This window comes from Akebia trifoliata, chromosome 15, assembly GCF_017979445.1.
Source record: "Akebia trifoliata isolate Shusen 1 chromosome 15, ASM1797944v1, whole genome shotgun sequence".
Classification (NCBI taxonomy): Eukaryota; Viridiplantae; Streptophyta; class Magnoliopsida; order Ranunculales; family Lardizabalaceae; genus Akebia; species Akebia trifoliata.
Genome location: NC_141389.1, coordinates 1,598,307 through 1,669,845, shown reverse-complemented (window position 1 = coordinate 1,669,845; position 71,539 = coordinate 1,598,307). Strand labels below are relative to the sequence as shown.

Here is a 71,539-nt window from a genome sequence, read left to right as displayed (position 1 = left end):
CAGATCAATCAATCTCTAATGCGAGTGTCTTATTATTAAATAGAGGAGATGAGTACAATTGGTTACATAACTATGCTAAACTACCCTAATTACAATGTTAAAACGATTCGATGTATCTCTATACACCCTAATACAATTCAGCATAATATAATACTCTAATAATTGATCTTTTATTGGATTTTTTTGATAAATCATAATAATATGACTCTCCAGGTGACGTACTCCATTGACTTCCTAACATGACAAGTTTGAGAATCGAAGATTTGTACACCTTGAGATACACGAGCGCACTTCCCCATAAAAAAAAGTGCATCCTAAGGTGTACAGATCTACAGTTCTCAAACTTATCCATGCTAGGGAGTCGATTGAGTATGCCACCTGACAAGTCATATTATCATGACTTTTTTTAGATTCATAATTAAATCATTCTAATTATTTATTAAATTTTTAATAGAGGGGGAATTAATTATTTTTTGGATTCAAATTATTATATGCATTGGATTCTGAAAATTATTTTTTGGATTCACATAATTAAAACTTCCTAACTTGAAATCATTGGATTGTGATAATTGTGAGTCAACGGATCAACGATCCCGACCTCAAGTGACCTCAGGCTTGTACCTCATATCTCACTTTCGTGATGTGTAATTGTGAAGGAACCATAGATGCTTTATTTAAGAACAAAAGTCCTGTTACTTACAATCGCTTACTTACACGTCAGAAGTGGTGGCCCACACAAGCAACGATTATGAAAATACGAAGAGTTATCGAAACTCTGTAACTTCCCACCAATTGGAATCACTCCACACAATCGATTATAACTCCCATTAAAAAGCTGCAAATACTTCAATTCTGTTATTTCCTCTGGAATTCTTCCAAAAACCTTATTGTGATTTATATCTATAACATACAAACTCTTCGGAAATCTCACTTTCGAAAAATCAAATTCCAACAAATTCCTTGACACATCGATTGCCTGTGTGGACGCATTGGGATTAAACAACATCGATCCATCACCAACTAACATGTTACGCGACAAATCGACTCTCAATAATTTCAAATTGCCTAACGATTTGGGGATCGATCCGGTTAACTGGTTGTGAGAAAGGGAGAGATCTGTAAAGGAATCGGTGAATCGGCCAAACGAGTCGGGGATCGAACCAGTTAGTTTGTTTCGATCGATACGAAGAGATACTAGTTTGGTGAGTTGTGAAAGATTAGGTGGGATTGAACCGGTGAACTGGTTGAAGGAGAGTTCGAGGAAAATTAGGTTATGGAGTTGGGAACCGGACCGGATAGGTTGGTCGAGGTGAGATCGAGATATTGGAGGTTTTTCAGATTTGTGATGGACCGGGGGATTGAACCGGTTAGGTTTGTGAGTTTGTGGAACCTTATGTTTCTGAGATAGGGAAGTTCACCGATTGAGTCAGGGATTTGACCGGAGATTTCGCCGGAGAATATGTTGAGTTCGGTAACTCGGTTGGTTGTGGGATCGCATAGAAGGGAGTACCAGTCGCAGCAGTCGGTGTTGGGGACCCAATTAGCCAGGTGGTATGGGTTATTGAAGGAATTTTTTATTTTGATGAGGGCATTATAGTCATTTAGGTTGCAACGAGTAGAGAGACTGGAGAATGGGAAAGAAGTAAAGAGAAGAGAGAGAAGAAGTGTGAGACGGCTGTCCATGGCTGGAAGTGTAACTGTTGTGGAAGACTTTAAAGGTTGTAAAGATGGAGTCGAGAATTCGAGATTATATAGATATTTCGCACGTGCTGATCCATGTGAGTAATTCAAAATTTCTACTTTGACTGTTTGACCGACTTGAAATGACACGTGGCATCTGATCAGTATATTGACACATCACAATCGCAAGTTGATCTACAACGGCCTCGAAAATCAATTTGCTTTTCTAATCCAATTGTAGGGTTGGCAATGATTCAAAATATACCTGATGTTCAAGCTGATCAAATTCGATCAGTATTGCAATGGCATTGATCCGATATTGAATCGATCCATTGCCAATCCTATACAATTGGACCCCTCTAAGTAATAATAAAATGACTCCCCCACATGGCATACTCAAGCGACTCTCTTGGTGTGATGTGCGAGAATCGTAGGTTTATACTCCTTGAGATACACAATTGTACATCCCATAAAAAAAGTCCTTCAATTTTGGGCGATAACTTGATATAGAAATGACAATGATTTGAAAAATACCTGATGTCCGAATCGATTTGAAAAACCGGATTTGAATTAAAATCTTAGATCCAATATGATTACTAATCAGATTCAAATGTACGATAATCCACTATGAAAAAAATCCAATCCAAACAAATTTTAATAATTTTTTATTCTTAATTTTATTTAAATACATATAACTAAATTATTTAAGTCCTTTTTTGGTTTCCTTTGTTGAAAAGTGATTTTTTTTTTTCACTTTATAATTAAAAAAAAATAAAAAAATCGAACATTAATAATTTGAAAATAAGACGTGTTCGGATCCCTTTTGAATTAAAGATGAAAAGAAACGGAATCGGAACTAATTTACATATTCATTAATCAAATGAAATACATGTTTAGAAATTTTTGAATCGGTATAGAAGTGGTATTGATCGGTACCGAACTGATAAGTTGCTAGCCTGAGTTTGATAGTCCATATGATAAGCTTTTCTTTTTCGAAGCATCATTGATTTTCAACTTTGGGTCAAAGAAGATGGGGCAAAAAATTAATGACTTAGTGGATTTAAAAGAGTAGACCACGCGGTACGTGAAATGTGAGGGTAGTCAACGACGTCCTACATTAATGCATGCCAACATCTTCCCTACTTTATCAACTTGTTAGTTGTTTCTTCTCCTCACTTGGTCTTTATGTAAAAAAACAAGTAAACCTTCTTGAGGGACTGATGAATGTTTTTAAAATAATATCTAGCAGATTAATATTTTTATGTCAATTGAATGATAATTGTAGAGGGATTAAATCTTCTTTCATTTGGATCATTCATTTCACATTAATTAGTGGGAATGTCAAGTCAGGCACGTAATAATATTTAAGAGAAATTCTATTTAATTAAGGAAGAATCACAATTTATGAGAATTCTTTCCTTTTAAATAATTACTAAATTTTTATAGTTATAAATGTGAAAAAGATAATTTAATTAAGATTAGAGTTTTTTTTTTCTATTAAAAGAGCTAAAAGACCATTGCAAAAGGAAGGAAAATGAGAGAGAAGAAAAAAGAGGGAGACAAAATGGGGAGTCTAAAGTTATCTTATAAAGGGGTATTCATATAATAAGGAGATTCGGAATTTAATGAAACAGTTCCCTGATTCCGTGGATGTATGCACGTTTGTTGAACTATGTAAAAAATATCGTCTTTCCTATTTTATTTTATTTTATTTCTTTATGATCTATTGTGAGATGTTGATTTAAATCGAGATCTCGAGGTAGATGCATAAAATTGCATCTACAATAACCAATCTTATTTACAAGAAGAGTCGATATAAACTGTCTTCCTTTAATAGTGCATTAAACCTTGTGTTGATTTAGCAGTATTCAGAGAACTATATATTTTTTTTCCTTGTGATACAAGATTTTTTCCTCGAAATACAAAAAGAAAAAAAGTATGGTTCTCTGCACATTACCACGTCAGTGCAAAATTGAATGCATTATCGAAGTAAGTCAATTTAGCATTTTCCTTCTAAGAATAACCATTGTTACAGTCTACTTTTACAAAGACACACTCTATTTGAAAGTAAAAAAGACATAATTTCTTCCCATAAACCACTCCCTTCTTTTTTTTCCTGACTTTTTTTTTATTTTTATAAATTCATTGAAACAGTTCAATTTACTCTATGACTTCTAGAAGGAATAGAGGGTCAATGTAATATGAGGGTCTTTCTAAGGACGGACCACATACCAACCATTCCTTTTTGGAATGGAAAGAAGAAAGGATGGTCGTAGATCACTGATGTCGAATTCACGAAAAAAATCATATGAAAGAATCGTCAGATTATGGGTTCCCGGAGTAGACGGTTTTGAATGGAGAATGGATGAAATAGAATAGTCTGGCAGAATCGTATGATAGGGAAAGTGCAAAACCTCCCAATGTTTGGAATTTTTACTAGTAACATCTTGATAATCGAAAAGAAAATCCCAAGTGAAGTAACTATCCCCATTGTTGTTTTCTTAAATCGCCACCATTTCCTTCATTCTATTGTTCATCTTCTTCGCCATCACTACTTCTCTCTCTCTCTCTCGCCATCATCCATTTATATAGATTTATTTAAGTGTGATTTGTAATTCGACTTAAGTATGGACATTACAAGTACAACTATAATGTTAGAAATGGCACAAAACTCAAAAGATATCACATGTGTACACTATTTAGTAGCAATCCACTAGTGGGGACAAAGCTTGTCGGTGTGCCGCGGATAAGAATTTTGATTAGTCAACTATTGTGTCTATTTTTAGGTACAAATGAATTTCCATATATAGCTGTGCTCTTCCACTTGGAGCTTCAATGGTTTCCTTGATGTATATAGTATTTGTGCTTTTCTCTTTAATTTTTTTCTTTTTTTTTGCCTTTTTGACTAATAATCCAATAGAAAACTGTATGTTAGATTTTTTTTTTTTTTGTCTTTTTCCAAACTAGTTTTTGTTTGTTACCAATTTTTTAAAATAAAATCTAATGGTTAAATATACAGTCGTGCTAGAGTGATCTCAAGTTGAAACCTCATATTGCATTTCTTGATGTGAAAGTGGATAGTAATTATAAATGCTTTTTCACTTGTATCTCGATGAAAATCATCTATGATTCTTGTAAATACAAAAAACTTGCATTACCTCGTAATTCTCACTAATAAAATAATTCTTATCTTTCTATATTTCTAGGTTTACTTGCAATAACATCACTCCGACGTTCAAGTCAAAAATTTTAATATTAGAAATAGAGTAGAATATTTTTGAAAAAATTACATCTACAGTTCTCATACACTTTCACTTCAAGAAGTACGATATGAGATTCTAGCTTGAGATCACTTCAGCATTATTTTTAAATATAATCAAGAATAGTGATAAATAGACTTCTCCTTTACTCTTTTGAGATGACATGTTTATAGAACCATTATTTTTTTCTCAGGATACACAATTGAACACCATGCCAAGAGAGTAGAGGGGGAGTTAAGAAATCACGACATAGATATTTCCTCTTGGCTCTAGCAACTATTCAATACTCTTGCTACCTTCACTCTTCAATCTCCTACATAATTTTATATTTTAATGATCAAGTTAGTAAAAATTTACACTTCAAATAAAAAATATTTATTACTAATTTATTCAAAATGAATTCTATCAAAAATCATTCGTTTAAAAAAAAAAATCAAAAAACTTAAATCTATCATTACACAAAATCCTAAACAAATCAATCTTATCAATCCACATGTATTGAGAATGTCTCCAATTTACAAAATTACCATTGTTGGATTTTGTGCGAATGGTCATGCAAGATTCTATTAAATCCTGAATTTACTTTTTTACGAGCAAAATATTTGCTATTATCTTTATCTCATTAACGTCATCGCAACTCTCTGATGAGATTTGTTGGGATGGAGTTGGAGTTGCGATTCTAAACTTTGGTTGATCATATGCTGGCCAAGCAATTGAATGGTGATCGATATCAAGAATTCTATTTAATGGTACTGATTTGTAAGGAAAATTATTAATCTATTGTTAAAAAATCAATAATTTAGCCAACACAGTATATCACTTGGTAATAATCTTAGTAAGTAATTAAAATGAGTGCCACGTGGAATGCAAATAAAAAAATCAAATTTCAATAATCTTGTAGCCAATCGTTTACTTACACGTCATAAGAGGTGGCCCACACAAGCAACGATTATGGGAAAACGAAGAGTTATCGAAACTCTGCAACTTCCCAACGTTTGGAATCTCTCCACATAATCGATTATAACTCACATTCAAAAACTGCAAATTCTCTAAATCTGGAATTCTTCCGAAAATCTTATTGTGATTTATATCTAAATTTCTCAAACTTTTCGGAAATTTCAATTTCGAGAAATCAAATTCCAACAAATTCCTCGAAAGATCAATCGTATCTGTCGATCTGTTGGGATTAAACAACATCGAAGCATCTCCAACAAGCTTGTTTCGCGATAGATTGATTATTCCGAAATTCAAATCGCCTAACGATTTCGGGATCGAACCGGATAACTGGTTGTGAGATAAGTATAGATCCGGAACTGAACCGGTGAATTGGCCGAACGAGTCAGGGATTGAACCGGTTAGCATGTTTTGATCGAGGTGAAGCGCAATGAGATTGGTGAGTTTCGAAAGACCAGGAGGGATCGAACCGGAGAATTGGTTAAAGGAGAGATCTAGGTCGATCAAGTTGTAGAGTTGGTTCAGGTAATCAGGAACCGGACCGGATAGGTTGTTCCGGGTCACATCAAGAAATCTAAGGGCCTGTGTGGATTGACTTTTCTAAGTACTTCTGACTTTTGCGGGGAGTCAGAAGCACTTTAAAGGTGTTTGGATAAATTACTCCTGGAAAGAACTACTTTACTATGGAGTCATTTTAGTGCTCTTTCACGGAGTACCGATGGTGCTACTTCTCTGAACTACTTTTACGCGGAGCCACAAAACATTGTCAAAATGACGAGATTATGACAAATATGCCCCTCATAAATTTTGAAAATTACAAACTTATCTTCAAAAAGTCAATTGAAATAATATTATATTACTATCTATTAATATGGTGGTAGCCTTTTGGTGTAACATCTGGGACAAGTATACCCCTCATAAATTTTGAAAATTACAAGCATACCTTCAAAAATGCAATTGCAGTAATACTATATTACTATCCATTGATGTGGTGGTAGCTTTTTGGTGTAGTATTTGGGACAAGTATGCCCCTCATAAATTTTAAAAATTACAAGCATACCTTCAAAAATGCAATTAAATAATATTTTATTATTATCCATTGATGTGGTGGTAGCCTTTTAGTGTAGTATTTGAATTTGGATTTCTAGCTCCCCCAATTGCTTACTCAATGATTTATCCATGAGCATTCTAACCATGGTTGAAATTTTCTTATTGGAAGATTGATGTGAACAATTACACATAAATTTACTATCCATTGATGTGGTGAAAGCTTCTTCATATTTTTATTGGTTGTATATATTTGCTCACAATATTTTCTATTTATTTATAATTGTTGGGTGTTTATATTAGTTTTTATGGATAAAAACAATAACTTTTATTTCTTTTGAAGAATAATTTGTTGAGTTATAATGTTAAAAATAGTAACTGATACTTATAAGGGCATTTTAATCATTTAAACAGAATTCAAAATAGTTTTCAAACACAAAACTCTATCAAAAGTACTTCTAACAGTACTTTTCAGAACCTGCATCCTAACACACAATAGCTATCCACCTACTCCAAACAGTACTTAAAAAAGTACTTATGAAAATACTTATGTTCTAAGTACTTCTGGCTCTTGTATCCAAACGGGCTCTAAGCTTCTTCAGCTTTGTGATGGACCGGGGGATTGAACTGGTTAGGTTTGTGAGTTTGTGAAACATTAGGTATTCGAGGTAGGGAAGGTCACCCACTGAGTCAGGGATCTGACCAGAGAAAGTGGTGGCGAAGATACTGAGTAGGTTGACTCGGTTGGTTTTCGGGTCACACTGTAGGCCGTACCAGTCGCAGCAGTTGGTGTTGTTGGGCCAAGGACGGAGAAACGAATTTTTTAGTTCATTTTGTATTTTCATGAGGGCATTATAGTCATTTGGATGGCAATGAGTAGAGAGAGAAGAGAATGGAAAAGATGATAAGAAGAGAGAGAAAACAAGTGTGAGACGAATGTCCATGGCTGGGAACTTCTTCAGACCCAACAAAATGGTAAGATGGACTGGAGATTATCACACCAAGTCAAATTTATTAAAATAGAGTTGCTATTATCACACCAATTTTTACTAACACCACACCTTGTTTCTTCGACTTTTATAAGTATTGGTGTGGCATTAGTAACTCTCTTAAAATATAAAAGTGTTAAAGTTCTCTTATTGTCCTCTATTGAACATGAAAAATAAAAGAATCATGATAATCTGACTATCCCACGTGATACACTCAATCGACTCTTGACAAGTTTGAGAGTTGCATATATGTATGCCTCAAGATACACATACTTCCCCATAAAAACATGTATCTTGTGACGTATAGATTTGCAGCTCAAACTTGTCACGTCAATCAAGTTGATTGAGTGTACCACATGACTATGATTATCACGAAGAATCGTGATAATCTTATTACCTCAAATGGCAAATTCAATCGATTATCCTGACGTGACAGGTTTGGAATCGTAGATCTGTGCTCCTCAAGATATATAGCTGCACTTCCCCATAAAAAAGAGTATCGCGAGGGAATCATGTATCCGGAGGAGCGTAGATATACATTCTCGAACTTGTCACGTCAAATAGTCGATTGAGTATGTCACGTGGGGTAGTCAGATTATCACGAATCAAAATAAAAGAATCATGATAATCTGACTCCTCCATATGGCATACTCAAATTACTCTCACCACGTGGCATGTGTTGGAATCATAGACTTTATGCCTCAGGATACACATCCCCATAATTCTGCGCAATTGTGTATCCCATGAAAGAAAATTTATGATTTTTATACATCCCACATCAAGAGAGTATTTTTAGCATGTCACATGAGGGTGATTGATTGTCATTAATCAAAATAAAAATATGGCAATTTTTTTTATAACCAGGTATCCCTATGGATAGTTGATTGGATTCATACATGGGCTTTGCCTACTCCATAGACCATGGTTTTGTCCAAGGACTCGTCCCAGGGCACGTGCAGCACTCACACATCACACGCACCAGTTAAGTGAGGATGCACCCTCACGAGTGCCCCTGATAAATTAATGCTCATATTGGGTATCAATTCATGACCTACAGGCATTAACTGCTTATCAATCCGAAATTGCCATTGAGCCAATCCCTATGGTTTGTAAAAAAAATAATAATAATAATTATGTGTTTGATTGATTTTTATCATGGAAAATGAATTTTCAGTCTCCTCCAAACATTGAATAATGATGCGTTTGATTGCAAGGAAAATATTTACCAGCAAATCATTTTTCTTTGTTTGAGCACATCATGAAAATTCACTGAGAAAATGTCTTTCATTTTAATTGGATTGTATAGATTTTTTTTTTGAGTAAGTCTAACCTTACTAACTTGGTAAGATTTCAAATCTTACAAGGGTCATTGTGCTCACCTTGTGATATCCAAAATCGTGATCCAATGCCATAGGATTGTAAATGACAAAATTCTAAGAAAAAGGGTAAAAGATATTATGTTTCACCGTTAAATTTTAATTTTAAATTTGAGAGTTCGGTGAGAGTTTAATGGCCATCCATCTCAAAACCTAAGATCAAATCCAATCTCATGTGTGTAGAAAATCATTATCCCTGCCTTTTGTATTTGTTTTGCACTCATGTGGGTAGAAAATCTGTTGGAATTTAGAGGGTTGAATTAGAAAACCCTTTAATATTCATTTAATTGCAACCATATGGTAAATCAATCTATTAACCATAGGGTATTTAAATCCCATGTTTGCTTTATGTTTTTTTACTTTATGCTTTATGCTTTTTACTTTATTGCTTTATGTTTAGTTGAATGTTTTGATTTTGCTTTGAATAATTTTAGTCCCACATCGACTAGGAGAAGAATTGATTTGCAATTCTTAAGTAGTTGTGCTTCTAGTAACTTTAAAGTGGATAGAAGTAGTGGGCGGGCTCACGCGCGCACACGGGGGTCCAAGAGGGAAACCCATGGTTCTAATTGGAATTTGGATCCACCGGTCCGAAAACCTTAATGCGTGTGCACACGTACGACGTTTAAATTTAAAGGAACCAGTGTGTCTATTCTGAACCAGCACAATGTGCCTGTTCGGAACCAGTTTGTGACTGTTCTAAACAGTCACTTTCTCTTTTATTTATATCAATTGTTTAATCGATTTTAACCACAAAACTTTCTCTGCTATTTCATATTCTCGAATTATCAGTAATTTATTATTTGTTGTGAGAGCACACAACATCGTCGAGTTCGAAGTTACGTTCCAATTTAGAGTACCCTTTTGGATACGTGGGTTGTTGAATCCTGCAGAACGAACGCCTACAGACTGTGGTACCGTAACAGGGGCGAATTTCGTTTTAGGACAGTGCTTTGTGCACGCCTCAACCATTTTCTTTTTAGGTAATATTTTTCTTTACATTCTATTTCGAAATTAAGATTTGTTTAAAACTTCTTCTGTCTTTGCCATAAGAAATCAGTATTCAGAAACAACAATCTAAAACGAAATTTCTTTATTACTGATTTCTATGGAGACAGTTTCTAATTCCGTGCACAGTGAAAAACCCGATAAATTCGATGGAAAGAATTTTAAATTCTGGCAACAAAAAATGTTGTTTTATTTAACAACATTACATTTGGCTCATATCATCACTCAAGAACCAATTTCTTTAGATGATGATGAGGATGACCAAATCAAAAGAACCGAATATCGGAAATGGGAACATTCCAATTTCATGTGCCGGAATTATATCCTGAATGGATTAAGTACTGTTCTTTATAAGGTGTATTCCTCTATTGAGTCTGCCAAAACTTTGTGGGAAATTCTTGAAAAGAAATATACTTTAGAAGATGCCGGCACAAAGAAATTTGTTGTTGGGCGTTTTCTAGATTTTAAGATGGTAGACTCTAAGTCAGTTGTATCACAATCCGAAGAGCTCCAAATCCTTATTCATGAGATCCATGCTGAAGGCATGAGTATAAGTGAAGGATTCCAAGTTGGATCGATAATTGAAAAATTACCACCATCTTGGAAAGACTTCAAAAATAATTTGAAGCATAAGAGAAAGGAAATGGGACTCGAGGATCTAGTGATAAGACTTAGAATTGAAAGGATAACCGAAAGAATGAGAAGAAGAGTGAAACAAACTCTATGATTTCTAAAGCGAATGTAGTGGAAGAAGAACCTTCCAAATTCACTAGAAAGTTCAAACCCGGATTCCAGAAAAAATGTGTAAAGAAAAATTTTCATGGTCCAAAAGCCAATATCCAGAAGATCAAGGGAAATTGCTATTTTTGCAATAAACCTGGACATCGGGCTAAGGATTGTCGCAAAAGGAAAAATCAGCAACACCATCAGAAACATGAACAAGCCAATGTGACTGAAACACAGAACCTATCAGCGGTTGTTTCAGAAGTGAATCTGGTAGGAAATACCAATGATTGGTGGTTGGATACGGGAGCCACCAAGCACATATGCTCTGAGAGAGGCATGTTTTCCTCTTACAACAACGTTGGAGATGAAAAGTTATTCATGGGAAATTCTTCCACATCCGCTGTGATCGGAAAAGGAAAAGTGAATGTGAATTTCACATCTGGCAAAGTTCTGACTCTGAATGACGTGCTACATGTTCCAGAAATTCGAAGAAATCTGGTTTCAGGATCTCTTTTAAGTAAGAGAGGCTTCAAAATGGTGTTTGAGTCTGATAAATGTATAATTACAAAGAATGGAATGTTTGTGGGCAAGGGCTATCTATGTGATGGGTTATTTAAACTCAATGTAATTTCTAATTCTATTAATAATATTAATTCTTTTGCTTATGTTTCTGAGTATTCTAATATTTGGCATGCTAGATTAGGCCATGTTAATAATAAATCAGTTATCAAATTAATGAATAGTGGTATGATTCCTAAAATGCATATTGATGTATCTAAAAAATGTGAAATTTGTGTTGAATCCAAATTTTCTAAAAAACCTTTTAAAAATATTGAAAGATGTACAAAACCTTTAGAACTAATACATTCTGATTTATGTGATCTCAAATACATTCAATCTAGAGGCGGTAAAAAATATTTCATAACTTTTATTGACGATTGCACTAGATTTTGTATGATATATCTTTTAAGTAGTAAAGATGAAGCATTGGAAATGTTTAAAATTTATAAATTAGAAGTTGAAAATCAACTTGAAAATAAAATTAAAATTTTAAGATCTGACCGAGGAGGAGAATATGAATCTAATTCTCTAACTATGTTTTGTCAAGATAATGGAATAATACACCAAACTACTGCTCCTTATTCTCCCCAACAAAATGGTATAGCAGAGAGAAAAAATAGAACTTTAAAAGACATGGTAAACTCTTTACTTGTTAGTTCAGGTGTACCTTTAAATTTATAGGCAGAAGCCCTTTTAACATCTTGTTATATTTTAAATAAAATTCCATTAAAGAATTCTGAAAAATCACCCTATGAACTTTGGAAAGGTAGAACACCTACTTTTAAATACATGAAAGTGTGGGGGTGTTTAGCCAAAGTGGCTGTTCCTTTACCTAAAAGAACAAAATTAGGTCCTAAAACTATAGATTGTATTTTTATTGGATATGCCATTAATAGTAGTGCATACAGATTTCTTGTTTATAAATCTGATATAAATGATATTAATCCTAACACTATAATTGAATCCAGAGATGCTGAATTTTTTGAGGATGTGTATCCTTGTAAGGATAAAATTGAAAAACCATTAAAAAGATCTCACATTGAATTATCAAATAATGAACCTAGAGAACAAGAGTCTGATATAGAACCTAGGAGAAGCAAGAGATCTAGAACAGCAACTTCCTTTGGACCTGATTTTATTAGTTTTCTCTTAGAAGGAGATCCTCAGACTTTTAAAGATGCAATTTCTACACCTGAGGCTCCATTTTGGAAAGAAGCTATAAATAGTGAAATGGATTCAATTATGAGTAATAACACTTGGGAATTAGTTAATCTACCTCCTGGTAATAAAACAATTGGTTGTAAATGGATTTTTAAAAGAAAATTAAAATCTGATGGAACTATAGATAAGTATAAAGCCAGATTAGTGGCTAAAGGGTACAAGCAAAAGGAAGGCATTGACTTTTTTGACACTTATTCTCCTGTTACGAGGATCACTTCCATTAGAATTCTTATTGCTATAGCTTCCATTTATAAATTAGAAATTCATCAAATGGATGTAAAAACTGCATTTTTAAATGGAGAACTTGATGAAGAAATATATATGGATCAACCGGAAGGATTTGTAATTAAAGGACATGAAAATAAAGTTTGTAGATTAATTAAATCCTTATATGGTTTAAAACAAGCTCCAAAACAGTGGCATGAAAAATTTGATACTATAATGATATCAAATGGATTTAGAATCAATGAAGCTGATAAGTGTGTTTATTATAAAACTATCTTTGATTCTTATGTGATTATTTGTCTATATGTAGATGACATGCTAATTTTTGGATCTAATATAAATGTTATAAATCAAACTAAGAAATTATTGTCTAGAAATTTTGACATGAAAGACTTAGGTCCTGCTGATGTAATTCTTGGAATAAAAATTTTTAGAAATAATAATGGATTTGGTTTATCACAATCTCACTATATTGAAAATGTTCTAAAACGTTTTAATCAGTTTGATTGTATTCCTGCAAAAACACCTTTTGATTCGAATTGTAAGTTAATGAAAAATATTGGTAAAGGTGTTTCTCAATTAGAATATTCTCAAGTTATTGGTTGTTTAATGTATATTATGAACTGTACTAGGCCTGATATTGCATATTCAGTAAATAGATTAAGCAGATACACTAGCAACCCAGGACATGATCACTGGGAAGCTTTGGTGAGGATCATGAGATACTTAAAGTATACCATGAGTTACAGGCTGCATTATAATAGGTATCCTGCCGTATTAGAAGGATACAGTGATGCCAATTGGATATCAGACTCGGAAGAGTCGAAATCCACTAGTGGCTATATCTTTACACTTGGAGGTGCAGCAATCTCATGGAAATCCACCAAGCAAACGTGCATAGCTCGTTCCACCATGGAATCTGAGTTTATTGCCATGGACAAGACTGGTGAAGAAGCTGAGTGGCTAAGGAATTTTCTTGTTAACATTCCTATTTGGCCTAAACCAGTATCTGCAATATCTATTCACTGTGACAACCAAGCTGCCATTGCAAGAGCAAAAAATAATGTATATAATGGCAAGTCAAGGCATATTAAACGGAGACACAACTCTGTAAAACAACTACTCTCTAATGGAATTATTTCCATTGACTTTGTAAAGTCTAAGGAAAATTTGGCGGATCCTTTAACAAAAGGATTATCTAGAGAGTTAGTTGCATCAACTTCGAGGGGAATGGGCCTAAAACCTACTGATTAAAAATTATTTCAATGGAAACCCAACCTAATTGATTGGAGATCCCAAAAAATAGGTTCAATGGGAAAACCAGTTGAATGTAATTTAAAAAGAAAACACTAATGGAACAGAGTGTTCCAAGTCCATTCCTATGAAGTGTTTAGTGTTGCCTGTAAAACAGAAAGGTTGAATTATAATTCTTAATGTTGCCTATACTTGTAAAAGTGGAGTATATCAGGGTACTTCTCATAGGCACACCTAAATGAGTGTAGAATTGGGCCGATTCTATGAGAGTTAAGGCTAAACTCTCTAAAGCACTCATGATACCAGGATATGTTCAGGGCCAAAATGAACACCATCGATAGAACTTGATAGTTGATTGAGTAACCTGTGTGTATAGTCTATTGTTTAGGTTTACACTAAAGGTTGACAGTTCAAGGCTTAAAGTCCACTGATCGACTTGTAAATCCGATAGACTTATACTAGGTAAGGTTCAAGTCCAAAAGACACCTATACTGAAACATGGTTATTCAAAGTGCTCTCTCTTTATATGTATTTTATATATATTTTATTTTGAGTTTTCTGCATTCATGTGGGGGATTGTTGGAATTTAGAGGGTTGAATTAGAAAACCCTTTAATATTCATTTAATTGCAACCATATGGTAAATCAATCTATTAACCATAGGGTATTTAAATCCCATGTTTGCTTTATGCTTTTTTACTTTATGCTTTATGCTTTTTACTTTATTGCTTTATGTTTAGTTGAATGTTTTGATTTTGCCTTGAATAATTTTAGTCCCACATCGACTAGGAGAAGAATTGATTTGCAATTCTTAAGTAGTTGTGCTTCTAGTAACTTTAAAGTGGATAGAAGTAGTGGGCGGGCTCACGCGCGCACACGGGGGTCCAAGAGGAAAACCCATGGTTCTAATTGGAATTTGGATCCACCGGTCCGAAAACCTTAATGCGTGTTGCTTTAATTTTCAAGGTCCGTTTTTATTAAAAATTCTAGACGTTTTTTAAATTTTAAATTGAACCAGTGTGTCTATTCTGAACCAGCACAATGTGCCTGTTCGGAACCAGTTTGTGACTGTTCTAAACAGTCACTTTCTCTTTTATTTATATCAATTGTTTAATCGATTTTAACTTTCTCTGCTATTTCATATTCTCGAATTATCAGTAATTTATTATTTGTTGTGAGAGCACACAACATCGTCGAGTTCGAAGTTACGTTCCAATTTAGAGTACCCTTTTGGATACGTGGGTTGTTGAATCCTGCAGAACGAACGCCTACAGACTGTGGTACCGTAGCAGGGGCGAATTTCGTTTTAGGACAGTGCTTTGTGCACGCCTCAACCATTTTCTTTTTAGGTAATATTTTTCTTTACATTCTATTTCGAAATTAAGATTTGTTTAAAACTTCTTCTGTCTTTGCCATAAGAAATCAGTATTCAGAAACAACAAAATCATTATCCCTGATTTTTATATTTGTTTTGCACTTGGACATTGTTAAATTGAAAATTTTCACGACAAACTATTTTTCTTGGACTTTGTCATGCAGTCAAACATGCCATAAAGCATGGGTTTCATTTTTTCATCTATTCCCTTGGAAAATAAAGTTCACCCAAAATTTCATTCGTAGATCAAAATCCTACTATCTTTTCTTTCTTCTTCATCTCTTCTCCATTTATCTCTTCTCCATTGAAAATGGAGAATAGATGTTAGGAGATTGAGAGAAAGCTTTACGAGATAAAGAGTTGGGGATCGAAAATAGAAGAGATGTTAGAGTTTGAGCTTTTAATCTAGCAAAGAGAGGAAGACAAAGGTTCGGTCCAAAGAAGACTAGAGATAAGTTTTTTAGGTTTCTTTTATTAAATAATTTTTATTTTAGATAAATGATATTGGCGCCCCAACTTTTACTTATTACACCTTGACTAGAGACAATGGTTTATTAAAAATCGATGTCTATTATTATATACTATTGGCATCCCAACATTATACTTTATCACACCCTAACTTTAGACAACGATTTACACAAAATCAATGTCTAAATCTTGCCAAATTCCTCACACCACCTTGGGACCGTGAAAATTAAACTTTTAAGATCTGTTTCTAAACGACCGATGTTTATTTGAAAAACGTGGGTGATGTTTAAAGTAATTTTGTAGTATGCAAATAAAATCTTTGAGGTAAGTTGATTTAGAAATAATTTTGTCCTATTAAATATTATACAAATGAAATTATTGAAAAAATAACAATATTTAGTTGCATTTTGCAATAAATATAAAATCACTATTTATTTTATAGACATTCAAATATTCAAATACAAATTATTTTGATTTTGTTAAAATGTTTATTGTGATGGATTAAGACTTGAAAGTTGATTGTCTGGCTTTGAAATTGACAAATGCAATGGTTATCCTAATTTTTTTACTTTTTGATATTAGTTACTTTAAACATTATGTTATTTATTTACAAAAATCATGTATGTAAGGCTTGTGCCTTACGCCTTGAGGCACTAACTAGCCGAGCGTCTCACCTCACACTTCGATGTTTGAGAACATTGACCACCATCACTACTACCATCGTTGATCGTCGATTGTTGCTGCCAACACTATTGTTGTCTCCTTAGGCCATTGTTTCCGTCTACTTCGACCACCACCTACTCTCTTCTTCTTCTCCGCCTCTACCAATGACTCCTCTCTCTCTCTCTCTCTCTCTCTCTTCTTCTTCTTCTTCTTCTTCCTCCTCCCTCTCCCCTCTTTTCTAATTTTTCTTCGTGCTACTTTGTTTCAATTGTAATCAAACATCTAATATTTATTTTTCCACTCTATCCATTTTGTGTAATTATTTTTCTATGAATTTTAAAATCTATAAAATTTGAATTTTCATGCAATCAAATAGACTCTTAAGGTTAATAATTCAATTTGATCGAACCGTCTAGTTTTATTTGTTTGTTTCAAGTTACATCTCATTTCAAAATTCATTGAATTGCATTTTTGTTTTAGTTTCCTATTTTGAACGATCCTCGTGAGTGAGCATGTGAGAATGCTTCTATTTAAAGGAGTAAAGTTCTCATTTGTAATTAGTCCCTCTTATCCATTATATCTATTATAAAAAATAAAAAATAAATTCTTGTTTGTATTCTATTTTCAAATTTGGAGTAATCTTTTTCAATGATTCGTTTCTATCTATAACTTTGTTTTTTTTGTGTATGTTTGTTCTTTTAACTTTATTTAGTTTATTATTTTTAATAATTTATTAAATTTACATTTCATATTTTTTTACATTATTGCTGTAGTGACCTTAGTGGGTGACACATGGGAGACATTTTGATGTGATCGCGCATGCATGTCCATAAATGCATTTTCTTCGAGATATGAGTAAAATGCATTCATCTCGAAGAAAATGCATTCACGAACATGCACGCGTCACCACATCAAGGTGTCTCTAGCCCTGACTCTTTTTTTCTTTCATTTATTTCCATCGATATCTATTCTTGTTTCGTAACAAAACAAAAATGATCGAATCAAATCGTTAGAAATCAATCATGATTTTCAACTTGTTAGTCCACCAAGTGGGCCCAAAAGAGAGGACCACGTGATACATTGACATATAACATGTGAAGTATTCCATGATGTCCTTGCATCACTGCATGCCACTTGCCAGCTATCTTCTACTTTGTTAATTAATTTTAATTCCAAAATAACCCCTCGAAATCCTGATTATTTAAAATAATCTGCCGTCGAAAACAATAGTTGACTGCCCAAACAAATTATTAAAATAATTTACCCTAAAAAACCAAATTTGACCGCCCACAAGTTATACTTTAGAGTCGTGATAGTGTGACTATCCCACGTGGCAAATTCAATCGACTATCTGACGTGACAAGTTCGGGAGCTATAGATCTGTGCTCCTTGGGATGCATGATTCCTTCGAGATTCACTTTTTTTTTTATGGTAATCACTTGAGTTTGTCACGAGAACTCTGGATTTAGAATACATAGGATTGCATGCACAGCTTGTTAAGGAGCCCAATGTATTTTAAATGTTAAGGTGCCAAATATTTAGGTTCGAAATATTTTTTCTCCCTTTCTAAAGTATCGATTCAAACCGTCCCTATCTCATTGGCATCATCACACTTCACTCTCATGAGATTTATCTTGATTGGATCAGGGGTACCCAATTGGTTATTAAGATACTGAATTGTGAATCGATTTGAATCAAAACAATTCATGGTATGATTCACAGAAAGTTCGTTAAATGCAACGAATCAAATTTGCATTAATAGATTAATGATTTTTTTATTTATTTAATATTTGAGATAGTCCCTTAAATTTCCAAACTAAAGTCATGCCTCTTTGATCTAGGTCTCATCAATAGACTAATGAAAAATGTCCAAAAGCCCCCATCTTCAACTCAAAATTAAAAAAAAAAAAGTTTGGTTTTTTTTTTTTTTCCCTCTAAATTAAACCTGCCATCTTGAACCCCAAATTTTTGTCTCCCACTTATCGTGCGTGGGTATCCTCATCCTTCGGGTGAGACTAATCCCACGATCAGATGCACCGCCCCCTCAGAAAGTCCTACAGGTCAAACAGACCCTGGAGAGTGACCCCAAAGAATTCATTACTTCGTGGGTTTCGAATACTTGACCAACCCTTCCTGAGGAGCTTATCGAAGCTTGACTTGCCACTAGGCTAACATGATGCATCACTTGAGAGTAAGTTAAAATTAGTGCCACGTGGAACTCAAAATGAGCTGGAGCTGGAGTGCAAGATATCGGATCGAAATATAGAAGCAAACTCTCTAAAAAATTTAATAAAAACAATTATTCTTCCACTACAAATACACAAATTAAATTATTAAAAACAAGAAAAAGACTATTTTTACTCCAACAAATATCAACTTATAATAACAATATTTGTATGCCTATTGGGCTTATTATAGCTATAATTTTTAATCGAAGCTATCATCCAATCATTTACTTACACGTATCAAGTGGTGGGCCACATAGACAACGGTTATGGAAATACGAGGAGTAATCGAAACTCTGCAACTTCCCGCCATTTGGAATCTTTCCACACAATCGATTATAACTAACATTCAAAAATTGCAGATTCTCTAACTCTGTTATCTCCTTTGGAATACTTCCGAAGATACTATTGTGATTTATATCCAAATTCGTCAAACTTTTCGGAAATCTCACTTTCGAGAAATCAAATTCCAACAAATTCCTCGAAAGATCAATCATCTGTGCCGATCCGTTAGGTTTAAACAACATCGAAGCATCTCCAACAAGCTTGTTTCGTGACAGATCGATTGTTCCGAAATCCAAATCGCCTAACGATTTGGGGATCGAACCGGATAATTGGTTGTGAGATAAGTATAGATCTGGTACTGAACCGGTAAATTTGCCAAACGAGTCAGGGATCGGACCAGTTAGTTTGTTTCGATCGAGGTGAAGAGCGTTAAGTTTGGTGAGTTTCGAGGGACTCGAAGGGATTGAACCGGAGAGTTGGTTGAAGGAGAGATCGAGGAAGGTGAGTTGTTTGAGTTGACCAAGGAAGTCAGGAACCGGACCGGAGATATTGGTCCAGCTGACCTCGAGAAATTGGAGATTTTTCAGCTTTGTGATGGACCGGGGGATTGAACCGGTGAGGTCGGTAAGTTTGTGGAACATTATGAGTTGAAGGTAGGGGAGATCGCCGACTTGTGCCGGAATCTGACCAGAAATGTTGCCGGAGAAGATGGTGAGTTGGATGACTCGGTTGGTCTTCAGGTCGCACTCGAGAGCGTACCAGTCGCAGCAATCTGTGTTGGGAACCCAAGATGCGAGATGATAAGGGTTATTGAAGGCATTTTTGATTTCTAGGAGGACATTATAGTCATTTTTGTTGCAACGAAAAGCAGAGAGAGTGGAAGATGGGAAGGAAGAGAGGACGAGGAGAGAGAAAATCAAAAGGGTGAGAGAGGTATCCATGGTTGGAGACTTAAAAATGGAGATCGAGAGAAGCGTTTATATAGTGATTTCGCACGTGCCGGGTGAGCATATTTTAATTATTTTAGTTTTCTTCTTTTGACAAATGGTAAGATTAGTGTGACTAACTTAGTAATATTTCAAATCTTACTAAAGGTTATGAGTTCACATTGTGAACAGGAATGTAGAGGACACAATTTTAGAAACTTAAAAAAAAAAAAAAAAAAAAAAACCTTTTAAAAAGCTATTTTTTTGAAAACAAAATTATTTTCTACCATTGAACTTTTTAAGAGACTTGTCTTTGATGATTTATATGGGAATTGGTATGACATTAGCAAAAATTGGTGTGACAATAGTAGATCTCATTTTTAATTTTTAATTTAAGAGTTTGATCGCTATTAATTTTTATTATGATGAAGTTTAAAATAATTTTATTTTATTTTTTAAAATATTTTTTAAATATGAGTATTTTCATGAAATCTAGAAGAATGTGATGTTTGATTGCCTAAGATTACATCTCATATCCCAGACGTGAAAGTCTGTAGATACTTAGATACTTTTCATTGAGATACGAGTTAAAATGCATCTATGACTCTACATACATTCACATCAAAATATGTGTAATATGAGGCACAATGTTGTGGTCACTGAGGCAAGATGGTAACGAATGTGGGCCCAGCAAGAATCAGAAATGTTTTTTTATATTATTGTTTTACCGATAGAATATTTATGGTGTCACGTGGCAAAGCTTGTGGGTTGATAATAGCTTTTCTTTAGATACTCATGGGACCACTCGTATATAAAAATTTGTCTTCTACTGAAAATTTAAAACCTTAATTTGTTTTACTTCTTTATATGTCATTACGTGTGAATAGTGATACATGTTTAAAGGATGTGAATTGAGTTGGTAAAACTAGATACTAACATACATTTAACAAGATTAATGCTGGAGTGATTTCAGCAGGGGACACCTTGACGTGGTGGCGTGCATGTCTGTTGATGTGTTTTACTTGTATTTCGAAAAAAAATACATGTATGGGCATGCACTCGCCACCATGTCAAGATATCTCTCATGTGTCCCTTGCTGAAGCCACTCTAGCACGACCCATTCAACAATTGAAATTGAGATTTAGATTACAATTGAATGGATGAACAAGACTATTCCAATGATAAAATCAAATAGATGCAAATGCCAAGTAGTTTACTTAGGGAAAATGCTAAAGTTATTGGGTAGGATATTGAGTTTGTCACTGAGTTAACGTGGACTTGTGCATAGAATTATAGATGCGCCTTTCCTCGAGATAGGAGTAAAAAGCATTAACGATTTTATGCACTACTCCACGTCAGCTCAGTGTCAAGCATAGTATCATGCACAATCACTCTAAGACGACTCTTTAGTTGTAAAGTGTTTGGGTGATAATACCATAGACTTCGGTCAATCCCTGACATAATTGAGTTGAGTATTTGAAATCCGAAATTAGGTTGGGCACAGGCGCAGGTTGGTGTTTGTCAAATTCAGGTTGGTTGTAGGTTGATCCCCAACTTGTCCGAGTTGCAACCCTAACACCCCCGTGTGTTGGTCAAAATATAATGATTCAATGTGACTTAAAGAGTAAGCCAAGTTCCACCTTTGCATATTAAATTTTCAACGTGTTGTATAAATTTTCATTTTCATCAACTTATAATGACACATGATTTTTTGTATTGATTTCACACCCTTACTTTTTCCTTAATATTTGAGATACCTCTTAGAGACATTTGTAACTCAAAGGAGAGGGTTTCACAAAAATATTGAAGTTGGATGACTACTTCAAAAATTATTATTATTTTTTTTTCTATTTCTTGTCAAATTGAAAAGTCTTTGCTAGGGTTGCAACTTGGGTGAGTCCAATTCGAATTTGATGGGTTGAATCTAGCCTTGAGTCAGGTTTAGGCACAATTAGTTAGGGTTCGGACTTGGGTTTAAGCAAAAAAATTGACTGAATTAAATAGGTTTGGGTTCTCACATAGGCATTGAGTTGCCAATTTGCTTGAACCTAAGCCTAATCTATATAATAAAACACAACTGTAAAGTGTATTTTGTTATGTTAGTGCAGGGGACAAACTTCTTATCCACTACAATTTTGTGTAGGACAAACATCCTATCAACTATAATTTTACAGGTCCCTCTTTATTCATTTTCATTTTTTCCTCTTTCAACTTTATTGTCTTTCCTCTTCCTCCCACCTTTTTTTTTATTTATAATAAAAACCCTCTAACTTTTCTATCTTTTCTTTTTAAATTCTTTATTGTTCCCTCCAGGATAGTATTGGAGTGGGGTCCACACTACTCAGCACATTCCTCTTAACCTTCTTCAACTTTAGTATTTCCTCTCATCCTCACCCTTCTTTAAATAATAACCCTTTAGTTTTATTATATTTCATCTTTTAGCCCTTTTTCATATTTTATTATTTTTTTATTTTACCCCTTTAATTTTATTGTTTTTCCTCTCCTCTCCCTCCCTATTTTCAATAATACTCATCAAATTTTACTATCTTTCTTCTTTTTTACCCTTTTAACTTACTTTAGTATATTTTTTCTTCTCCTTATTTATTTATTTTAAATAATACCTCTCCAATTATATTATTTTTTCTTTTTTATCCAATAATCTCAAATACCCCTCTAACTTTATTATTCTATTGTTTTACCCCCCATTAACCAAGAAAGGATGCCCGTGTTGGACTCTTGTATGATTATAATTTAAAAAAGAAAATAAATATCTTTGTTTCTTTCTCATTCATAATTACATTTCAAACTTTAATTAATCACTATCATCTTTTTCTTTACTTTGCATATAATGTCATGAATGTGACCTTTGAATATATTTTAAGAACAAATAATTATAAATTTTATAATAAAAAATTTACATTCCACTTATCTTTATATAAGTCATTATCATTATTAAATTTCTTGTATTAAAGAGGAATGAACCTACCCGATTAACCTGACTTGGGTTGGGCATGGACACAATTCAATGTTTGTCAAGTGTGGGTTGATCCCCAACCAAACCCACTCGAGTTGCAACTCTATAATTTCGAAGCTCTAGCTCTATTGACCAAATAACTGAGATTTGAGGAAAAACACAAATTTCCTCGAGATTAGTTCCAATTTTCTAGGGATCAATTCACTTTTTTCTAGGGATACATTTTTCTTGGGAATCATCCCTTCATCCCAACGGTCATGTTGATGGAGAGCGTCAACTTATTAGTGAATAGTGAGGCTAGCATTTTTCCAATTATAATCATCACTAATATTGATTATAAAAGAGATTTTATCCCATAACAAAAATTATAAATTTGCAAAATCAAGAAACATCGAAACAACTTATTTCCCACTATTCTGAAATATGTTTTTTGTGTTTATGTGCTAAAGCGATGAGCGATGTTTTTCAATTATGTATGAATTATTAATTACGTATTCCAGCTGTAGGAATAAGTCAGCAAAATGAGATTAGGAGACTATATTTTGAGGGGTCACCTACATTTTAATCCCAAATCTTTTATGATTTTGCAACGTTAGCTCTTTTTATATTGATAATATGACTCACCAGGTGGCGTGCTCAAATGACTCCATGACCTGACAAGTTTAGGTATCGGAGATCTTTGCATCTCGTGATATATGATTGCACTTCCCCATTAAAAAAAAAGTGTATCCCGAGGGAACCGTGTATCTTGAAGAGTACAGATCTACATTTCCCGAACTTGTCCACGTCATGGAGTCATTTGAGTATGCCACCTGTCGAGTCATATTATCATGACTCAATTTTTTATTTATTTTTAACAATAGTGGTTGAATTGTTGAATTTTAAAGTTTTCAAATCTCTAACAGGTATATATCAATGGTGGGATTTGGATAGGATTGGAAGTTGGGATGGCAATGGGGCGGGTTTGGGCCGGGTTTAACTTAATTCATCCCGGCCATTGATGTTGTTCACCCCGAACCCATCCCAACTCCAACTCGAGTCTGAATTTTTTATCCATCCCTGTCCCTAATAATTTTTTCAAAATCCATCCTCGCCCCCACCCTCTCTCATTTTTTATATTTTTTATATTTTTTAGATTTCAGTTTTTTTGGAATTAAGATTTTATATGAGCCTAATCAAAATTATAAACACTACTAAAATTTGAGCCAAACCTCTATAATGTTTGAATGGCGTATCTTAATCTTTAATTAGGGTTTAATTTATAAAATTGGTGTGTAATAAGTAAAATTTGGGTGTCAATGGAAGCTGTTATATATATAACATACTGGGGCGGGGCGGGAAGGTTTGGTGGGCCGGGTTAACGGGCGAGGTACATCAAAACCGTCCCTACCTCAAAATTGAATGGATTTTTTATTTTTAAAAGTGTGAAAATCCGACCCTATGAAATTGGAACACCAGCACAAATCGAATTAGACATTTATTGGCTTGGGATCAAATCGTGTTTAGGTACAAAATACAAATAAACTTCATATATTTAAATAAAATATAATACTACTTACACAATTTCTCATATTCTATGGGATGGGGATATGATTGTTTTAGAATCGATTTCATAGGTTTTCAGATCAAAATCCAAATCCTAAATCCAAACAAAAGTTAAGGTATCGGGTTTGATCCATATTCATTGACATCCCTAATCATGGTTTTAAAACTCGATTTCGCGTCTCGTCTCACCCAAGCCCGATATCAAGTCGTCTCGGACAAGTTTTCTGATACGTATGAGACGTCTCGTGAGACAAATCAAAAAATGACTTTGTGAGTTGCTCTCGTTCAGCTCCAATACCAAGTTAACTTGGGAGATATGTCTTGGTCTAAGACAAGTTTAAAAATCATGGCCCTGATTATTTGATTTAGAACATGAATCGTGATAATCTAACTATCCCACACCCTGATGTGACAAGTTCGAAAATCATAAATCTACTCTCCACGGGATACACCATTGCACTTCCCCATAAAAAGTGAATCTCGAGGAAATAGATCTACAATTCTCGAACTTGTCACGTCAGGTAATCGATGAACTATGCCACGTGGGGTAGCTCAATTATCACGACTCTTGGGATAATTATTAGAGACAAATAGGTTTGTCAATCAATTTAGGAGACAAGATTAGGCGATTCGCCACGTTTATGAGATTTGACTAGTCAACAAGGGTTAACGTCAAATACAAGGGTTATCGTCATATCCAATGGACGGTTTTGATTAATTGTTGTAGTATTTAATTCGTCCACTTGACTTCACATCTGTCTCACTAATCACTCCACCAAGTATGCCTGGCCCTGATAAAGCGAAACACACACTTTAGTTTGGTTTTGAAAACTTAAAACTTTGAACGTTGAAATGTGGAGGCTGTATCCAGCCTCACTATGCCTTTTTTTTAATCAAGGGCTGGGATCCATCACTCATTACAAATAACAAAATCCAGACCGTTAAAATGTGAAATCAAATGGTTAAGATTTATCCTAGTGATATGTGCCATATTTGGAATCAATTGTATTTTTGTGTTTTAATGATTGAGATTTCGTGTTTTTTCATGAGTCAACGGTTTTGAACCGTAGGTTTACATTATCAAGATGAGTAGAGTGGATGCCGAGAAGACCTATATCATGCCACAAAGAAATATTTAATTAAAAACAAAATCTTCAAAAAATACTCCTTTAAATTAATTTAGATTACTTGTACTGACTAACAAGTATGCGAGAATACTTATAAAACATCATCAATGCTCCTTTTCGTAGAAGACACGACCATTACATTCTTTCAATAAGACTCGACAAAAGGCAAATGGGAACCAATGACCATGGTTTTAAAACTTGGTTTCGCGTCTCGTCTTGTCTCGTCCAGGCCATATATCAAGTAGTCGGGGACAAGTTTTTCGATATGTTAGAGATGTTTTGTTCAAAAATAAAAAACATGAACGTGAGGTTATAAATCTCGTTCAAAAAATTGACTTGTCTATCCGTCTTGTCCATGCCAGTTATCGAAATTGACTCGTCCATTCCCCAATGGCATGACATCATGTCTATTGCAAAAGCAAGTGTGATAGGTTGGTGGCGTCATGCCATTGGTTCACCAACTTAGCATAGAAATTTGTTAATAGCAAATGTGTACTCACAAAATCTACATAGATTACATAAATTTATAAAAATTCAGCAAATCATTTGCATAAAAGAAAGTGATATGACTCATTTGTAAACGTGTTCAACTCCAACCCTATACACACTCAATCGATTCTCCTGATGTGACAAGTTCGATCATTGTGGATTTGTACATCTCTAGATACACAAGTGCACTTTTCCCATAAAAGGTGTATCCCGAGAGAATTGTACATCCCCAAGCATACAGATCTATGGTTCTTGAACTTGTCACGTCAGGAGAGTCAATTGAGTGTGCCACGTGAGGTAGTCAGATTATCACGATTCCTACACATTATCTTGTCTTTCTCTCTGTAATTTCAAATGATTAAACATAATTTAATTATTACAAATATTTAATAATAATAATGGGTGGGTTTGGACCGGGTTTGATTGAGCCTTAACACGCCCCTAATGTGGTGGGTTCTAAGTAGACTAGTCCTATATGTATTAGGCCTTAGTCAACTAAGCCCTAGTGGGCTTGACTTGGATCGGGTTTGGGCAACAAAAAAAAATTAAAAATTATTATTTTTAATAAAAAAATGTAATTTTCAAATAAATTTTTTTGTGCATGTTTGAAGACTATCCAATCGAAGTTAAAATTAACATCTTATTAACCTATAAAGGTTATATAGATGAGAGTTAAATTGTAATTAGACAATATATTTCACTTTCATTATAATTAAATATATTATAAATTTTTCTGTGAGATTAGGTAGTGGGCCGAACCAGGCATTATAAGGCCCTAGCCCAACCCGAATTCAACGGGCTGAAAATTATTAAACCCGACACCTACCTTTGCGGACTCAATATGAAGGCCGTAACCTTGTTTTGTTGGCAAGGTCGGACTAGCGGGTCGACAGCTCAATTGACACCCATATATATATATATATTTTTTTTGGTGCTAGAACCCAAAACCCGGCCGAGGTAACTGTGACTATACCTGACCCAATGTTGGGTCCAACCCAGTGGTTTCGGGTTTAACCCACCCAAATTGTAGCCCTAATCAACGAAGACCGACGTTGACTTTCGGTCAAGCGGTAAACCTAACCCTTCGTTAACTACTCGAGTTAACTTCGATTTTGAGTTCGCGCGCCAAATTTTCATTTTGAAATCTCGCCATTTCTCTCTCTCTCTCTCTCAGAGTCACAAACCTTTCTTTTGCTTTCAAATGCAGAGATCCCCAAACCAATTTCTCTCCACACGAAGGAAGAAGAAGAAACCAAAAATCCTGACAAATCAAACGAAAGAAATTCTCTCTAAACTCTTAGATCTTCTACTTTTTTAGCTTCAACTGCTTCATTTCCGAAAATCTGACATTTAATTTGCTGGAAATATGACATATTCGGCTTCAATTCGAGATTTCTGATTAATATCTTCTGTATTTCCGCTAAGAATGTCGGAATCAAGAGACAGATTGATCAGAGCAGATCCATTTACGTCGATGTCTTGTCGAAGATCAATTGGGCAAGAAAGGGGTTTTCAATTTTCGAATTCTAGATTTGGAAACAATGGTGGAAGGAATTTGTTTGAATCACCTCTTCAATTGGGTCCAATGGAGATGTCAGCTTCGCGGGCTGTTTTGATGGGAAGATTTGGTTATGGTACACCGAGGTTGGGACGGAATCTAATCGAAAATTTTGAATCTACGGGGAATGGTCGGCGTGATCGAGGGCGAGTGAGGAACAGCCCATTGCCTTACTGGTATCGAAGAACACCTCTTCGCGATGTTGTTATGTGCCTAAAAATGTATTGTCTTGTATCAAGATTTGATGCATCTTGATGTATTTTATTTTAATTATTTTAATTAGTTAAGTAGTCTTAGGTAATGGGTAAGGGTAGTTACGAATTGTGTAGGAGTTATGGAGTTATGGAGTTATGCTTATGGGGTAGTTACTTGAATGAATAGGAGAGTGGGTAGTTTGGATAAGTGGGTAGTTAATGTAGTAATTCTTTGTATTTAAATTCATTATTAGACTAATGAAAAAGGATGCAGAGAAATTATTATTAAGATCCTATTGGATTTTGGAGATTCACCATCTCGAATTGGTGGCCTAGGAGGTCCGATCTCCCTCGAACGAGATCAATCTCATTCTTTTTCTTCTTTTTTCTTATTTTTGTGATCTGATTTAAGTGGGTACGTAACATTGGTATCAGAGCGGTAGATTCTGGAATGGCGGAAGGAACACGAAATACCAAACTCGATGAGATGATGGGTTTCTTGAAGGAAACCACAGAGATTCATGGGAAGATGCTTAATGAGCTAGTGATGAAGGTTTCAAGTTTGGACACCAAAATTGAGCACCTCTCTAAAGAAAAAGGCATGGAGATAGGGGAGAGTTCCAATAAAACAATTAACAGACTTGATGAACCTTATCAATTTGATATTGACAAGGGAATTCAAACTCGGACAGTACGACTGGAATTTCCAAGGTTTACTGGGGTGGATCCAGATGGTTGGCTTTATAGGGCAGAGCAATTCTTCTTACACCAGCAGACACCCTTCACACAAAGGCTACTTATAGCTTCCTTTCACATGGAAGGGAAGGCACTCCAATGGTTTCGTTGGATGGAACGGTCAGGAGCGATTTCAAATTGGGAATCACTTGCTTCTGCTTTGCAAGTTAGATTCGGCTCTTCACCATACGAGGATCCAACGGCTATGCTGTCTAAACTGCAACAAACGTCTTCGGTGGAGCAATATCAAACTCAATTTGAAGAGTTAGCAAACAGAACTGAAGGTCTTAATGAGTCCTTCATGGTGAGTTGTTTTGTGGGAGGATTGAAGGAAGAAATTCGTTTGAGTGTTCAGATGTTGAAACCAAGAACACTCACTGATGCAACCGGCCTTGCTTGCATGCAAGAAGAAAAAATATTGGCTCGAAAGCGGATGAATGACCCTACAAATGACACCGACACAATCGTTCATTCAGGAAAACCATTATCAGTTGCTCTTAAACGACTCTCACCTGTACAGATGAAAGAGCGTAGAGATCGTGGGTTATGTTATAATTGCGATGAGAAATTCTCCCAAGGTCATAAATGTAAAGTTCAGCAACTTTTCCTTTTAGAGGGGAATTGGCCAAAAGAAATTGATGAAATTGACGAGCGAGATGATGGAAAGGAAATTGAAGATGAAGGGGGAGGGAATACTTTCTAGATTGAAACCTTGAGGACAAGGTTTTTTTACAAGGGGTAGAGAATGTTATGTGCCTAAAAATGTATTGTCTTGTATCAAGATTTGATGCATCTTGATGTATTTTATTTTAATTATTTTAATTAGTTAAGTAGTCTTAGGTAATGGGTAAGGGTAGTTACGAATTGTGTAGGAGTTATGGAGTTATGGAGTTATGCTTATGGGGTAGTTACTTGAATGAATAGGAGAGTGGGTAGTTTGGATAAGTGGGTAGTTAATGTAGTAATTCTTTGTATTTAAATTCATTATTAGACTAATGAAAAAGGATGCAGAGAAATTATTATTAAGATCCTATTGGATTTTGGAGATTCACCATCTCGAATTGGTGGCCTAGGAGGTCCGATCTCCCTCGAACGAGATCAATCTCATTCTTTTTCTTCTTTTTTCTTATTTTTGTGATCTGATTTAAGTGGGTACGTAACAGATGTTACTTCCGTTGTGAACGTAAGCATTTCTTCTTGGTTTATGATTTCTGTTGAAGGGATATTTCTGATTCGACTTTTAAAAAAAAGAAAAAAAAAAAAAAGAAATTCTCTTTCTCTATGTAGAAAACCAATTAAAGTGAAATGTGAAAACGAAATCGAGCATAGAATTGGTTTTCTGAGATAATTTATATTGGATTTTGTTTCTAAGTTCAGTTGGTTTTCCTGAATTATTGGTAGATCTCGTAGTCTATTGTCAAAAGCTGCGCTTATGCCCTGCTTTGGCTGCCTAAATCAACCATGCGCCTAGGCCTTACCCGCTTTAAGTGGGGTTAAGGTGATAGTTTTATGTAATATGTTTGTATAAATTGTGCTCTTAAGGATATTTAATCAATTTTAGAACATAAGGGGCGCCAAATATTTATCTATACTTGCGAGGTGAGTCTAAGATTAAGAAAACAAGTAGGTGGCACTGGCATGGGCAAACACATGATTGTAATTTATTTATTTTGACAAAGATTCCATTGATACTAATAAGGTTAAATGTAACTGTGTGGGCATTTTTGGTCTTCTTAATTTTGGTGACAACAAACACCTATTTAGCCTTCACTCACTATAATATTAAAGATTTTAGAGGGGCATCATTTTCATTTTTCTTACATGGTAGTTGTTGGATTTTGGTGATATAAAATCAGCATCTTTTGTTTCTTAAGGTTGATGGGTATTTTGGGTTATGTCCTTTCATTAGCTTATGAGAAACAAAAGGGGTCCCTAGATAGGAATTATGGTCCATAAATAAAAAATGATTTCTCTAAAAGGGATTTTTCTCTTTGGTTGAGAGTGTGAGAAAGCATTGAGTCTTTATATGTATTTTTTTTTTCTCTTATAAAACCTTGAATCTCAAGGTTCTTGAGGGTGGTCATCTCATTGTCGTTGTAAGTTTGGGATAGTGGGAGTGAGATCGAGATTTCTTGTTTGATTTCTTTCTGTAGATTCGTGATGATTCAAAACTTTTTGGAGTTTTGATCTCATCTACTTGGGGTTTTGGATTTGTCACCATTCAAAGAGTTTGGGTGTAAATAGGCACCACAAAAAAATTTAAAAATTATGTTTTTTGGCTTGTAATGACTGACATATCCAAAGGATAAAAGGAAAATCTCTACCTAATGAATCTAGGCAGGAGGTTTGGTTGAGGGACAAGGAAAGTGTTTGGCACCTTGTCCCTCCCATCCAAATAGGACTTAAAATGGTACAGATTTTCTCCGAAATCTGAGTGATTCGAATTTGAATTTAGTGGGTTTGGTTTCATCAAATATATCCAAATTAAAATATGGTTTGGATGTGGGTTGATGTCCCTTGACTTGAGTCGAATATGGTTCTATCCCTATATCCGCCAATATCCGAATGATATATTAGTTTGCAAGTTGTATTGTTATATTTTTTAAGTTGTCTTTCATCAACCAACAACGGTTGGGTGAATGGTCAAAGTCCCTCTTCAAAATGGAAAGGTCTTGAGTTCAAGTTATCATTTAATCACATTTTAACAATTTATTTGAAATAATTTTAAATGGTTTGACATTATTCGACTTAATCGACCTAAAATAATTAATTCAGTCGGATGGAATCCAGATACAGTTTTAATGAAAATAAAATGATTTAGATATGATCTTAGTTGGTATGATCCGAGTCGGATTCAAATCCGGATAAAAAATTCGGATATAGATATGGACACACTCATATCCGGCCTGAACCCAACTCGTTTTAAGCCCTACATCCAAAGATGGTTACCATTTATTGACCATAGGTAAAGTAAGAAACTCATTTTTTTGGATTTTGAAAATAGAAGGATTATTAGAGAGAATTAAGAAATTGAGAAATTAAACTAATGAGCAAGCTAAATATGGAAAATGGTGTTTGCTGGAATTTTTTGTGAGCTTGGGACTTTGGTGAGAATCAGCTTAGATTCTTCCATTTTGAGCCCCCAAGCTCTTTTAAAGGCTAATGTGCTGACTTGGGAGCATCTTTTTGTTGGTTTAGTTTTTGAGAGACATCCATGAGTTGGACACCACCATGGAAAGATTAGAGACCTTTATGCATAATTAGTGTTCTCTTTGGGACTATTTTTGTGTTGGCGAAGGGAGTTTAGATATGAATCCATAGGGATCCACACCTTAGCTCATAGCCTTTTTAGAGTGTGGTGTATGCATAAAAGTGTATGTGTGAATGAGCTTACAAAAAAAAGATCACCTCAAAGAGGGTTTATTCTCTAGCTTGTAAGCCATTGAAATAAAGGAAAAAACTATAAATAAGAATTTAAATTGCATTGGAAAAGAAATAAACTAAACATTACTAGTAAGAAATTAAAATGCTTTCAAGGAGTTTATTAAGGACTTATTGGGGGAGATTACCTCACTAGGAGGGATTACTCTCTATCCCCAAGCCTTAAACTAAGAGATCTTTCAGTCTACATTGCTTAGAATTGAAAGAACCTGATAGTAAATGTGCTTGAAATGTAAAGAGATGGATTTAGATAAAAGTGGGGAGTGAGAAAGGGTTAATTACATAAAATAAAAAAAAGAAAATATGAACTCCTCCCCACTTTGGTTTCTTCTTCTTCTTGGTTTAAGTTTCTTGGATGTTTGAGGAAGGATTTGGATAGAGTTTTGGTAGGTTAGAGAGCTTTGATGAGAGAGTTTGACAGAATTTTGGGATCACTTGAGCTCCTACTTATTTGCTTTGGATAGTGGTCCTATTTATAGGATTTTTGTAAACCCTTGGGGATAAAATTGTCCAAAGTCCTAGAGTTTCCAATATTCTCACTAAAACCACGAAGAAAGACACTAATTGCCCTCCATCATGTAGATTTTGATTGTCTTTTACACTTCTATGAGACTTAGCAATCATGATAATCAAATGATATGATTGTAAAAGACAACAAGTTCTAGAGAATTCTTGAGGGGTTTAAAGACCTTGGCTTTCGGTTAAACAAAAGAGAACTAAGTTAGATGACATGTAAATAGGGGATATGATTTTGGATATTAATGTCATTTAGCTTGATAAAGTCTCCAACAAGCTAGGGATAAGGTAGTCTTTATGCACAAGTTTTAGAGAATTTTCTAGGTTTGATAAAAGAGTCAAAACCTCTTGAATTTGGTCAAATTTCATCGAATACCTTGAGAGTCTCTTGAATTGAGGATAAGATCAATGGGTACAAGGGTAAATCACCTCCTCTTATGCTAAAAAAGATGAGGTTAAGGTGGTAATTCAACTCATGTGGGAACCAACACTTGGCCAAGGATCTTTGTTAGAAGAATTGAAAAAGTACCTATATGCCCTTATTTCGTTAAGAGTTAAGACTTGTTTTATGGCAATTTGTTCATCACAAAATGATGTTTTTTTTATATGCAAATGTGAACAATTAATTTAAAATGTTCTTGGTTGGTAAGTAAGGGGTTGATCCTCAGGGAAACGGTGTTATCAAAGTTTTAACGAAAATTTAACGAGAAAATTCGTTAAGTTTTAAATCGATTTTTTTAATTATGAATTGGAGAATAAAATTGCAGAAAATAAATAAAACAAGTAAATAAAGTAAGTAAACATGTAGGGGATTGAATCTACTATGAGACAAGTTAGTAAGTAGCTCATTTTTAATTTATGTTCTATGTTACTCGGATTAAGACCACGTCAACGATTCTTAATCCAAAAGATTAGTATTAAGTTCGAAGTCGAAGGTCTCCTTCCCTTATAATGTAATAATTTATAAGGATTTTCCATTATATCGAGCATCAATTATAAGAGGACTTAACCCGATGATGGTTGATAAGGAATCATAATGGAAAGTAAATAAAATTATATTTAAAATAAATTAAATGTCAAGGTTTTTACGAAGTGAAACCTATTAGTCATGAGACTTTTATGAATATTAATTAATTACTCGCTAATTACATAACTTTCTTACGGTATTCTTAATTTCTTAGACGAGAAGAGTTTAGCTAATCATTGCAATTTTGATGTAAATTAAAATAAGAGAAAAGAGGTAAACTTGGAGAAAATGAAGTTTCGATTAATTCGTTCTTGTGTTATAATGTCATCAAGACCTTCTTTCTTCACGTACAACAAAATGAAATTTAATTAACCTAATCTACTATTTACAAGAGAGCAAGCTCTTAAAGAAAAAACAAAGAAGAAGATAAGGGGGAAGAGAGGTGAAAATGGCTAAGGTGCACTCCCCAAGGTGTGGAGTTAGGGGGTATTTATTGGATTTGGAGGAAGGTAACTGGTTAAAAGCTTAAGTAAAATGAAGAATGATGAGAGAATTTAGGTATGACTTGGGTAAAAGGACTTTGAAAGTTAAGTGGGACTTGGCTTTGGGTTTTAATTTAGACTTGGGTTTTAAATCATTAGTTTTGGGCTTAATATCCATTTGGGTACAATTCATAATGAGGTCCAAAGGCTTTACATTTAATTTTAAGAAGCCCAAAAGCCAAGTCTAAGTCTAAGTTTTAAAGACCAAGCCCAGTGTTATTGTCTGACAATCCAATCCAATCACGCCATAGTCCAAGAATAACTTTCAGCTCACATATCTCATGGTAGTTTATATTTTTTGATCTCGGTCTTTTCATAAAAGTTGTAGATCTATTCGTTAGTTTTCAAACGAATCCAAGTTTGTTCAATTTCGATATTGGAGTAAAAAGTTATAGTCATTTTACAACGTTGCGCAGAAGCCCATTTGACCTATATTGCTTTCGGGAAAATTCAATTTCCTCATTGTCTTAATTATCCTACAAAATAATCACACGTAAAGAAATAAGAAACAACTTGCCATGGATATTAGAAAGGGAAGGTAACTTTACATGGCATAAAGTTATTCTCTTCAACCTTATGCCTTTGAAAATAAAGGAAAAGAACTTCATTGCATTGGAAAGTACTAAATGTGCATATAAGTAAAGAAGGGAGGAAGATAAGAGAGGGATTGGGGAGTATTATAAGCACAAAAAGCCAAAAAAATAGGGATTTCACCTCATTTTGTTTTTTTTTCTTTTTTTCTTTTTTTCTTTTTTTCTTTTTTTCTTCTTCTTGTTCTTGTTTCATACTCTTAGGATGGTTAGGAAAATAAATGGACAAAATTTTGGTACTTCAGGAGACTTCTAAGAAGGAATTTTGATAGAATTTTGGTACTCCAAACTTGCCTCTTTTTTTGCCTTGGAATATGTTTCTACTTATAGACGATTTTTTGGGAGACCTTTGGGGAAAAAAGAGTTCAGCCTCATGGCTTTGAAGAGAAAGCAAAAAATTACATTACATTGTAAATAACTAAATGTGCATAAATGTGAAGAAGAGAGGGATTTTTTTTTTTTTTTTAGTTGGGGGGGGGGGGTATCATAAGCCCAAAAAATAGGTTGTTCACCCCACCTTGGTTGGGAAAACAACAAAATTTTGGTAATTTGGGAGGCTTCTTAAAAGGAATTTTGACAACATTTTGATACTCTAAACGTGTCTTCGTCTTTTTCCTTGGAATAAGCTTTTATTTATAGACTTTTTGGAAAACCTTTAGGGTCAAAAGAGTACAAATTATTTGTTCGCATTTGCGTAAAAAATAAGCACCATTCTACAATGAACAAATTGCCATAAAACAAGTCTCAACTATTCAAAAAGGAGGGGCATATAGGTAATTCCTCTCTTGTGGGGATCTAAGGTGAGAGAATGTGCATTATTACCTTAAGACCAAGGCGTAGAATATCAAGTGAGGTAAAAAACTTTTAGATTTCAAAAATATGAGAGGTTAGTGGAGTTAAAAGTAGAATGAATAAGGGTAAAAAATGAGAGGCTTGAAAAAATTATGTTGGCACCAAGGATAAAGTGCTAGATGAGGCAAAAGTATGATCAAAGAGGTAAAAAGCCTTATGGTCCAAGAGAAAGAAGGGTTAGTCGGGTGAAAAGTGAAATAGTCCCCATGATAATTCTTTATTGTATATAGGTGAAGTGAAGAGAAAGGAAATTTATATTGTCCATAGGTGAGGTGTGGACAGGCAAAATTTAAACCTGTCCGTACCTAAGGTGAGGACAGGCCAAAATTTGGCATGTCTATATAGGAAGTACGAGTAGGGTATTTTTGGCAAATTGGAAAGGCAGTGGGCCTTAGTCTTCCTTCTGATGGGCTTTTGAATTCTTTTGTGTGAGATCTTCAGGTCAAGCCATTTTCCGTATGTTTTCTTGAGCTCTCGACTCAATCTAGACAACATGGAGTGTATATAGCTACTCCTCTTTGTGAGAGTTGGGTACAACGAATTACAAAAATGCAGACTTGAAACTCCTTTTGTCTAGCTGAGCTCGACTTTGTATGCTTCTCCAGTCTTGTCTTGATGAATATTAACAACAAAGAAAAAGATGTGATCTTCCGATGCATTGAGTTTGATAGTGATTAGACCTAAAGTTCTAGGCTCGATGTATGACTCTTGAAGCTTTTGAAAACAAGTTTTATGGCATAATGCAAGGCTCTGAAAGTGAAATAAAAGTGTGAATAGGGGGGATAACTTCAATCTGCATACAATTTGATGAAATCGAGTTGCCTGCAATGAATTGTAGTAGACACCCCATTTTGTCTGGATTAAGTTGAGAGTTCAAAAAATCTTATGGAAGAGGGCTTGACCCGAAGATCTCATGCAAAAAAATTTATCAGAAAGAGGATTAAGGCTCACAGGCCTTTCCTATTGGCCCATAAACACTCTGTCCATACTTTCCATATAGACCTGCCAAATTTTGGCATGTCCTCATCTTAGATATGGACATGCTTAAATTTTTCTTGTCCACACCTTACCTATGGACAATATAAATTCCTTTGCTTCTCACTTTACTTACATATGATACAAAACTATTGTGTGACCATTTCACTTTTCATCTTACTAACCCTTCTTTATCTTGGACTACAAGGCCTTTTACCTCATTAATCCTATTTTTGTCTCACCTAGCATTTTATCTTTGGTTCTAAAGTAATTTTGCCAAATCTCTTATTTTTTATCCTTGTCCATTCTACTTTTCACTGCATTAACCTCTTATGCTTTTGGGACCACAAAGCTTTTTATCTCATTGACTTTACTTTAGCCTCACTTGACACCCTACCTCTTTGTCCTAAGGTAATTATGCCCATTCTCTCAACTTTGGTTTTGGTCCCCACAAGAGAACAATTACTTCTACGCTCCTACTTTGTTTAAACTTGTTTTATGACAATTAACCAACAAACCCGTCACCCTTCTCACAGCTCAAAGCCTTTTCTTCCACGTTTAATGTAATTTGACTAAGGCCAAGGGACCTTGGCTTTTTTACCCCCAAAAGAGAATTCTCTAGAACTTCATGTATTTTTACTCATTTTTCCTTTGATGATTTTGATTGATAAGACTTAAAAGCATAAATATGATCATCAAAGACATTGGTATCGAGGACAACAAGGGTCATTCATTAAGGTTTTCTTAAGGATATTGTGAACTAGAGGAGATTTGGACTTTTTTGTCCCTAAAGGTCTCCCAAAAAGTTTATAAATAGAGACCTATTTAAAGGTAAAAGAGGAAGCAAGTTTGGAGTACCAAAATTTTGTCAAAATTCCTTCTTAGATGCCTCCTAACGTATCAAAATTCTGTTCATTTGTTTTTCCAACCATCTTAAGAGTCTACAAGAAAGAAAGAGAAATGAGGACTAAGGTGGAGTGAACACCCTATTTTTTGATTTTTTTTTTTTATAGTACCCCACAATCCCCCTTCTATCTTCCTCATTTTTTTTACTTTTATGCACTTTTAGCTTCTTGCAATGTAATGTAGTTATTTTCCTTTATTTTAATGACATAAGGTTGGAGAGAGTAAATCTTAACTTTGTGAAGTTATCTTCCTTTTCTAAGTCTATAATAAACTCTTAGAGAGTATTTAACATCCATAGCAAGTTGTCTTTATTTCCTTTAAGTTTCAAGCACTTACTTTTAAATTCCAAGCTTGGTTTCTTTACTTTAATGGTATAAGGAGGAGGGAGTAAAGTTTCACCATGTGAAGTAATTTCCTTTTTCTAAGTCCATGAGTAAGTTCCTTTTGGAATAATATGCACACACTTGTGTTCAACACTCTTTTAGTTTCCAAAGTGACTAATGAGTCTCTTTAGACTTATTTTTAAAACTTTAAGTCCACAAAAAAACAATCCTTAGAGGATACATTTCCTTGCATAAGGTGAAGGCTCCTAAGAGTATGTTTGATTGCACATGGAAAATAGGGTGGAAAATCAATTTCCATGGAAAATGACATTTTTCATGTGTTTGATTGCATTTTCCATAGAAATTGATTTTCCACCCCAATCAAAAAGTCCACCAAAACATGAATTTTAGGGCCTGTTTGGATACTAGGAGCAGAACTACTCTTCCAAAGAACAGGAGCTGAAGTACTCTATGGAGGAGCTGGAGAAGTAATTCTGTGTAGAAAGGGCGTTTGGCAATCAACTCTGTGAAGTACTGGCAGAAGTAATTTTGTGCTGGAGGTTTGTTTGGGAACCATACTGACTTCTCATGACTTCTAGAAAAAAGATCAGAATACCCTTATATTATACCAGTTACTGTTTTTGACATTTTAACTATAAATATTAATATAATATAATATAATAAATATTAATATAATATAATATAATATTTTAAATATTAAATATTAATATAATATGTTTAAATCCATTATACTCAAAATTTAACAGACTGTTTTTGACATAATATGACATAATATTAAAAAAAAAAATTGCCAGACTGTCTTTTAGTGTCATAATATGCCTTCAAACTATATTGTTTTTGACATTTTAACTATAAATATTAATATAATATAATATAATATTTTAAATATTAAATATTAATATAATGTGTTTAAATCCATTATACTCAAAATTTAAAAAAAAAAATTGACAAACTGTCTTTTAATGTCATAATATGCCTTCAAACTATATTGTTTTTGACATTTTAACTATAAATATTAATATAATATAATATAATAAATATTAATATAATATAATATAATATTTTAAATATTAAATATTAATATAATGTGTTTAAATCCATTATACTCAAAATTTAAAAAAAAAATTGACAGACTGTCTTTTAGTGTCATAATATGCCTTCAAACTATATTGTTTTTGACATTTTAACTATAAATATTAATATAATATAATATAATAAATATTAATATAATATAATATAATAAATACTAATATAATATAATATAATATAATATAATATTTTAAATATTAAATATTAATATAATGTGTTTAAATCCATTATACTCAAAATTAAATTTTTTTTTAATATTAATAAATGTTTTTTTCATTTGATTTAAGGGCAAATGAATTAGGAATATTTTTATAGAAAATTAATAAAGTTAAGGGTATTTTGGTAAAACGAACCGTTAGATTTTGACTCCCCGCAAGATGAGTTTTGAGAAATAGGTTTTCTCGACTTCTTCACAAAGAGTAATTTCTTGCTCTTGCGCGGAGTAACTCTTCGAAGGAGTTGTTCATCAAAACGCATCCAAACGACTTCTAACTCCCCGCAAGAGTCAGAAGTAGCCAAGGAGTCCTATCCAAACGCCTACTTACTTTCCCACCCATATGAGTGGGAAAGTGAAATCAACTCATATTTTCCATTCCCAAAATATCATTTTCTTCTTCTCCACTCATATCTTCTTCCCTACCACCACCATAGCCACAATCACACTAACTTCACCATCACCATCTTCGGCCACATTCTTTCTCTCTCTCTTCGTCTTCTTCTCCTTTTCCTTCTCCTGCCCTCACCTCCGCCGCCGCCACCACCACATTCTCCCTTCTTCTTCCTCACTTACTCTGCACAAAAACCTCAAGCTCACAAAAATTGCAGTAAGCATGTAGTTCTTGTATAGCTTGCTCATTGATCTCATTTGCTAGATAAGAGGTGGAACTATACGTTGTTTGATTTGTGACCATTTATTATCTTTCTAAGCTTTTAAAAATCTAAAAAAAAATAGTTTTAATTTCACATTTGGCCAATCTTTGGTAACCACCAACTTGGTGGATAGGATAAGGTGCCTAACACCTTCCTTGTGAGATATTAGGACCTCCGTATCCTTTACCTTTAGGTGGAGACCAGATTTTTAGGTGCCTAAAAAATCAGATTTTCTAAAATCATTTTCGTGGTGTCCATTCACACCTTAAACCCTTTGAATGGTTGCAACTCCTAAATCCCAGTAGATGAGGTTTGATGTCTTAAACTCTCATCATATCTAAAGGGTTTATATAGAAATTTACAAGAACAAAAAATAGAAGGAATTCCCATTCAGCCCGGAACTTTATTTATCTTAAAGTATATTTAATTAATTATGACCCTAATTATAAAACAGTAATTGATACTATAAACCCAAGCTGACCCCAAATCTTTGGGACAAGGCTTTGATAATGATTATTTTGATATTATACACCCTACTAATTTACATCCCAGTTTTCATCACCATTTCCTTATTTTTCTGTGATGAATCTCATGCATTCTATTCTTGTTGCATTACATCTTGTGCTCTGTTGTTCTCAATCTACTCAGTGAAGAACTGGATGGGTATTTGGATTCTTATTTCTTGAAAGGAATTGTGCTTGCTTGCTTTTTTGGGGCCTGTAAGTAAAAAATTGGACCTTTTTTTTTTGGGGGGGGGGGGGGGGGGGGGGGTAATTGAACTTCAGCTTAATTTAAGTCCCATGTATTCAAGTTCAGTATTCATGCTCAGATATCAATGTGAGAGATTAGGAGCATACCTATTACGCCTACGTGCTGCAGAGATCCAATTTGGAATCATGTCATGTTCACAGGTCGCCGGAGATCGGAGAGTCCAGACTCCTGTTGTCGTCGGTGCACTTAGAGCAACCATGAACTTTCATGCCTTTAATCCTAGGGTATTTGGATAGATAACCAAAGAACCTTGCAGACTTAGAGAGGATGTCTAATTGAGGAAGAGCCCAAGAGATTTCGATGATTTTCCCGTTCAAGTCCCCAACCCTTTTATAGGAATAGAAGATTCAGTTGTTACAGTCTCCTAATCAAATATAGACTCTCAATCTGATTAGGACTTTTAACTGATAGGAATCCTAATATACGTGGGTATGAGTGTTATGGAGATGATAGGCCTACATGGACACCCTATCGACCAACAAGCAATAATTAGGGTGTAGAAGTAATAGAACAATAAATTTAAAATCTCTAATATGATGATCGCAGAAGCCGATAAATCTCAAGAATAAATCACTGATGGTAGTTAAAATTTGATCATAACATTAGAGTGTCCCAAGCCATTGCTATTGAGTAGAGAATGAAATGCAATCTGTATTATTTAATATCCGTCCTACGAACTGTGCTAGCTCTCTTTTATTCTCCGATTTGTTATGGTATTTTGTTTCTATGTTCTTATTAGTGATGGATCCAATTTATGTCTTCTTAGGCCATCAATGGGAGAAGAACTCGGTTGAGCATTCCTGGTCCTATCCTAGCCATTGCAGGTGCTCCCCTCGCGCACATCTCTCTGACCTCCCCAAGTCCTATGACTGCAGTCAAACGTTGCCCACGGACTCTCGATCACATGTCGAAAATTTTGCTTGGCAATCATGTTGATGGTGAATCTGATTTTTTGACAACACAGAAGAAACTCCTTAACTCAATCAACAAAGTTGAGAAGGTTGTGATGGATGAATTTCGGAGGATGAAAAAGACTCCCACAGCTAAGAGGGCTGAGAGGGAAAATAAAGTTCGTACACTGATGGCAATGCGTTGATTTGTAGAGATCAGACAATAACACAACAATGGGTATGATAGATCATTCTCTAATGATTTACAATTAGAGGGTATTTAAAGTTGCTTAGGAACAAGGCAGCTTTGTTTTCATTTCTTTTTCTTTTTCGCATGTTAATGTCTTTTGCTGAAGGTCTTGGTTTAGGACTAGTAGGCATTTACTGCTTTGTATCATTTCTGCTCTGATACAATAACAAAGGAACGATTTTTTTATTTTTCTTTTCAAATTAAATTCTAGCTCCCTTTAATTATCAAACAAGGTTCATAAGTTTATCTTATTTACATGTCTGACAATCTAAAATGCAATTTTGATTGTTTGATTATCAAACTATTTCCCTTGAACACAGTTTTTTCATCTTTCTTTGCAGTCTTTCTTTCATGGGTGTTCTGTTGAAGAGAATATTTGTATGTTTGTTTCAATAATAACAAAGCTACTCAAAGTTTAAATTGGTGGATCAAAACAAAGTTGAGTCTATAATTTTGTTGGAAGCATTCAACTTGTTTTCCTCTTTGGCTGTTGAGATCTATTATGAAGAAAATAAACATTGTTGTAAGTTTTTTTTTTTTTCGATTGGTAAAATCTTTAAAGGTAAAGTGATTTGAACTCAAGACCTCTCCCTTTTTGGAGGGAGAAACATTGTTGTAAGTTATTGTTGACTGCCTTCTCTATAAACAACAACAAAGCCTTTGGAGTAGGCCAAGTCACATTTGTTTCTCCATTTCACTATATTTATAGCCAATTCTTCCATCGTCTCCATCCAAGTTCTTTTGGGTCTTCATCTCGCAATTTAAGATATTTAACTTAAATATTTCTTCTAATTGGGCTGGTAATTGGCTATTGTTGAATGTGACTAAACCATCTCAGCTAACTTTCTCTTAGTTTATTGCCTGTTGGAGCTACTACATCTTAACTGTATTGTTCTAATTACGAACTTCTATAAGAAAATTAGGAAGGATGGATGCTTTCAACAATTCAATCTGCCACACTCGATGTGTGAATTTACGACAAAGATGTCAATTCAGAATGCTCATATTTCGGAGGAAGTATTTTACATGTCAGATAATCCATTTGATTGATGAGCATTTTGTTCATGAATGGGTCACAAGTTGGGTTTACTCCAATTTTGAATCCAATTTCATGCATTTTTTATACAAATTGTTGATAATTTGGTGCAAAAGTTTGCGAAAATTGGTCGATTAATTAGCTTCCTTTTACATTAGAGTGTTGTGGCACTATCGTAGGCAGATTTGAATGCACTTGGGGACGCATCCTTGAATACCTGAAAGCCAAGCGTGCACGATTGCACAAGACAACCCGCTTATTCATTGTTACTTGCTATACCTTTGGAGCATCTCAAAATCAATTTCGATAGGAAATTGAATCTGTGAAACAAAGTGGAGAAGATGAACTTATCGATCAGCAGATAAGAAGATCAAGGCACCTGTACTACACGTTATATTATCAGAACATCAAATATCAACAATTTAAGCTTTTTGAGAATTTTTTTTTTTTTTTTAAATAAAAATTTATCAATTAAGAGATTTAAAGATCAAAGAAGAAAATAAATCTTAAGATCTAGCCATAGAGATTAAGGCTAAACCAATGGGATGATGATGAAGTGATCTAAAATCCATCCAAAAATGGGTCCCAACATCCCCCATTGTATCTTTTTGTGATAGAAGAAAGAAAAGTCAGATGTTTTAGGTCTTTTTGTCCAAGGAGATTCAGAATTAATTTTGTTATTTTAATTCACTTAAGTTGAATGGGTAACAATAAATAAATCCATGTATTTTAGTGAAATTGTGAGATAAAATAAGAATTATAGACACATTGAATTGCAAACAATATGCATTCTTTTTTTCCTTTTGAATGCAATTGGTGTTAGATTCAACAAGAGCTATGACTTGTATTAGGGTGTCAATGGATCGAATCAGACGGAAAATTTGTTCTCATTTGATAACCTATTTGTTGTGAACTTATATGCCACGTCAGCTTTGTACAGACCACGTATGTTTTGCCACATCGATTTATCATTAGTCTTTGATTAAGGATCATCAAAAGCTCTTCTTTTATTTTATAAGAGAAACCTAAGAATAGGGTGTTATTGTGCTTTTGCTCTATTAAGTTCAAAGATTACAAATTTTGGCCATAAATTATTCTTTGATTCCTTTTTTAATTCTCTTGAAATTACCAAATTTGATTTAGATTTGAAAAAAAAACAATAATTAGATGAAATAATAGGCAAAATTGGCTAACTAATCAAAGAGTCCGACTAGCCTTACTAAGATAGTGAGTAAAAAAGGGACTTACTAAGTATCATCCACCGTAAAAAAGACCTCTGAGATTCATTAAACAAGCCATCAAGATTCGTAACAAAACATGTAGCAATCTTGTCACCAATACCAAAAAACTAGTTGAATATCTGATTTGATCCTCTATTAACTAACAACATTAGTAATCAAATTACATAAAACGCTTCAAATCCTTTATTCATAAACATTTAACGAGCTTTCCACACGTTCACTTCTTGAATTCACCTGCATTGAAGGAAAAAAATTTAAACAAGTTGTAAAAAAAACTTGACGAACATTTCAGAAGTAACTCGTCGAATGCCAGAATATGGTATTAGAAACAAAATGAAATAAAATTTAACGATACTGAAAGATAAATAGTTACATGTTCCAAAATTGACACCACATTTTTCTGGGAGTTGCATGATCATATTATGATCAACACCAGATATCGGTGGGCCGTTAACGAGCACACACATGCATGCCTGTCCCAGTGTCCTGATGGCATTACAACAAGCTTGACTAGGTGGGATCGGACTGAATGGGGCGACTGAAGACCTACATGGTATCAGTTGAACGAGGGAACCGAAGAAAGTGTTGCAGCACCCCTGACTCACTCCATGGTGCACCATTCCGGCCATCATCACCAAGAACACCAACCACACCATCTCCTTAGCCGTAGTACCAACCTTCATCTCTATGTGATGCTCTATATTACGGCAAGTTCTCTTTCTGAGATATGGTTTTAACAGAACACATAACTAATACGCTTGAATATATGTAGAAGAGAGCTCATTTATTGTGCATTTCCATCCTACTCACTTACCATGATTCATGCAGTTTATATGCTACCTTTGCTTTTTGGCTGATTTGTCAAGAGATGATATGCATGCTATCAAAGCTGTTTGGGTTAACTTGAATTTCGTGTATCTTTTCGAGTTAAACCTCTCGAGAGAAGAAACATCGCACTTTATCATTATACTAGAGTTGGCCTGTGCCTACAGACTATGGCACGTGCATCCTCTTTGGAGTTAAAGGGGTGAAAGAGGAAAGATAGTAAAATTGGTTGGATATTATTAAGGGGGGGGGGGGGGTAAAACAAGAGAAATAATAAAGTTGAAGAGGTATTAAGAGACGGTCAAGAGGAAAGACAATAAAGTTGGAGGGGTCATTTTGGAAAAGGGCATTAGTAGAAAAAAAAAATATAGATATTTTTGGAGAGAGGAAGAAGAGAAAATGTTAAAAAAATGTGAAACGTGTCCTCAAGATACATTCACAGGTTATAAATCTTGAGACTGGGACCTACTGTTATGTTTTATTATATAGATATGAACCTTTCAAGGACATCTGCATATAATCTAATAATGTTTGAGAGCATTTTAATAAATTTTCCAATAAGTACTTGAAACAAAGTCACTTGAATTGTTCCTTTGACAATGTTTGACGAAAAAACGCCTTCACTTCATCCTACAATTACTTGTGTCGAACATAAAGGCTTCCAATCATTCTAAGCTATCAACGTTCTTTTTCTTTCCTTTTAAGTTGATTACTGCAAGCTCTAGCTCAACAAACTCTCCTGCACGCATGGATGGGTACTTGCCCGCAAGTGGGGACTCTGCGAAATGTCCTAGGGGCTTTAACACAGCATCGGATGCAATATGTGCAAACAACTGTATAAGAAAAAAAGAAATCAAAGTTTGAAGAATTAAATGGAAAGTAACGAACTTTGATCCTAAACGAACCAATTGAGCAAATTGGTTTCACTCACCGTTGAAGAAACTCTCCACAAGCTGCGATTTTGCTGTCGTGCTAGTTCAATCGCGTTGATTGTCCTATCGGTTACAACAACCTCATGCATGCCAGCTAAACACTCCCCACCTGTCAACCACTCCAACTGCAAACAAAAGCCGAGTGGTGGAATGATCATGATTAAAATTGAAAATGGCATTGTGAGCCAATTGTTAGATCATGGCATTGGTCGATCAAAATAATTCCAATAAGTTTATAGAAATTAAAATCAGCCTAGACAAGCACAAGCAAATAATATTTCAAAAAAACATAAAAGAAAATAAGTAAATCATAAAGAGAACTAATTCTAGACTTCTAGTAATATACATTTGCAGATATATATTGATGATTATATGCATGCAATGTACGTATATACATATGAAGTGCTAACATCAAATTATGAATGACATATACAATAACCTTTTGTTATTTATACAAAATAAAAAAGTAAATATCATCGTCATGTTCTTTCCTGTGAGTTGGTACCACGACCTGTGTTCAAATCCCGCTTTCACCTATTAACTACTGACCACTGATTTTGCTTTAGAAAAAAATAAGGGTTGGGGGAATCGTTGGGTTATGTGATTCCTAGGGTCAGATATCTTCAACATGGCATTAATTTAACGGTCTAGATGGTGACAGTCTCACTAAACAAATCAACCGAGGAAAATTTTCTTTTCTGAATCGTGTGTGAGAAATCATTTTTACTTGTGTACGAATCAATTATTTCGTGCTTTTCTCTTTCCATTAGTCCTCAATGTAATCTTAAGATTTGGGTTATAATTCTGTGCTCTCAAACTACAATTCAGTATCCTCACGATAATGATCAATTCATACTCCTTTGATATTACCTGTTTCCCTGTCTGGATGAGGAGACAACCGACGGGAACCTTCACTTCTACCTTTTGTCCAGTTCTCAACCAAATGTTCAGACCAGGGAATCTGCTCCTACCATGAATTGTTAAGAAGTTGAGATCATAGTGGTAACCAGCAAAAACAGTTCCCTCTTGGCCATATCGTTGAAGGTCACTTCCTGTTGGTGCAAGCAGATGAGGTCCCTAGAATTTGAGGAAAAAATGAACTTTGTTAAAAAAAATCATAATTTTTCTTCCTAAATAAGCTGTTACTTTCATTTAGGATAATAATTAAGAAACATTTTTTCCATTTAGTTATTACATGAAAACAAGTTGGAAATATCACCTTTCCCAATCTAATATGCACTGAGACAGCAAAATTGCAAATCCTTAGATACGTTAAATAAAAAAATTAGCAATATAATACTCGGTCACAACGATCCACTTAACACGCTAAATTATATGAGAGGAATGGCTCTACTCCGTCAAAGAAAAATGACGCTTGCATTTAGGTTTGGCAATTGGAGTTGGATAATATCCATTTACCCTTCGGATGTGAATGTGCGTCCTATTCGATCTGAATATCCGAGTTTAATTCAGTAAATTCACAATAAGATATATGTATAACCCAAAATTAAGGTTGTTCTATCATCTTCACAATGAGGTATATATGTACAACTCGGATATCTGCTTGAAATTTGGGTGCAAGTCAGACATGGATATCCCTTTAAAAATTGGATAAATAATCGGATATGGATATCCTTAGCAATAGTGGATAACAAATTGGATACGGATATCCGGATATAGATTTGGATAAGGATACGGATATATGCTTCATCTGACCACACCCGAACCATTGCCAGCCCTACTTGGCACTTGCATTAGTATGTTTATGTTTGTAGGTTCTAAGAATGTCTACAAAACAGTGTCATCTTATTGATGCTTGAGGCAGAAAATGAAGTCTTACTGGTCCCTGAAACTAAACTGAAGGTTTATCATCTTCAAGCTGTTAAAGTTCACATGGTTATAAAAAATGTGCATATACCAGACCAAAAGTTGCATCACACATAATTTTAAAAAGATAAAAATATGAGCATTAAAAAGCAAAAAAGAAATACATATTTCAATTTTCATTATTTTTTTTTGGTAAGTAGAACTTTTATTAATGGGAGGACAAAGGAGTCCTCAAAGCATACAAATAGAGCAAGATGAGAACAAAAAAAAGAGAAGAACAGAGAGATAACAAAAGTCAAAGCAAACTACGCCCTAGTCACAGAACCCCTTTTTCATTATAAAATCATAAGCTAACAGAGGAATGGAGAAAGATATAGATAGGTTCGCCATGCCATAAGATTGTATTAACTTAAAAAGAGAAGAGGAAACCATGACAATATGGTGAACCATCGAAAGAAATATTTGAGGATCATGACATATAACAAAATTACTCATGGAAAAAACATACAGACCAACTATTGATCCCCTAGACCAATTCAAAGTTCAAACAAGGGTTTTGTTCATTATCGTAAAACATATACAAGTGACCACAACATTCCCCTTCACTACCCGAATATAAATCAAGAGCAACACTTTCATATTATAAAATATAACAAAATTACTCAGGGAAAAGGTGACTCTAGGGTTTGGGTACACGTATCCCTACAAACCCTCCCACCAATAAATCTAGGAAGAATTGAATTATGAAGTATTTGGCTACCTCGTTCATTAGAGAAGTGAATGCATCCCTGTCCAGGCCAAATCCAATTGCGGCCATTTCAGCGACAACCTGCACAAAATATTAATCGGTAAACCATTGTAGGCCTCAATTGTTTAGTGGATTAATACATGAAGTATGATATGTACAAAATTTCAATAAAGGAAACACACTAAGAGAAGTCCTAAAGCACTTAACCTCAATTGAAGAAATCATTTTGTATCCCCATGAGTCCATTGTTTCTTTCCATTCAGGGAAACCTTCTGGTATAACAGGTTCAGAGTTTAATTCCTACATAAGACAGATGACGATATTACAGACTACGTAGAAATGAAGCTTTAACGGTCATGAAAGAGACCGATAGGGACCTGAAAGCGAGTGATCGATGGCCGTGGGCCCACTCTCCACATGTACCGCCACTTAGGGTCTGGGCCCCCTGGCATAGATGGTCGATACTCCTTTGGCATTGTTCTTAAGTTTTGCTGCATTTCCTCATCTACCAGACTGCGTGGAACCTCAGTTCCTTCGGGGGTCACACCAACCTGTTACAATCACATATTTGTAATTTTTAAGTAATCTAGACGTACGAGACAATTGGGAATGAGGAGGCATGGCTTTTAGCCTCAATTTTTTGGATTGTTTATGCACCCAATGAGATCAAGATGTGTCTGGGTGACTCATCTTCGGTTGGTCAAGTCAAATGCTTTCAAAACTAGCCAAATGGATTTGATAAAATGTGTATTCATAATTTAATAATAATTGTTTTTCCGTTATAAACTGGACTAATAGATGCAATAATCATAAAATTTCATTTATATAGATCGTCATCCTTGCCTTAGCAAAGATTTGGGGTCAGCTAAAACAAATCTTGTTCTCCCATTCAATTATGTCCAGAACCATTTCTTTTGTTATTGTAACTTGAAAGTGGGGCTTAGACCCATAGCTCAGTTGGTTTGACACATTGCAAAGCAATTTGAAGTCGTGAGTTCAAGTCCAACTTACCCATAAAAATAAAAATAAAAAAACTTGAAAGTGTGTACATATTCACTTTCACATTCTCAATTAGTACTTTCAACTTGCATGCATTCCTTTTAATTGGGAGAGTAATTAATCAGCCTTCCTTGAACGTGTCCAAACCATCTCAATCGACTTTCTCTTAGTCTACTACCTATTGGCGCTACTCCTATATTTTCTTATATAGATCACCAACAGTTAAATTCTTAAAAATCAATCATAGTTATACGAAAAACTTAAAAAAGAAAACCAAAATTGATCTATACCAGTTGATTTGGCTGAGCTTTTGACAATCTTGATGAGAAAATTGTTCGAATGAGTCATTGATTGACATAGACAATTCACAGTGGAAGTCTCAATTGGTTGCCTCGGAGCTCGAGATTACCAATCCAAGTCATCTTGTTCTCTTCCCAAATTTCAAACCATGAAGTGAGACACTCTATTGAAAAGTGAAAAAAAGACAATTTTTCCCTTACTAAATGCAAAGATGCAATTATTGCATTGACATGAAAAAGTGTTCTATATGGCATTTAATTAGGGAAAATGTGTCTTTTGACTAGGAAGAGTGCCCCATTTATCAAAGGAAAATGTTCAACTGCTTGCGTAGGACACTGCGTTAGACATTGAGTTGACGTGGAGGTATGTATGGAACTAGAGATGCTTTTCCTCAAGATACGAGTGAAAAACATCTATGGTTCTATGTACAAATCCATGTCAACTCAGTGTCTAATGCAGTGTCCTGTGCAGTCACTCTAGGACAACTCTTTATCAAACTTAGGGTATGCTCCAGTCATGTCCTTTAACAAAATAAAGGATATCTTTACTAAAGCAAAGCTTTCATGTAGTGTTGTCAAATGCGATCGCATATTCGCATATGCTACAATCGCATACCCCAAATTATGCTATCTGTCAATATGCGATGGCATATTTTTCTGCAATTTTTTTTCAATTTTTTTTTCTTGTAGTATATGTCATCGCATATGCGATGTGCAAAATCGCATATGTGAAGAACATGTGCTGGTCGCATAAGCTACTTAACAACATTGTTTTCATGCCAATGCTAATTCCATAATATTCATAGCATGGTATAAAAACTTTTCTTAGACTCGGGTGAGTCATCCTAGTCTTCGAGGCAATCTGGAAGAGATAGTCAATATGAATCGTCCATCACATTGACTCATCCAATATTTTTAAAGTTTGGCCAGTTTAATAAAAACCTGGCTGAGTCCACTGGGTTTTGTTTTATTTTATTTTATATTTTTAGTAATTTGAACCCTTATTGTCTATAAAAAAATGTGAGCATCTACACCCTACAATAATAATAATAATAATAATAATAATAATAATAAACATTATTTTACTAAAAATATATTAACAGTAATTTTAAAACGACTTACATGGTTGACTTGGACAAATCAACTAAGTATCATGAGGGGGCCAAACAAATACGTAATACCAGGTTTTAATACCATGATTCATACATACCCACATTAATCAAATAAAATAAGCATCAAAACCCTAACTTACTGCAACCCTAAAGTTACAAAAGAAAAACAACAACAATTACATTTGAAATCAAGCAATGTAGACAGGGAAAGTGCAAATCAAAATCTAAAACAGTAAAACCTCCTTAATTCTTTAAATTAATTGTTGAGAGAGACAGATTAAGTACGGACCTGGTAATGTAAATGTGAACGTTCTTGGAGGCGTTTGAATTCTTCAGGTTTCTCGAAGTAATTCTCCATCATATTGAGGAATCGATCGTTGTCTTCTACAGTACATCTCGGATCTTTAATCAGCAAAGCTCCTGTTTCTCTCAATGTTCGACTGACCTCAGAACAGAGATCCTTCAATTTGGGATCAAGATTCTTCTCTAGATTTAGTTGATCTCCGCTAAATTTAGCAGAAAAATCTAAATAAGGGGAAAGATCTACTACGAGTAGATCCATTGGTTTGCAGATTAAAGCCAAATCAAAATTCTATTCTGTTTTTGTTCATAGAATGAGATCTCCGATGGCGGGAACAAATTAAAAGAATAAAAAAAATTCTTAGACGGACAGCGGACTTGTTTGTGTATTAAATTCTTCCGTACCGAACACTCCGCTTTTTCGCTTTTCTATATTCTTAGCGATCTTGTACCGAGAAAGTGAGTATAGGGTTGTCGATGGATCGGATCAGAGTCTGATCCGTTTCAATCGGTTCTGGATCAACTGCACTTAAGGTCCGATCCGGTAAAATGTGATAAAGTCGTTAATGGATATTTATAGGATAATGATTTTCTAAGGCCCCTATAGGCTTCCTCCCTTATGTGACACGTGTTAAAATTAGGGGTGTTAATGGATAATCAAAAATTCAAATTCGAAAAATCGGATATTGAATTTGAATTCGGATAGTTTTAAATCTTCAAATCCTTATCAGATACGGATTTAGATATTAATCTTTCGAATTCGATAATATCCGATTCAAAATAATATATAATATATAATATATATTATTTTTATTTGATTTATTTTTTTAAATTAATAATATATATATATATATATATATATATATATATGATTTTATTTATTTATTATATATATAGTATAATATATAATAAGTTTTTTAAATAATAAAAAATCAATTGAATAATGAAAAATTATGTTGTTTTTTAATATACAAATTATTCGAATTCTAATTGAATAATATCCGATATCTGATAGGATAATCAAATTCGAATTCTTCTAAAATTTTAGAACATCTGTCGGATTCGAATTCAAATACGGATATCAGATAAAAATTTCAGATTCAGATTCGAATGTTATTGTATTCGAACGATAAACATCCATTGATAGTCCTACACCTAGGATTGTCAATGAATCATATAAGAATCTGACCCGTTTCAATTGGTTCTGGATCAACTGCCATTGGGGTCCGATCCAGTAAAATGTGATAAAAGTCCTTAATGGATATTTATAGGATAATGATTTTCTAATGCCTCCATAGGCTCCCTTCTAATGTGACACGTGCTAAAATCATAGATTTTATTCCTCGGGATACACAATTGCTCATATTTATGAAGATATACATTTGTGTATCCCGAGGAAATCTATGGTTCCCCAATCTCAAAACCTCTGGTCCATTCTTGTACTTAGACAATGAGTTCGCATGTTAGCCTAAAATCCAATGGCAGGGTTTTCTCCTCACTTTATTTGTGGAAGAAGACAAAAATGAAATCTTCTTCGGCTTTATGTATCTCTAAAAACTAAAAGGCCATTAGCTCAAGATGAGCCCAATTCCAATGTTAAGGCCTAAGATAGGGCCCTGTTTGGCTCAAGCCTAAATGGATGAGATTGACTTGATCAATTACTCTAATTTGAGCGTTTGAATCTTACAAGATCAAACTCACTTTTGCTCCTAGAGGCCCACGCATCACCAATGATCAAGCCCATGGCAATATCGACATTGAGTCTGTTAATTGGTCCATTGTAGACCATTTGATTAACTTTTCGATTAAAATCCATCAGGTTTCAGTCTAGCCCCTTAAATCGATAATGACCAAATTTGAGACCCATCTGAGGTTAGTATGTTGCTCCTCATTTTCTTCCATGAAAGATCTCTTCATCTGAATCAACATGCAATTGGCATCGAGATTCGTTTACAAACTAGTGGTGATCAATTAATGTATTGTAAGTTCCTTATTCACATAACTATGCGATTGTGGGAGGGTGTTAGAGTATCATTTAATGTATTGTATTAAGTTGTATGTAGAAGTACCAAATCATTTCAAGATTAGATCAAGTGATTAGGGTAGTTATGTAACCATCGTTTATATTTAATAAGAAATTCATACCAGAGATCATTTATCTAGGATTCAGTTTATCAATATGTCAGGGGGGACGTCACAAAATCATGACTCATATTTATATTTTGATCTCAATTCGATTTCGTAACGAAACGAGAGAGTCAAAGGACGGTGCAAAATTCAGAAATTTTTTGTAAAAGAGCGTTCTTCGATCTATTTACAAAAAATGGAAATAAATGTTTTGTTAGAATACGTACTCATTTATAGAACAAGAAGTTAATCAACCTTCGCTCGGTATTGTTAAAATAATTTTTTTCTTTGCTAAAAAAAAGAAGAGTTGTTCCAAAACTGACTTCCTTAGACACCATGCTCAATATTGCACTGACATGACAGTGTGCAGAGAATCACATTTTTTTCTCGAGATATAATGGAAAAAATTTATGGTTCTTTGCACACTACCACGTCAATTCAAAATCAAAGGAAGTCAGTTCAGCATTTTCCATAGGGGATAGGTTGGTAGGGTTTTTTTTCCCATGTGTCATTGTCTCATTGGTCCATATAACATTTGAAATAAAGATTATCCTTTATAATTCTCCCTGGAGTGAGCCTCTAAATCTCTTCTGTGCACTGGCGAGCTTTGTTATGCCACATCATCTGCCACATGTTCTTTGTTATATAAAGCGAAGAGGTTTGGGCCGACACTCCAGAATATACGTTCCCATTAACTCACCCAACGAACAGGCTTCGAAAACCTCAATCTTCTTCAAAATTCCAAAATTTTGCTCGAAGAACACCTGAAAAATACTAATCTTGAGCTACACAATCGACCAGAAGAAGCAAAGAATTTCACCATTTTTTTCCTTCTCTCGTCGAACACTCCAAAGATTTTCTCTACTTGCAGGTATTCTTTCTGTTTGTAGAATCTGTCTCTTTTTCAATGAAAATTTTGTCGATTTTATGCTTTTTCTAGGTTTTCTTTGAGTTTTTAATTCGTAGATCATTGTTCTAGGTCACTGTTTGTTTATCCATTTTCGTTTTCATGTTCTTTTGATTGTTCTGAGAACGTGGAATTTCAATTCTGAAAAAAGGTTCTAACTTGAGCTCATTATGTGCTTGATTCGACGAGCAGTCGTTGCTGATTCGGTAAAAAATGCATTTTCTTGTTTCTTGAATTTTTTTAAATATATCTTATCCCCAAATCTTTGGCATAGGCTTTGTTGTTGTTTACTTTACGCCCATTGTATGAAAATCAATAAAATATGTAAAAGAACTCATTATAGTAAGGGGGAAATTTATGTAATTTTTTTTTCTTCCAACATCCATAATTTTGCTTTGTTTAGAGTGCTAAATGGTGTTGTTGTATCCTTTGATTATAAGTTATAATGATGTAAAATTATGAGTGTGTTTCCTTATCGACTCTGAATTATGGTTGAAATTGGAGATAATAATTGATGTTGTAGAAATGTAAGCATGTAAAGCTTATATTGTGGCTTTGGACAGTGTAATAGAGGAACAAGATTGTTTAGCCAACCCCAAATCCTTGGGATAAGGCTTTAATGATGATGATGTTTAAGTTCAAGGATGGTCAAAATTGGAGATAGTAATTAATAGCATAGAAATATAATCATGTAAATCTTATATTGTGGCTCTGGATAGAGTGAAAATGGAGGAACAAGATTCGTTTAGCCGACCCCAAATCCTCGGGACAAGGCTTTAATGATGATGATGATTTTGAATTTTAAGGAAGGTCGAAATTGGAGATAATAATTATTAATGTAGAAATATAAGTTGTAAATCTTATATTGTGGCTTTGGATAGAGTGAAATGGAAGAGCAAGATTCGTTTAGCCGATCCTAAATCCTCGGGATAAGGCTTTGATGATGACAACGTTGAAGTAAAAGGAAACATGTTATGATGATTGCATTTTGTAGATAGAGGAATCCTTCTATGGAAATTCCAGAAAGGATGAGCCTGTAGACAAATGTATATGTACTGAAATAGCAAACAATTAGTGACAATCCAAATCTGTATTTTCTATTTTAAAAATTGAAGAATACCCTATCACAATTAGGCTGGCAGTGCTCAGTATGGCTACTTTTTTTCTCTTTTTTTATTGGCAAGCGGGTTAGAGGGTGAAGACAGAATTGGGACAGATGTTGTGGTGCATCATCTCCTTATATTATCTATATAATTGTGCACACACACATATAAATGTATGATTACGTCATTGAAAGAAGATTTGTTGTTTTGGTTCTTGATGTGATCAGGCACAAAAAGGTTTGTGCATACTCCGGGTTATGTCAATATGATGGTTTACTCTCCAATTACTACACCTGCAAAACACGTAGTACACATCTGTGATCGTGTTGGAAGGCAAATGTGTTGCCATGTCCGTGGTGTGGCACCTCAGTTAACATCGAAATCATGCTGCTTCTATTTCCATTCTAAGGTGTTTCAACCAAGATTTGTTTCTGTGACCATCTCTAGGAAATCTCTCCATTCTGCTGCTACTACCTCTCTGACATTCCAAGGATGCTGTCTTGAGTCTGGCTTCTCCAAACAGAGAAATAACTCAGATCTGTTAATGGTGAAAAGCTTAGTAAGTTCTATGGGACACAAGAAGAGATATCTTGGGATTCCATTGCCATGCCAAAGCATGAGTTTGAAGCTTTCTTTGTCAAAACAAGAAATGATTACCAAAATCAGGTGGAATAGGGGATCTGTTTCTTGGCTAAAAGGAACTGCTTCTGCGGGTGCAATTTTTGGGTTGTCGGTCTGCTTCTCGAGTTCTGAACCAGTTTATTGTGAGGCATCCAGGGAGAAGAACAATGAAAATGATGATCGTGATTCATCCTCGGTTGGATATTCCCATGGAAAGAAAGTATACACTGATTATTCTATAACTGGTGAGCAGTAAATTTTTTTTTTGGGGTGCTTAATAAAGAGAGCTGCTATGGGCACCACAACTTTTACTTATTACACCCAAATTAAAAATAAAGAAAATAAGTGAATGATTGAGAATAAGTAAAACTTGGGGTGCCAATAGCAGCTCTCTCTCTTTTTTGCTAGATTTCTATTTTTTGGGTTTAGGATTTTATACGACCCTAATCATAATTGTAAACAACTACTGAAATTGTTTTCTAGAGTCTTATAATTTTTTGTAATGTTGAGATTATAACTAAGAGCCAAACTTTTGTAATGTTTGAAGAGTGTGTTTTAATCTTTAATTGGGGTGTGATAAGTAAAAGTTGGCTTGCCAATAGCAACTCTCTTAATAAATGATTTTTTCTTTTTTTGTGTGTGGGTGGGGGGGGGGGGGGGGGGGGGGTTAAGGGATGGATCTGTGGTGTCCTCTATCTCATATTTTGATCATTATTGCAAATTTCTTTATTTGAAAATGCTTGTGCAAATTGATTAATAGAGCTGCGATTGGCACCCCAACTTTTACTCATTGCACCCCATTTTCTTAAATTATTTATCACGCCTTAATTAAAGATTAAACACACACTTTTGAAACATTACAAAATTTTGGTTCAAGTTATTATTTCAACATTACAAAGCGTTATAACACATTGAAACAACTTCAACAGTTGTTTACAATTAGGATTAGGCTCATATAAAATCCTAAATTTAACAAATAGAAATCTTAAAAAAACCATTGTCTTATTTATTTATTTTTTAATTGAAGTGTAATAAGTAAAAGTTGGGGTGCCAATAGCAGCTCTCTTGATTAATTCCTTCAAATATGGTCTTGATGTAGTCGACTAGTACATATTTTGCAGGAATACCTGGAGATGGGAGATGTTTGTTCCGCTCTGTAGCCCACGGAGCTTGTCTACGATCAGGAAAACCTTCTCCAAGTGAAAGTCTTCAGAGAGAATTAGCAGATGAGCTGCGGGCCAGAGTATGTCTCTTTCTGCTACTTAACCATTATTAGAATGTTGAATCCTTTTTCTTTTTTTTTTCCAATAATGCTTTTGTACAAATATTTTTTTTCTCTGAAAGCCTTTGGTTTTTGATTTTTTTTGCTCTAATGGTTTGTTCGCGGGATTTTAAGCAACTCTAATGCGGTATGGTATGTTTATAGGCTGTTCACTTGTATCTACTGAATCTTTTACAGGTTGCCGATGAGTTTGTTAGAAGACGAGAAGAAACAGAATGGTGAGTGTACCAAGTTGTGTCTTCATCACTTTATCTTGTACAATCAAGTTAAAATCTTCATTTTCATGGCATCCTATTAATGGAATCATTACATGAACAGGTTTGTTGAAGGTGATTTCGATACATATGTTTCTCGGATTAGGAAGCCGCATGTATGGGGTGGCGAGCCTGAGTTGTTCATGGCATCGCATGTTCTTCAGTACGTCTCTTCCATATATGCTCTTACTGTTTTGATTTCACTCTAGGGTTATATCTTGTTTCAATGCAATGTTTTGGTTTGGAGAAAATCGAAATGGTCTCATCTGAAACATTCCCAAATCATTAAATTTTGGGTATTTTAGAAAGACCCCCTTCCCTTGCTAAATTGGTGATATCAGGTTTACCCCCCTTGACCTTAAGTCACCATTCCTTTTTTTAATGATTTAACAGTGAGCGGTATTTGAAGACCATTTTGAAAACAAAATTTCATCCGGGGTAAACCTAATATCACCAATTTTACAGGGGGGTATTTCTAAAATACCATTCAATTTTTCGTTCATCTCGACTGAAGGTAGAATACCCCATCGAAGCATCTATTTTTCATGATGGTGGAGTGGGTTTATTCATGTGTTAATTTAAATTCCTCTGACCAAGTGATCCATTAAATGTAAATTAACAAAGAATCCAACATGTTTGTACCACTGTGACACAAGTCTGCGATTTTTTTAAAATTCATGATTAAATCACATTTTTGTCTCACGAAGGTTTTGAAAATATCTTTGATTTTTTTGAAAAAATTACATATTCTTTTTATTTTATATTTTAAACACATATTTTTTTATATTAACAAAATTATTTTATTTTTTAATCTATCAGATGGTTTACCGATTTTGGACGACTTTTTCCGAAACTTTCTCTTATCGAATTATTCCCGAACCATGTCAGTGATGAATTCCAGATCCTTTTATTTATTTCTTCTTTTTTTCTAGAAATTTTTCTTTGACAAAAAATTCAAATAAAGGATAATAAAGTGAAGAGGAGAACCCATGGACTTGGATGTATGCAGGATGCCAATCACAGTGTACATGCATGATGAGAATGCTGGGGGCCTAATAACCATTGCTGAATATGGTCAAGAGTATGGGAAGGAGGATCCAATCAGAGTTCTCTATCATGGTTTTGGCCATTATGATGCACTACAGATTCCAGGCAAGGTTCGTAAATCAAGACTTTAATATGTATGCCAATGCCATGAAGGGTACAAAAGCAGAAATGATGAGTTTTAAGTACATTTTAACTTGTTATTTAGTCATCTCTGTATGTATTTTTGTACTTTTTAGAACTCAAATGTATTTGACCTTCAGAAATTTGTCAATTTTATTCAATAGAGAGTTTCAGTCATTTCTTCAAGAATAATGATGTATGCACGTGGTTTTGGTACGTGGCTGATGTGGCAAGGGCACATAACCGCACATCTTTTTCCTGTGTATCCCGATGAAAAAGATCTATGGTTCTGTGCCCTTGCCACGTACCAAAATCATGTCCATTCATCACAACTCTTTCTTCAATGTATGACACTCTAGAGAAATTTTGATACGTTGAGTGTATAGAAATTATACATAAATTCGAATCATTCTTTCTTGAGCTATGTACGATACGAGGAGAAAACCTCCTATGTGTTTCTAAAGAGGGGGGGAGTCATTTATGGAATCGTTGCAATAGATGTTCGATCCCGAAGAGAAGGAAGAGATCTTCAGAAAATGGGCTTTTACAATCTTGTAAAGAATCAAATGTTTCCGTTATTCTATATTTCCTTGAAAAAGACGATCAACCAACCATTCATGATATTTCAAAGAATTTTTCATTTATCAAATTAAATTAAATTAATTATATTATTAAAATAAAAAATAAAAAGAAAGAGGGTGAATATAAATAGAGGTGGACTAAGCTACAAAAGCAATCTGAAACTTTTAAATCCTCACAAAAAATCAGTTCAATCTGAAACTTCTAAATCCATTAAAAGTGATTTGTAAATTATTGGTAAAAAATCAACAGTTCACATTCTAAATCACTTTTGATGGGGTGAGAAGTTTCAGATTAAACTGATTTTTTTTAGAATAATCTCTATGACGAGAAGATCATCATCAGTTCAATCCGAAAGTTTTAACCCATATTTTAAAATTTTATTATTATTACATTATTTTTACATGTCTTAGGATCCTAAAAATAAAATTAAAAATAAATATTAAATAAGATCCCTTAAATAGCCACTAGTAAAAATATGAGAGAGTAATAGGCCTGAAATACTTATCCACGTGGCATTTTAAGATGGTTGTAGATTATATCTCTACCCATCTACTGGTGGAGCAAAATTTTACCCGTAAGACCGTTGTTTGCAGTTAAAACTTATGGAACTTATCCAAACCACGTGGAAGGGCCAGGTGTCAAAAACTCATTATATCAAACTTTAAGCACCAACACGTATTGTTGTATTAGGTACACGCGTCAAGAAATTAGACCGCCTTCTTTTTATATATAAAGTGCTCCAACTATCTTCGAAGCTATTGTCGTGAAAAAACGATACAGTTGTCTTTATCTTTATAGATTTTGTTGGAGAGAAGAAGAAGAAAGCAAAGATGCAAACAGGAAAGAGTGCAGTTGCTGCGGCGAAGGATTCTGTATCAAACATCGCTGCATCGGCAAAGTCTGGAATGGAGAAGAGCAAGGCTATCATGCAAGAGAAGGTTTTACATAGTGTTGGAATTTTTTTGCTATCATGCACTTTATTTAAGTCTAACATGCGCCTTATTTGTGGGTCCCACTGATGGACACTATGATGGACGGTCTCCATCTTTTACTAATACCACACCAATTCTTATGTAAATCATCAAAAAAAAAAAATTGAGTAGCAGTTGGTGTGGCGTTAGTAAAAGTTGGTGGGGGAAATAGTAACTATTTTTTAATGAATTAATAATGAAATTTTATTTATTTTTAAATATCCTTTAAAACTTAAATTATTAAATAAAATCAAAATTTCATAGTTATTCATCAAAAAATGACATTGACTTCCGGTCAAGGATTAAGTATAATCTTACATTTTGCAAAGGGTATACCTAATATCCTCAATTTCATAGGGGGGTTTTACTAAATTACCCTAAATTTATTTTGTATGTCCAATCGCATTTGATGAGACCCAATTGTTTTAGGGTTGGATTTGGATCCAAATATTGTGATCCAATAAAAATCGGATCTGGTCCATCTGTTTAGGGTCTGATCCGATCCTTATTTGATTGGTCAAGATCAATCAGATCCAATCTTGATGTGATTGGTGATATAACAGGTTGATAAGATGACAGCACATAACCCTACGGAGAAGGAGATGGCAAAGGAACATAAGGAAGCGAAGATCAATCAGGCTGAGATGCAAAAGCATCAGGCACGTGAGCACAATGCAGCCGCCAAGGAACAAGCACGTGTCGGTGGAACAGCCGGTCACATGACCGGTCCACATACGATTATGGGTGGAACCGGCACTACTGGTCACGTGACTGGTCCGCATACGACTATGGATGGAACCGGTACTGGGTACGGAACAGGTGGCAGTTACCGTTAGTTGAGGAGTACGTTATTAGGAATACTGTTTATATGTTTTATTTCAATAATAGTGTTTTTAGGTTCTTATTTTGATGGTATTATATGTAATTTCTTCGACTTTCTAATGTAGTTTTAGTTATTTCCTTAATTATTATTAATATTATATTTTGGACCTTAAAATGAATTTATGAGGGAATTGTTATTGTCACACTAAATTTTGTTAACGCCACACCAATTGTGTGAAATTCATGAGGGAATTGTCATTGTCACACCAATTTTGAATTTTGTTAGTTAGAATTTTGGTTTATTATTTTTTATATTGGGTTGAGCGAAGAATAGTCCAATTTCAAGATTTTCATATTTATATCCCTTGAGATTCAAGAACAATCACAATGCTCTTGCCTTCAAATTTTTGTTTATAAAAATTAGATTGCAACTTTTTTACCTGACTTTTTAGTATATCACTTTCTATAGAAGAAAATAAAAAAAAAACACACACATATATATATATATGTGGGTCCCGTTATTTGGCCAATAGTTTGGCAAACATTTTGGCAAACACTTTTTCAAAACATGGGTTAGAGGTCTTGGAATGGGCTGATTTTTGGTGAGGATGATGCAAACATTTTGGCAAACACTTTTTCAAAACATGGGTTAGAGGTCTTGGAATGAGCTGATTTTTGGTGAGGATGATCTCTACGGTGAGGAGATCATCCTCATCAAAAATCAGCTCATTTCAAAACTTCTAGTCCCCGTTTACAAGTTGAAAAAATGTGAACCGTCCATTTTTTGTAAATCATTTTTGATGGGGTTAGAAGTTTTGGAATGGGCTGATTTTTGGTGATGATGATCTCTACGGTGAGGAGATCATCATCACCAAAAATCAGCCCATTCCAAGACCTCTAACCCATGTTTTGAAAAATGTGTTTGCCAAACTGTTGGCCAAATAACGCTACCCTCTCTCTCTCTCTCTCTCTCTCTCTCTCTATATATATATATATATATATATATATATATATATATATGATGAGGGGGTCATCCTTGCAAAAAATCATCCCAATCCAAAACTTCTAACCCCATCAAAATTGATTTACAAAAATTGGACGGTTTAAAATTTTTCAACCTGTAAACATGGGGCTAGAAGTTTCATAATGAGCTGATTTTGGCGAGGATGATCTCCTTACCATAGAGATCATCCTCACAAAAAATCAGCCCATTCCAAACATTTTTGCCCATATAAAACAAAATACGTTGTCGCAATGTGTGTTGCAATGTGTGTCGTTTGAACCCGACCCTATATATATATATATATATATTTATATATAGGATCACGTTTAAGGGCCAATTTTTTGGCAAAACATTTTGCAAGACATGAGTTAGAAGTTTTGGAATGGGCTGATTTTTGGTGAGGATGATCTCCTCGGTGAGGAGATCATCCTCACCAAAAATCAGCCCATTCCAAAACCTCTAACCCATGTTTTGAAAAATGTTTTGCCAAAATATTTGTTGCTGAACGGGACCCTTTATATATATATATATATATATATATATATATATATATATAAATCCTTTTTGTTATAAGCTATGATGGAATTGGAGTTGAAGTTATGTTAAAAGAAGCTGAGAAATTTTTATTTTTTTGTACTTTTTATTTTATATGACTGGTGTTTGTGAGATATTTGACTTCAAAGAGTCATCTCTCATTATTTCTTTTAAGGAGGTCTTGACCACTATGTCCAACTTTAATTAATTAATAGTTAAGAAATTAAATAATTATTGACTCAAATTGTATATTTTTTTTTCTTAAATTACTATTCTGATCCTTATACCAACATACGTCTATGTGACATGTTATGGTTGGATAATATTTGGACTACTTTTTTATAAGGATTTTTATACTCTCAAGGAATTTGCAATTAAAGAGTAACATGAAAATTATAATAATAAAATTATTATTATATATTTAAATAAAAAAAAGGTATTTTGATCATTTTCAATAGTTTCATGGCTTCACTTCGCTTAAAAATCATGCCAAGCCATGATTTTAAATCTCATCGACATCCGAATCGTCTAGTCTCAATATCCAAGAGGAGTTGACGAGTCGTCTAAAAGACATGATTTGTTCAAGGCATTCTTTAAAAATCTCATCCAAGATGACTCGTCAAAAAGAGTTTTAAAACCATTTGTCAAGGAGCATGTTATCCACCTGAAAACAGAGTATATCAAGTATTCTCTGAAAACAAACACACTTATCTAGGTTTACCAAATTTTTATACTAAACTCCCACGACCATGTTTTAGGTTTCTTCTCCCTGCAATAGAACTCAGTAGGTACAGCAAACATCCATCTACCCCTTCTCCCTCCCCAATAGTAAAAAGGGCATTACATCAAACATAGAAAGTACTACTTCACTAAGACAGAATGTCTAAATAGGTTCCATGTCACCCCATGAATACAGAGAAAGAAATACATAAAAGTAAGATGAACCAGTATCAGCAATCAATCATTAAAAACTAAACAAAAATACTAAAATAAAATAAAATAAAATAAAAACAAATATTGTTCTTTCCACAAACAAAAATTCAGATAAGACCTCCCATGACTTGGGAAGTATTAAGAGCATTGTCAAATGACGTGCTGAAATAGAGGACCTCACATCCCTGCCTTGCGAAGTTCATTTTCTCCATGTGCAAAGTGGCACCTATCCCCATATGTGCACGTCCCGTTTGCAAATTTCTCACAAAGCTTTGTCTTCTTGTTATTTGCTGAATGGGCATGGGCCCCTGCTGCTGCAGGGTTCATGACCGAGCCCGTTGTTGGACCAATGTTCACAATTAGCTCACGGACCATTGCACTGGCTTCCTTTATCTGATCTAAGGTCCCTTCAAGCTCAATGTTCTTCAGATTGGAATCCGATTCATGATCCCGTATGGAGAGCTTCACGCCAGTAATGCGACATATCTGCTTTGAGTTCACACCACCTTTACCAATGATTGGTCCAGCGAGGGAGGCGTCTACACTAATCTTGGCAGTTGCCGAGGCACCAAAACTTGCTGCAGCTGAAAGGGCGGATTGGGGTGGTGGCTCCATCCGATGGGCGTACCCGCGTGACATAGGACCCATACCTCGGGGGTCTTCAGAAAAATTAGGGGTAAAGTTCTTGACAAGTTCACTCTCGCTATGGGCAAAATGACATTTATCACCAAACTTGCATCCTTCAGCACTGTTTATCTTGTTGCACATGCGGGTCTTGGCAGCCGGAGTTGAACCATTAGAGAAGGATGGTGGGGGCATTGGGTTCCTGGAGAATGGCTGATGAGAAGGGTTGCCGCCACCAAAGTTGGTCATCTGAGGGTTGCCGCCACCAAAGTTGGTCATCTGAGACACTGCATTGATGCCACCTGGAACGTAGTGCAGAAAGTGGCAGCTCTCACCAAATGGACACCCAGCAGTGCTGTTCATAACCCCAGGAATTAGAGTTCATGACTTACGGTTTCAGGGAAAAATAGAAGAAAACAGTCTCATGAAATGTATATCCTAATATAATGATCAGTACCAGAATACAGTATAAACAACCAACTAAAAATCATATCTACGAAGCACAGGAGATGAACAATCTTCAAAGAAATAGAAGAAAATTAAATAGCTGTACAGACACATTAGCAGAGGCAGCATAACAAGTGAGATGGGGCATGTTTTACAAAATCTAGCATCATCATCAATGCATGATATGCATATAAATGCTTGACCAAAGTCCCAAACAATTACGATGTTAATATCCAATATTGCTTATATCAATAACTTCAAAGATTATCTTGTCTTGGAAACCAAGAAATGCTTCAAGGAGGATGGTACGAGTATCTAAATCATATTTATATCAACAATAACAAAGCATAATGGAGAAGAGAGGGATGTAATTGACATTTATAAGATCTAGTTAGAAGTATATGAATAATAGAAATCTACATGATGAATCATCTCTTCCAAAGGCCCACTTAATGCTATCAGCACGAATAAATGAATACTTGGGTGACTTCCACCAGCCAGACTGGAGTTCACATAAGCTTATCTCGTGAAGATCCTTGAAACTTGATCTATTAGGCATAAAGTAAAAGGTGCACTGTTAATGTTTAATCCAGAACTGCAAGAATTGAAGAAATCCTATAATAGTTAAGAGAAGAACTCTTTCTCTTCATGATCTGACAACCATTATGACATCTTATGAGACTGAAAATTCAATTGAAAAAGAAAAATATCAATGGTGTCAAGTTGCTCCTAAGAAACACCCACATAGCTCACAGGTGAGCAAAGATTCAATGGCTCAGTTCTGACTTCCAAGAACCTACAGCCTAACAGCAAATATATCAGCAAGATGTCATGAGATTGTCTGTGCATAATGTACCTATTCTACACCAACTTCTCAATGCATGTCTTCATGTCAAAGCACATTTCTTCAAATATTTTCTTACCGTCTCAATCCATGTTATTTCTGGTCTTTGTCCCTTTTAGAACCTTCAAATTGCACCAAAGCACTCCTCAAAGGTCCAGCCATTGATATTCATCATAAACTTCCCATCTCACTTACTAAACTGCCCATTTTCTATCTGATCAGGTCATACCAAAATTTCCATTAGATGTGCTAATTTCTAATTTTGTCTAATCTTACTCTTACCACTCATCTGACTCAATGTCCTTTTCTCCACTGCACTTATTCTACGAACGTGTTTCTTGACTGCCCAACATTCCATAAAACGTTATAAAGCTTGCCTTGTACAATTATTTTCTTCAAATTGATATTACATGTCAATCATATAACTTTCATGTCTCGACTTAGCCACACTACATTAGTTCTATGAGTCGCATCCTCGTCAATCTATCCATCTAGATAGATAATTAAGTACAAATGACATCAAAAAAATAATAATTGAAACTAAATGAAGTTTAGCGCATCATTTAATCGCTAAAAGGTCGCTTTGTCATATTTAGCCCATCAATATTAACTTGTCTCACATCAATATACAACTGCAATATTGAAAGCAGTGTTTGTTAATTGCCTCTCTCTGCTACCCTTAAATATAACAGTTGATTCATTGTACAAGTTCAAATCATCTCAATCGACTTTCATTTGATCTCCCTATTGGGACTATTTCAGATGTCCTCAAATGAAGTCATTTCTGATTTAATTTATCCTGTTCCGTATTGACACCGGGCACATTGAAGTATTCAAGTTTATCATGGGCATAGGTTGAACTCCTTGGCATGAAGCCAAGTTTATTTAAAATTGTTCCTTCTTGTCTTGAACTTTTCTCCATCACAAACTTTCTATGGTGGCTGACAAAGCCCATAACACTAGGTGCAATTCGTACATCCTTTTTTGTTCTTGTAAACAGATTCCACAACACTTCTCCATTCATCATTAGTTTATTTCCAAAATCTTGATTAACAGCTTAGTTATCATCACAATCCAACTTCTTCCATCCATTCCTCCATTAGAAAATCATTTGGTCCTAAAGCAATTCCTATCTTCATCTTGGTAAAAACTTATCACTTCTATATACTAGTCCTACAATATATAAATGCTAGTGTCTCATATTAGAGTGCCCTCCATAATCTGAACTCCTCATGCAGTCTACATTCACTACTTCAGAATTATCCCCTCAAACAAAGTTTTAATAAGGCAAGAATCAAGGTCATTAAGGTGTACACATCAAGGAGGGGAAAACAAGGACACAGCCTCGGCACTCTACAATAAGGCTAACACCTCAACTGACACTGAAACTTTCCAAAAACAATGTCCTTTGTTTTTGTGGTTTCTTTCCCAACATACCCAAGATAATAATCTAATATGAGTAAAGCAATCTAAAAGGTCTAGATTTATCTGTCATCCTTTTTTATTTAAAAACAATTTGTGGAACAATAATAAAGAAGTTACAAGATATTACTTGCTAGAGCACAAGTCATGTTCAACTTATTAAAAAAGAGTAAAAGTCGTGTGAGGTACTGTAAAAGGGGTTGGTTGGGGATCATGAATCACAAAAGTTATGAATGTGGTTATCATAGGGAAACGGTTGTGGAAGTTAAGAGGAAGAGGTTAGTTGCACATTGAGGACATATTGAGCAAGTTGGGGGGATGGTGAACTTTCCATTTGTAGATCACAAAATATAATAAGATAAAGAACACCAGAACAAGATAACAATCCAACGTATCACCCTTTAGGATTCAAGGTAACTAGGTAAGAGTAAGATGACCAATAGAAAATATCCTTTCCAATCACTCCCCATAATCATATTTCAATTTTCATTTCGTAAACGACAAACGTATAAAGAAAAACTAAGCATACTACAAGCGGATAACATTGAACTCACAAACTATAAGATGGCTATTATAAAGAACATCGAACAAGTTCTAACTAGTAACATAAGGCCATATCTAAAATGATGGCATAAATCATTTGTGAGTATAACACAAGATTCTCGCATGAGCAATCATCTATCATGCTTGTATCCACGCATAACATCACAGTAACCTATCACCAATTCTTCTGTGTAAATTTACATTTATTGCTTCACTTTGCAATTGTAAGAGGTGAAGTCGCATTCATCCAAAAATCTTCCCAAGTTTCATTGTCTTCGGGAGTTCCAACCCTCCCAATAAAAATCACATCTTTACCAAATAAATTGACAACCTTAGTTGTATCTGAATTTTTTCTAAAACTTCAGTTTTTCCACTTTCACCTATTTTCCAAGGCATAAAACTAAAAACTTAGAGAAAATCTCATGTGCTTGAAAACATAAGGCTTCTCAGTAATGCAACATTAGCCACTACTCAACCAACTCCATGTGATGTACCTTTAACAAATTTCATTTCTCCTAACATAATCCTTGTCCTTGCATTGTATAATTACTTGCATGCATATGAGCATATCATTTTTTATAAGTATGACGAACCATCATTTTGACCTATGATATAATTTTTGGCATCATCATCTAAGTTCATTCCATCTTCCTCCCAATAGTTCCATTTCTGTATTTTAACCCTTTCCATTCTTTCACAATCTGATTAAAGCTTAGACTGTCTGTTATGTTAACCCTGTTTACAAAAATAATGCAATACAGTATATTTCTCATGATATACTAATTAAGAACGGTTCAGACGAAGGGTTTGAATATATGAATATATACAATTGGAACCCAAAAAAGAAAATATCTATAGTTGGAGAAAATTAGCTGTTAGTGAGAAGAAAACATGGATCGAAAGATGTTACAACAGTAATGCATGCATAACATTGTTTTACAGTTTGTTACCAACTCACAATAGAAACATCGTAATGATCAGTAAAGTAATGGGAATAGTTGCCTACAGTTACAATGGTCCCTTCAGACATGGGACGTAACCTATTCCATGAGGAAAAAAAAAAGTGGAACAATAGAGAAATGCAAACACTATTTCAACATTTGATTCTGCTTCAAAGGTTTCCACAGTCAAGAATTTTGACATCATATACATTTTATTTGAATCTGTAGACATATTACGTAAGTTCATTTCTCAACCACTTTAAACCAGGCACTATGAGCATAAATTAACAATATTTGGATGAATAGAACACCTCTGCTGATCCACTATTTATTTTTTTTTTGGGTAAACTGGACTTGAACCCACGACCTCAAAATTTCTATGCGGTGAGTCAACTGATCCACTAAAAGTTAATAAACCAACAATATGATTCAATGTTATTTAACCCATTATCTGAATAATAATATGTGATGAACTAAATGACATAAATAAAACATAATACAGAGGACATCTTTCAAAACCCAACAGAACTGATTCCAAGCTACAGACAGCCCCCGCAAGTGATTATAACCAACCACATTCTTGTAAAATGAACCATTATCTCTGTTGAATAATTTCTGTTATCTTGATTATAGAAACAAGCAGAATGAACCTGTATCACAACTTTAGATCCCAATTCATTAGCCTCAATAACATTGTCTTTGCTTGTAAGAATTGTAATAATGAATTCTTATTAAAAGTTATAAGAATTTCCAAAAGAGAATTAGAATTTATAATATTTATATATTAGATAGGTTAAGATTAGAACCTGAAAAACTTGGTGCATGGCTTTGATTTGCTTCCTATACCAGATGTAAAGGACTCCATTTCTGTTGCAGAACATTAATTATTTTTTCTCAGTTAAAAATTAAAATTTTGGCGAGTTCTTAATTGGGTTGTTTCAAGAACATCCAAGACTCATCATTAGGTTAAAAAAACAAAAAACCCACTTTAAAACATTAAATTGAAGAACGTTTCATAATTGATAGTTCAATAATTCTTCTTTTTTCTTTTTTCTTTTTTTCTTTTTTCTTTGTTCTTTTTTCTTTTTTTTTTTAACTGTGTAACCAGACTTTGAGGACAACTTGAAGTTATTCCCATTTTAAGGTTTAGGGTTTTAAGATCTACAAACTGGTGAAACTACATCAAGTGCGCATCACATCACGCTTAAAAGCTGAACCCATACTTTTACATGACGCCATGGGTCGAAACAACAACTATAATTTTCACTTATTGTGAATCAAATCTGAAAAAACAAGAAGCTACAAAACCCTAAAGAAATCACCAAAAACACTATAAATACTCGGTCCAAGATAGATCACCCAAAATAAAACCCAACAAACTCGAGCAACACCAACAAATGACCCACACAGATCACCAAAAGATGGAAGATAAAGGTCAGAACCCTAAAAATCCACTAAAATCAAATAAGATTCAAAAAAACACAAACCTTGTTTATTTTTCTTAAATCCCCCATTTCCAGTTGAAGCAGCGTTCGGTCCTCTCCACCTCTTGCGACCATGTCCAAATTCCATATCCAGATATCAAAACGAATCGATCTATCGAATCAAGAAACCAGAGAGAGAGAGAGAGAGAATCCTAGGATGAAAAATAAGAGAAACCAAAACCCTATATAAGTAAGAGAGAGCCAAATAAAACCCTAGACTTTGAGATGGATTCCGCGCGTAAGGTTTTCACGTGATGTTTCAACTTTCAACCTCGGCTGACGTGAATACTTTATATAGCGGAATTTTGCTGTTTACAGATGTGGATGTTAAGCTGTTAAATCAATATAAAATGAACACGTGTCCCTCAAAAAAAGAAAAAAAAACATTTTGGGTAAATTTGTATTACCCTCATTCACTTAAGGCCCGATCGATTAACTATGTTATTCATCTTCTTCTTCATTCTTCTTCACTGTTGAAATGAAAGAATGACGAAACCCTAACTCCTTTGAAGTTTTTATCTTCGATAAATGGGTGGATTCTAAGCACATTTTCATCATTTTCAACTTGCGAGTAACCCAATGCTTCGAATCTCCATTGCTGGTTAGATTTAAAAAATGGTTTATAAATATATTTATTAGTGGTACCCCTGTACAGAACAAATGTGTTATTTCCATTTTTTTTTTTCAAAAAAAATGAAACTTATGAATTAGAAAAGGTCGAAATAACTTACCTGAACCTTCTCACATTCACCTATTGTAACAAAAATTGTGTCTTAAAGAATATTAAACAAAAATATGATTCATTTATGGTAAACCCTCTTTTTAAATGGTGGAGCTTCCAAACAAAGATGAAAATTTCTTTTTTCAGTATCAAACTCAATCAAATCATTGAATTAAGCATGGTTAGATAATGGAAGATCTTATTTCATCTTCATCCTCTTAAAGAAGATGAATTTAAGATTTTGGGTTCAATCCAATGGCAAAGATAATTCATTTTTTTACGGGAAAGTGTAATAAATGGCATTTTCGTAAAATCATAACTACAAAAGGTGTTTTCGGTATTTAAAAAATACGATGTTATCAAAATAAACGTTTTCGACGGGCAGAATAGGTCAACGAAAGTTCAGGGGGACAAACCTCATCTTGCATTTCGCGAGGAAGGGGATAACCCTAATTTCACAGGGGTCTTACTAAAATAACCAAACATTTTCCTTACTAACTCAGTGAAGATTTTAAGTCTTACTAAGGGTTATTTTGCTCAAATTGATTACCACGTTAACAATCCAACACTACAAGCCCTAAGATTTCATGGAAAAACTCATGTCCAAAAGAAGAAAAAAAAACAATTTCTCTTAGGCTTGATCCAGGGTTTTGAAAATGAACGGCTACCGAACTTCCATGTAATTCCCAAATTTAAAATTAAAATTCAACGGTTACAAATTTTTTATTTTGATTTTTTTTTTTTCGAAGTTCATAGAATTTTGTCCTCTACAATCTTGAAGCATCGGCATGGTTTTGGATTTACTCTGAAGGCCTATGGGCTTGAAGTTGATCTATGAAACAAGTTGGGCCTATATTCATTTGTCAGTGGGCCTGACGGAGTTGGATAACTCAACCCTGGAATATAGGATCTAAGATCTTAAACATTCTAATTTTTGGCAGTCGGTCTAATCAGATTGGGCTACTGGGCCATTAATGGGTTGGTGCTAATCAGGCAAAAAATTGAGTCCAAGCCAAGACCA

The 71,539-nt window shown here is 34.4% G+C and overlaps 7 protein-coding genes and 1 pseudogene across 8 annotated transcripts; 3 read left to right on the top strand and 5 right to left on the bottom strand.

Annotated features, from left to right (window-relative positions):
* Positions 1-683: 683 nt before the first annotated feature.
* Positions 684-1,731, bottom strand: LOC147383833 (polygalacturonase inhibitor 2 pseudogene; annotated as a pseudogene).
* A 4,049-nt stretch (positions 1,732-5,780) lies between these two features.
* LOC147383832 (polygalacturonase inhibitor-like) lies at positions 5,781-8,444 on the bottom strand. Its single transcript, XM_086426206.1, has 2 exons — positions 8,328-8,444; positions 5,781-6,476 (listed from the first exon to the last, which is right to left on the bottom strand). The coding sequence occupies exons 1-2, from the start codon at positions 8,442-8,444 to the stop codon at positions 5,850-5,852; spliced, it is 744 nt and encodes a 247-aa protein (XP_086282332.1). The 3' UTR covers positions 5,781-5,849.
* A 10,730-nt stretch (positions 8,445-19,174) lies between these two features.
* LOC147383831 (polygalacturonase inhibitor-like) lies at positions 19,175-20,280 on the bottom strand. Its single transcript, XM_086426478.1, has one exon. The coding sequence runs from the start codon at positions 20,255-20,257 to the stop codon at positions 19,259-19,261; it is 999 nt and encodes a 332-aa protein (XP_086282604.1). The 5' UTR covers positions 20,258-20,280; the 3' UTR covers positions 19,175-19,258.
* A 20,572-nt stretch (positions 20,281-40,852) lies between these two features.
* On the top strand, positions 40,853-41,823 carry LOC147383830 (protein POLYCHOME-like). The gene is made up of 2 exons (XM_086426199.1): positions 40,853-40,951; positions 41,494-41,823. The coding sequence occupies exons 1-2, from the start codon at positions 40,853-40,855 to the stop codon at positions 41,821-41,823; spliced, it is 429 nt and encodes a 142-aa protein (XP_086282325.1).
* A 3,676-nt stretch (positions 41,824-45,499) lies between these two features.
* LOC147383829 (2-oxoglutarate (2OG) and Fe(II)-dependent oxygenase superfamily protein) lies at positions 45,500-51,597 on the bottom strand. Of its 2 annotated transcripts, XM_086426795.1 has the most exons (7): positions 51,176-51,596; positions 48,854-49,027; positions 48,684-48,776; positions 48,489-48,557; positions 46,772-46,978; positions 45,901-46,026; positions 45,500-45,802 (listed from the first exon to the last, which is right to left on the bottom strand). In XM_086426795.1, exons 1-7 carry the CDS (start codon positions 51,446-51,448, stop codon positions 45,635-45,637), a joined length of 1,110 nt encoding a protein of 369 aa, XP_086282921.1. In that variant the 5' UTR covers positions 51,449-51,596; the 3' UTR covers positions 45,500-45,634. The 2 variants fall into 2 exon arrangements, with proteins under 2 accessions (XP_086282921.1, XP_086282922.1); XM_086426796.1 differs by lacking the exon at positions 46,772-46,978 and having other exon boundaries at positions 51,176-51,597.
* Positions 51,598-53,986: 2,389 nt separating this feature from the next.
* LOC147383828 (OVARIAN TUMOR DOMAIN-containing deubiquitinating enzyme 4-like) lies at positions 53,987-58,824 on the top strand. Its single transcript, XM_086426023.1, has 6 exons — positions 53,987-54,184; positions 55,551-56,189; positions 57,066-57,187; positions 57,404-57,444; positions 57,545-57,643; positions 58,490-58,824. Exons 2-6 carry the CDS (start codon positions 55,589-55,591, stop codon positions 58,656-58,658), a joined length of 1,032 nt encoding a protein of 343 aa, XP_086282149.1. The 5' UTR covers positions 53,987-54,184; positions 55,551-55,588; the 3' UTR covers positions 58,659-58,824.
* A 1,158-nt stretch (positions 58,825-59,982) lies between these two features.
* On the top strand, positions 59,983-61,165 carry LEA4-5 (Late Embryogenesis Abundant 4-5). The gene is made up of 2 exons (XM_086426024.1): positions 59,983-60,167; positions 60,764-61,165. The coding sequence occupies exons 1-2, from the start codon at positions 60,060-60,062 to the stop codon at positions 61,034-61,036; spliced, it is 381 nt and encodes a 126-aa protein (XP_086282150.1). The 5' UTR covers positions 59,983-60,059; the 3' UTR covers positions 61,037-61,165.
* Positions 61,166-63,523: 2,358 nt separating this feature from the next.
* LOC147383826 (zinc finger CCCH domain-containing protein 14-like) lies at positions 63,524-70,050 on the bottom strand. Its single transcript, XM_086425512.1, has 3 exons — positions 69,801-70,050; positions 69,120-69,180; positions 63,524-64,471 (listed from the first exon to the last, which is right to left on the bottom strand). The coding sequence occupies exons 1-3, from the start codon at positions 69,883-69,885 to the stop codon at positions 63,670-63,672; spliced, it is 948 nt and encodes a 315-aa protein (XP_086281638.1). The 5' UTR covers positions 69,886-70,050; the 3' UTR covers positions 63,524-63,669.
* Between the last annotated feature and the right edge of the window lie 1,489 nt (positions 70,051-71,539).

Bases quoted from the DNA above. Each gene is read 5' to 3' on its own strand.
- LOC147383826 (XM_086425512.1), bottom strand. From the start codon at position 69,885: ATGGAATTTGGACATGGTCGCAAGAGGTGGAGAGGACCGAACGCTGCT. The intron at 69,181-69,800 runs GTTTGTGTTTTT...GTTCTGCAACAG, and splicing joins ATTTAAGAAAAATAAACAAG to AAATGGAGTCCTTTACATCT. The intron at 64,472-69,119 runs GTTCTAATCTTA...GGTTATGAACAG, and splicing joins CCATGCACCAAGTTTTTCAG to CACTGCTGGGTGTCCATTTG.
- LOC147383828 (XM_086426023.1), top strand. From the start codon at position 55,589: ATGATGGTTTACTCTCCAATTACTACACCTGCAAAACACGTAGTACAC. The intron at 57,445-57,544 runs GTGAGTGTACCA...TTACATGAACAG, and splicing joins AGACGAGAAGAAACAGAATG to GTTTGTTGAAGGTGATTTCG. The intron at 57,644-58,489 runs GTACGTCTCTTC...GGATGTATGCAG, and splicing joins ATGGCATCGCATGTTCTTCA to GATGCCAATCACAGTGTACA.
- LOC147383831 (XM_086426478.1), bottom strand. From the start codon at position 20,257: ATGGATACCTCTCTCACCCTTTTGATTTTCTCTCTCCTCGTCCTCTCT.
- LOC147383830 (XM_086426199.1), top strand. From the start codon at position 40,853: ATGTCATGTTCACAGGTCGCCGGAGATCGGAGAGTCCAGACTCCTGTT. The intron at 40,952-41,493 runs GTATTTGGATAG...ATGTCTTCTTAG, and splicing joins TTCATGCCTTTAATCCTAGG to GCCATCAATGGGAGAAGAAC.
- LEA4-5 (XM_086426024.1), top strand. From the start codon at position 60,060: ATGCAAACAGGAAAGAGTGCAGTTGCTGCGGCGAAGGATTCTGTATCA. The intron at 60,168-60,763 runs GTTTTACATAGT...GTGATATAACAG, and splicing joins AGGCTATCATGCAAGAGAAG to GTTGATAAGATGACAGCACA.
- LOC147383829 (XM_086426795.1), bottom strand. From the start codon at position 51,448: ATGGATCTACTCGTAGTAGATCTTTCCCCTTATTTAGATTTTTCTGCT. The intron at 49,028-51,175 runs GTCCGTACTTAA...TGATTGTAACAG, and splicing joins GTTCACATTTACATTACCAG to GTTGGTGTGACCCCCGAAGG. The intron at 46,979-48,488 runs GTAGCCAAATAC...CTCAAATTCTAG, and splicing joins TCACTTCTCTAATGAACGAG to GGACCTCATCTGCTTGCACC.
- LOC147383832 (XM_086426206.1), bottom strand. From the start codon at position 8,444: ATGATTCCCTCGCGATACTCTTTTTTATGGGGAAGTGCAGCTATATAT. The intron at 6,477-8,327 runs GTAATAAGATTA...CAATCCACACAG, and splicing joins GATTGAATTTGCCATTTGAG to GCCCTTAGATTTCTTGATGT.